At 44.7% G+C, this 72,089-nt stretch overlaps 1 protein-coding gene across 1 annotated transcript; it reads left to right on the forward strand.

Annotated features, from left to right (window-relative positions):
- The first annotated feature begins 300 nt into the window (after nt 1-300).
- Nucleotides 301-38,205, forward strand: LOC146829801 (nicotinamide N-methyltransferase-like). Its single transcript, XM_085608505.1, has 3 exons — nt 301-475; nt 13,591-13,798; nt 37,419-38,205. Exons 1-3 carry the CDS (start codon nt 328-330, stop codon nt 37,852-37,854), a joined length of 792 nt encoding a protein of 263 aa, XP_085464631.1. The 5' UTR covers nt 301-327; the 3' UTR covers nt 37,855-38,205.
- The last annotated feature ends 33,884 nt before the right edge of the window (nt 38,206-72,089 follow it).

Below are 72,089 nucleotides of genomic sequence, written 5' to 3' on the forward strand. Positions count from 1 at the left end.
AGAATGAATAGCAAGAGCATGTTTTTGAAGGACTTTTATAAAAATTCTATTTATTGTATTGGCAGAAATAACATTGCTGTATCTGTTTCAGTTAAGATGATGGGACATGTGGCACACCTGACCACATTATGCTTTGCAAACAGTATGCTAAATATGTATAATCTTGACTCAGCTGACAGCAAAGAGTAGCAGAATTTTGAATGACGTTTGGAGCAAACGCAAATCAAACCATTCTCTGTTCCTCAATAATTAGCAATTTAGATTACTTAATATAAAAGTAGGTGCACACACAGAAGGCGTAGATTTTGAAACTTCACATTATTGAAAATGGCATCATTTTCTCAGCTGAAAGAGCTCCATGATCGACACTTGGATGCAACTGCGGTGGTGACTGAATATTTGGCAAAGGATTCTGCCTTTCTCGATGATTTTATAACACGGATATTTCCTTCGCTCACCAAAATCTTCACCTCAGGTCTGTTTTTAATATCTCCTGTCATCCCAACTGAAGGTGGGGAGAAATTTTGCGGTTGACAAATATGTAATCTATGTTTATGCATTGAATTCTTGCTTTTGGCGCCTCAGTTGTTTAATCGGTTCTGGTTATTCAAAGACAAGATTGATCAATATATGTAAATGCAAATTGATGTAGCTACTGAAGTCAAAAGGATTAATAGACAAATGACAGAAAGATCAAATAACATTTTTGTGCTTGGGGCAAAAAATACATTGATAATGAAAAGTACATTGTAATTTATATACGTATTTACCATTCAGCCATAGATTTTTGTTCATTGTGCATTGAAAAGCAAGATGAATGTCAAGAATGTTATTTATTTTCACTCATGTTGCACAAATAATGTAAATTTTGAGACTGGAGAATCGAAATAAAATACAGGAGGCTGTTTCTACAACCCAATATGAAAAATTCACTAGATGGGACATTAAAATATTAATGATACTAAAATGTTGATGCCTCATGAATGAAATAAGCATATATATTTCCCTGGTTCTTTTAATGAATCTTGTATATCTCAGTATTTCATGATAAGACAATTATTAGCATATGTGCACAGTTTCATATATTCTAGCCTAGATTACATAAACTAGGCTTAAATTCACACCAGGCATAAAATGTAGCCCCTCTTTACCTTTAGTTTGCCCTGAGCATGAATAGTGCACATTCAAGGGCTGCATTCAAAGGTACTTCTGTCTCCCACATTTATGTAGTCAGCAGTGCTTTCCTATTGCCGCATATTTACATTTCGTATTATATTGGTTTACTCCGGCGTTATTCACAAAGGTAAATCTACTACTAGTAGAATGCACAATGGGTTTTTACTTCTGCGGGTATTAACAAAATAGGAGTGTAAAGTCACTCAGGCATTTAGGGCCTAATCATGATTCTGGCAGTCCTTGGACTGCCAGACTTGTGGTGGGACAGTTTTATGACTGCCATATTACAACCCTAGTAGTCCTGTGTCCCTAGGAGCACCGTCTCTGCTAGGAAACCACCGTTCCGGGTCTGTTGGCTCAATGGACTAATGCGTCCTCTGCAGGGGCCTGTGTTTGACCTTATGGTCACATGTTCAAATACCAGAAGGCCCACTCAGCCTTTCATCCATCTGAGGTTGATAAAATTAGTACCATTGAGTTGGGTAACAATGAACATCTGTTATTCAGCGCAAAGATACCCCCGCATGAACGTACACATTCCCTGGCTGTGGCGCAGAGGGCTGCCCTGGTCCAGGCAAGCATATTACAAGTTTCTTCTCTATTAGGGTCATCATGGTGGTTTCTATTCCTTGAAAACCCTGGTAGAAAGGAAACAAAGGGGGTCATACAGGGCAACCCTGTGCCTCATATCCTGTAGATGCAGACGGTGGCAAAACATGTGCCCCCCTCAGTGCTGGAACTTTTTTTGATGTTCTGATTGTGGTGCCTATTTTATAGGCACTGCAGTGGGATACCAAAGGAATCACCCACCAATGAAAAAATAAAGTCATTATGTGGTGGGCGGATCTCACAAAGGTTTGCCGGTGCAGCTGCGAGAAGGTCCCACCAAAGCACCATCAAACTAAATCAGTCACATAGAATTAATTTTCTACACCCCCGGAAAGAGGGGGTAGAGACAAATTTATAAGTGGAAAGTTACTACTGCCAAAAACGAACAGTAGTAAGTCCAGCACCATACATGGTCCACCACTGAGACGGAGCACTTTCATGGAAAATGAGGGAGACTGGAGCCTATTCACAGAACTAACTTAAGACAAAATCCTAAACTTACTAACATTTTGGTATTCACAGAAGGCACTTATTCATTTCGGTATTCACAGAAGTTAGGAGTCCTAACTTTAGGACTCCTAAATGCCTTCTGTGAATACCGAATGTCTTAAAGTTAGGATTTTTCTCAGTTTAGGTGTAGTAAAGTTAGGACTCCTAAATAGAATATAATTGAATTACTTTAAATTAATTCTATACGTAACTTGTCATAAGTAATAATACAATATACAAAAAACACAGGCAGATTTACAAGCCCTTTGCAACACTTTTGCACGGCCTTTCATTCACTTATGTGATTCAGCGGCGGTGTAAAAAAGCGGCCAATTTCCAACGTGACTCATCTAGGGAGATGTGTCATGTTGTAAAGCCCTGCGTCACATTATACCTGCGTCAGGAATAATGTATGTAGGGTGAGTGTTCCCACACAGGAAAGCCTTGTGAAAGTCATGCAGTGAAATCTACAAGATTTCATTGTTCCACTTCAAGGACACCACAGCGTCAAAACCTTATTTCTGCTTCAAGCAGAGTGACGCAGTACAATAAGTATAGACCTCAACATGCATTACTGGAGTTGCATCGTGCTTGCGACATGACTCAAGCAATGCGTGACTTTTGGGCCAGCAGATGTGTCAGAATTTCTGATGCATCTGTCAATCCTTGTGCCATGGTGCACCGTATTATAAATATGGTGGTGCAAGGGTGTCACAGGCTGGTGCGGAAACATTGACACATCACTACAGATGTGTCAGTTCCTTGTAAATCTGCCCCACAATATTTTAACTTTATGTAGGATTTATTTGTCTTCTATACTTCAGAAAAATAATGGTAATTTAAAATATTTGACTAGAAGGAGTACCTTTCCAACAAACTGTTTGTCTCTCTACCGATTTTAGTATTTAGTATAGGGAGTGCCACCAGCTTTCTGTCGAAGCCCTCTATTGATGGAAAGCTACCTGTCATGGCCCGATGGAATAGGGGCTGTCTTAGTAAGCACCTTACACAGCCCACCCTATTTAGAGCATGCTGTCTGAGGCCTTTTTTTCTGTTTCCCACTGCCAGGTAAAACCAGGTGGTGGGGCTAGAAAAACAAATATTGACTACGTACCCAGTGGAAACACTCCCTGGATACACGGTTAAGTATTTGTTTGATTGTTTTTGTTGTGCTCCTGTGACTCACTGTGTGTGATGCTCTGCAGATTCTGGCATGCATGGGACCTGTGGACATTGAGCAATGGTTCAAGGCACCATAAAGACAGCAGACGCACAAAGACACAAAGAATGATGAGGGGAATTCCTGCAGTTTGTCTAACCACCAGCAATCCCTCAGGGTAGTATTCTGACCCATTGTTCTTTTGCCCATCATCAGTCCAGTCCTAGCAATATGCAAATTAGTCTTGGTACTGCTTCAATATGAAAAGTCCATCCCAAATTGTAAAGACACGCCCTCTCTGAAATGGAACATGAGAAACGGAAGAAAGGTTTCAGCCTGATTGGGCCTCATCAGTTGGATGTAGGTCGGTTCCAGGTGCATAGTGAGCAAGGGTCACTTCGCCGCTTAGGGTTACATTTGTTAAAAAAAATGCATGCAGCTCTGCATAATAGGGAAAGGGCAGCAATGTGCCATATTTAAAGGAATTTCGGCTTCTGTCCTTGTGCTGCACAAAGCAATTCTGTGCAGCAAATTACTCGGAATGCAGCACACATTGAAACAATAAATAAAACTATTTCTCCTCATTATGCCTCCCCTGCGAAGCATTGCCCTCTTACTATAACATCACTATAACCTTTGTTTTTTAGTGAATTTCCAAGTTTTTTTAAAAGCTATTTACTCACCCCCAGGGCCCAGCAACACATTTAAGGGGAAGGGAGCATGTATCCCCCCTCCCTTGGCCGATGTAAAACCCGGGGACTCTATCTACATGGGTCCAGCTTCATATGTGAAAGGAAGGGGCACTTAGGGAATTCTAATGCAACTGCCATGGTTTTTGACACATTCAATGATTTACCAACATCTCTGTGTGACTCTGCAGATGAGGTCCTTGGTTTCTGATGTGAACGTGAGACCCTGACTTGTAATGATCGTCTGGAGAGGAAGTAAGCTATCCTTTTGAGTGCTGGGCCTAATATTCCAGCAGTGTGTAGCCTGGTGAAGAGTGTGTAGTGGAAGACAGTGTAGAAAGTAGCAGAGCAACAGAGAGGGCAAGGAGGAAGGGGTCAGAAGTCTGTCCATGATCCAGAATGGTGCGTATGTCATCTGTGGCAACGATGAGCACTGTTTCGGTGCTGTGGTTGTTTCAGAATCATAATTGTGAGTCATCCAGGAGGTTTTAGGTCCTAATTGTAACTTTGGCTAGACAAGGGAACAGAGAGAATGGTCGGTAGTTGCTGAGTACTGCAAGGTTGGCTATAGGTGTTTTTGAGGAGGGCAATGATTTCGTCAAGTTTACAGCTATCTGGGAAGGGGCTATTTTGTTCCAGGTGTTGATGATGGAAGTGAGTGCAGCATTTATCGTGGCTCTTCCCAGGTTGTAGATATTGTGGGAGCCCCTGAGTGGACTGTCTTCATATTGCTGCAGTGTAATTGATAGATAGAGGTTTATCATGCTATCAGTTGGCAATCGTTGGTTGATGAGCTTAGCAGGCTGGAACGATTCACAGAGGTGACTCGGGTTTAAAGTTGCTGCAGATCTTGGTGGTATTTTCATGGAAGAAGTTGGAGAGGTCGTTATACATGTTATGTTATGTTATGTTATTTCCACTTGTAACGCGCTCGGCTACTCGAGAGTGTCCCGGCGCGAACCAAAGTGGAAGTGAGGAGACAATCAAACAAAGAGATGTGTTTTTAGCTTTCTTTTAAAGACTGCGAACTCCTGTGTGAGACGAAGATTGAGATGGAGAGCATTCCAGGCCCGGCTGGCTTTGACCACCAGAGAACTGCCCCCCGCCCTCTGTAGTTTATAGCGTGGGACCGAGGCCAGACGCAAAAACGACGAGCGCAGGGCACGCGTGGGAACATAGAAAGCGAAGCGCCTCTGAAGATAGAGGGGGCCCAGACCGTGAAGAGCACGATGGGCCATGACCAAGGATTTAAACTTGATCCTGGCCACCACACGTAGCCAATGAAGAGAGTGCAGATTAGAAGTAACACTCTTCCTGGATGAAATACCCAGAAGCAGTCTGGCCGCAGTATTCTGGACCACCTGCAATTTCTTAATCAAATACCCAGGAGACCCCACCAAGAGAGAGTTGGCATAGTCTAGCCGAGAGAGAATCAACGCACAGGTGACTGTAACTCTGGCTGCCTGCGGAAGTAAAGGAAAAAAATTCCTAAGAGTTTTGATAAGACCAAAGCAGCAGCCAGCAGTCTTCCTGATATGAGTAGAAAAAGAGAGATTCTCCTCGAACCAGACGCCCAAGTTCTTGACGGGCTGACCCTCAGAGATGGGAAGAGGAAGCTCCTTTGGCCACAACTGTTCGCGGAAATCGGTAGGGAAGGTGCCAAACAGCAAGATCTCTGATTTCTGCTCATTACACTTGAGCTGGGCATCCGCCAGCCAAGGGAAGATGGAGCGAAGGCACTGTTGGGACGCCAGGACCGAACTGGACACCTTATCCCATGTGAAGAGCAACTGGGTGTCATCAGCATAGGCCAAAACCTTAGCCCCAAGCGCTTCAGCCAGATGGATCAGAGGCGTAACATAAATGTTAAAAAGCAGAGGGCTAAGGGAAGAGCCCTGCGGGACACCCGTGGTGACCGGGTGGAAAGAGGAATAAAAGGGAGGAAGCCAGATCTGCTTAACTCTTTCCTCAAGAAAGGATCTAAGCCAGCCCCAAACGGCCCCTGACACACCAATCTCCGCAAGGCGGGATAACAGAAAGACGTGCGGGACTGTATCGAAGGCTGCCGAGAGGTCGAGTAAAATCAGGACAGCCCTACCCCCGGCATCCAGGCACATCCGAATGGCCTCCACAACCTCAACCAAGACCGTCTCGGTGCAGTGATCCGCCCGAAACCCTGATTGAGCTGAGTGTAAGAGAGCCTCAGTCTCCACAAAATCTGACAATTGCTTGTGCACCACCTTCTCACAAACCTTGGCGATGGCTGGCAGGAGAGAGATGGGGCCATAATTGCCAGGATTGAGTGGGTCCAAGGATGGCTTTTTCAGCAAGGGGAGAATCTTAGCCTGCTTCCAGTCCTGGGGTACCACCATTGACTGTAAGGAGAGATTAATAATCAAGTTAACTTCAAGATGGATGCTCTCCGCTACATCGGTCAGAAGCCTGGCCGGGCAGGCATCTGCCGGAGACCCAGATTTAAGCCCTCTAAGAATTTTAAGTTTCCATCGGGTGAACTGGACTGAAAGTAGACAACAAAGCAAGGGGGGTCACTGCGAGACAAGTCTGCCTCCCTACCAGGGCACCCTTGTCTGAGGAGAAAGAGGCCTGAATGGCCGTGATTTTATCTCTGAAAAACCCAGACAAGGTAATGCACCAGTCAAACGAAGAAGGAGTCACACTCGCTTGGGCCAGCGGAGAAGTAAAGCTCGGGACAATAGAAAAAATTTCTTTATAATTATTCCTGGCCGCGTCAATACGGGCCGCGTAGAAAGGACCCTTAGCTGAAGCAATGGCGGCATAATAGGTTCTCTGCCTTGCTCTAAGTCTGGATTTAGCCACGAGACAGTAGTCGCTCCTACGCCACGCCCGCTCCAAAATTTTACATTCGTGCTTGATTACTTTGAGAGCGGGTGTGAACCAGGGTTTGGAGGGAGTAGCTCTGGCCGGTCTGATGGGGTGACGGGAGGTGATCGAGCTCACTGCTCTAGACACCCACCCCGTGAACCCCAGCAAACACTCCTCCAAACCCCCAGACAAGACAGGTCTGGCTAGGTCCAGAGCATGCGCAAGTTCCAGGGGATCCACTTTCCCCAGAGCAGGCTTCCGGAAGCTAATCGCCCGAGTCATCGCCCTAGAGACGGACCAAGAGAAGTAGGATATGTAGTGATCTGACCATGTCACTGGGAGAGGATCCTTAACAAAAATAGGAAAATTGGAACAAATCGGGTCCAATATATGTCCGGCCCAATGAGTGGGAAGGCCAACGTGCTGGGTAAGTTGAGCCATATGAAGAGAATCCAGCAAGTCATTCACGTCCCTGTCCTCAGGAACATCCATATGAAGGTTCAGATCGCCCAACACCAAATAGTGGGAGAACCTGACAGCCCTAGATGTGATGGCATCACCCCAAGCCTGAAGAAAAGAACCAGCCGGTCCAGGTGGCCGATAAATCAGGGAGACCCCCAGAGTAAAATGGGCTGACAATCTGGCGCTAAAATCGAGCACCTCACAGCCTGCCCAAATCCCGGAGTCACCCAAACGAAGATCCCATAGATCTTTATAAATGACCGCAATACCACCACCCCTTGACCCCTGGCGATCAACTCTCATGATCCTGTAGCCTACCGGGATAGTCAAAGCCACTATAGGGGCAGAGGAGGAGTCAAGCCAGGTCTCTGTAAGAAACAGCATATCTAATGAACCGTCCTCCAACAGCCCATGGATGTCCACATGATGTTTTTTTAGAGAGCGGACATTAATTAACGCTGCTAAGAGCTGCACGGGTATAGACTGATCATTAGAGCTAGGGGTCATGATCAGAGGAGCAACACTACCTTCCCCTAGCTGAAAATCGTAAAAACTGCAGGTCGCTAAGGGCCGCACTGCCACATCCAAAGAGTGCGGATGCCGGCAGGCTGTCACATCCAGACCCCTAAGGGCAGCACTGGAATAGCTGACAAATACAGTGGGATTTTGGGATTCTTGAGGCGGCAGACAAGCTTCTCTGGCGCTGGATGCTTTCGGGACGCGGACGGGCGCAGACGGGCTTGCCTTAGGCGCGACTTCGGCGCGCCAGCGGCGCACCCGCCGCACGCGTCCGCTGCGTGTCCGTTCTGCGCGCATTAAATGCGCCCTGGAGCCAACAAAGCTGGAGCGCTAACCTGCGCTGACCGGCAAGATGGCGTCGCGCTTGGCGGAACTACCCTCCAGCCCCCGCCGGACTCGCCACAACAGTGAGGTAGAGAAGGAAGAAGTGAGAATGTGCAAATCAGCAAAGATGCTCTAATTCTTAATATTTTTATAGTGCGGGTATGAGGGTGGGATCGGCGAAAGAAGCAGCAAGCAAACAGTACAATAAATCAGGTTAAAAGCTTTTAAAACGAAACGAAATAAAACACACTATTTCATTAGAAGTCTCTCTGGTAAACCAGATAAGCCCCTCAGGCGCTGCGCGTCCGTTCAGCGCAAATTAAATGCGCCCTGGAGCCGAAAATGCCGGAGCGCTAACCTGCGCTGACCGGCAAGATGGCGTCGCGCGAGGCGGAACTACCCTCCAGCCCCCGCCGGACTCGCCACAACAGTGAGGTAGAGAATGTGCAAATCAGCAAAGATGCTCTAATTCTTAAAATTTTTAGAGTGCGGGTATGAGGGTGGGATCGGCGAAAGAAGCAGCAAACAAACAGTACAATAAATCAGGTTAAAAGTCATGGATGTATGCATGTAAATGGGCATAGACCACCTATTGAATGTATGCCTCCCTGATAACTTATGTAACAGAGATCAATCATCTGCCATGCTTAACATGTTGTTATAAAGCCATCCAAGGCCACACAAATCAGGCCTTGTGTGTCTTACTAGTAGTAGTAGTAGTAACTGATTTCTTTCCATAAAACATACATTCCATACAATATTTTATTCTATGAAATAATCCAACACTTAATACAGCATTAAAATCAAGTTCAATTGAATAAGTGCATCATGCATGTGAAATAATTGCTCCCTTGTCCAATCAGCCCGCCTCTTTTAAGTAGTAATAGTTTTTGTAAAGTCAATAATACGAGGAAATAAAACACAAAAACAAGTCCTACCTTTTGATGCTTTGTTACGTTCACTGAGGCTACTATTCAGCTAACCTATTCCTACAGACTAGTTGTAGACACTTGCTAAGATTAAAATTCAATTTAGTTTCAGTTAAAAATGTAAAAAAGGATAATGACCTTGAAACTTGCCCGTACACTAGTCATACTAGGGGACACAAGTACTAGTGATGGTCAGTGTGCTGTTCAACTATGCTCCTCTGCCACCCCTAGAACTTCTGCTATTTCCCTCACCGTATCAGCCCTACGGCAAAGAGATATTTACCTACAGTGGCCAACATGAACACAGAGAAGAGCTATCACCTTTGAGGAACCTTAAAGCCTCTGTATGTCTCATAATGCTTAAGTAGTAATACAGCGGGTGAATCCATTTGCCTCTAGGCTTGTTATATTTGGGGCAAAAAGCAAGACATGGCTTGAGCTTTCATGGGCTGACATTGGGCACATTGTACAGAGATTACCATGACCATCACTTCTGGCAGCGTTCCACATAGATGTAAAAGTCCTTATTTCAAGTGTATGATAGCAAAACTTTGGGTACAAGGTTTTTGGCACTGGCTGCTGTCTAAAAAGTCTTTTTGCCAGTCTATCAGAAGGAGGAATTGATTTGTCAGTCTACCTAGAGGTGTGAAGAAGACTAGCCTGGATATACTGCCAATAACAAGTTTTTAACTGATTCTTTGAGGAAAATGTCAAGGTGGTACAGTCTGTCCAAAATATGTGAAGCTTGTGGGCTGGCATGAGCACAGCCTCAAGGGCAATGGGCAGTATCTAAGTTGCTTTTTAATATGTATCAATTAAGCCTTTGTGCACTATTTGTGTGGCCTTGGATGGTGCAAGCTAAATGCAAATGGGTACTAAACTGGTGGCCGTAGAGTTTGCATAATGCATGGGCATTAAAAGCAAGATCAGTTCATGTCAGAATCATATTCACATTCAATGCCTCTGAGTGGTTGAATACACTCAGTTATGCTACACTGCACACATCAAAGCATAGCCTCACACAGCAGACATTGTGCAAAAAATGTCTGAAGTATGGATTTTCCCATGCACACACCCATAATAGATTCCCATGTATTAAGGTGTTGTGACAAATTCATAGCTGTCATTCTTGGCCCTCACATACACAGTTGTCAAGAGCAGGAACATATATATGGCAGATACCTTACCCTATTTTCCAAGTGTCCACCTTTTTATTTAATTTTTTTGAGTTTTATATAGGTCTGGCTAGACCCGGAGATATCAGAGTGCTTTACATGAGGATCAGAGTTACAGGTTACAAGTTACATGTGTTCCAAGAGTAAAAATCAAACATGGGAAAAAAGAAAGCAAACTTACGGAAATTCGTCAGGGGAGGGGGAGGAATGGGAGAAAAACCGGGAGACGGGGAGAAACTGTGCCCAATGTCTGGCTGGGTAGGTGATGGCTTATGGGATGAACCAGGGCCGATCTCCTCTATAGCTGAATCGAGCAGCTCCACCAGGAATCGTACAAAGTGCTCAGACTCCGCTGTCAGGATAATGATCATGTGCAATCAGAGAATGCATTAATAAAGCTGGGGACTTGGAGAGATGAGATACCGCAGTCCGAACAAAATCCAGATGCCATCTTGAGGTTAGGAATATTTTGGCTGAGAATAAAGTGTGTAGAGGCACCCCAGGCACCTCCATAGTGATGCCGCTCCACCACTTCCCCGGAGGTGTTCCTACTTCTTCAAAAGAAACAATCCTGTGCCTCTCCCCAACACTGGGGACCAAGTTCAGCACCTGTAAAATCCAAAGCCAGCACCCATTTCCACCATTGGGGGTGGAAAACTCAAAGCTCCCACTTGCCGCTGGTCAACAACTCCGAGCAGACCTGTATGAAGATTCCCAGTGTGGCAGTCAGTCTTAATCCTGCATTCTGCCTCCCTATGTGGCGGGCACCATGTTAAGGTCAGGCAAGTCCTGTCTGAGTGCCATATTGAAGTCAGTCAAGTCCCTCCCGGGCTCGTCCGGTACAGTTCTCAGTCCCCCAGGCCACCACACTTCACCTAGGAATGTTCTGCCCTCAAGGCTGACCTCTTCACTGCAAGGAGGTCGCTCATGCTGGCAGATTAAGACTCCAGATGGCCATGGCCATGAGGCCCCAAGTGGACGCCCGCAGTTGTGCTGTCACCACACCTCCTGCTCTCAATGCATGACTGATTAATCCCGCTGCTCCCCTCTGCCACTCCTGCTCATCAGTGGAGAACCGCTCTCCCATTATCTCTTCTCAGTGCTTGGTTCTTCACCCTTGGGCAGGTCTTGCCAGCAGGTGCGGGATGTGCCGTGCCTCAGCATCTTCCGCCTTACCATCCTGCACCATTGCCGTCTTTGGAGCAATGTATATCGTGCATCTGCTCCTCGCTCCCACACCTCCAGATGGGAGCCCTCAACTCTGCGAGTGCTGGACCATGCTTCATTCAGGCAGTCGACACCAGTGTGCACAGCAGGATTCTTTAAAGGGGCTTACTCCGTCATCAGCTACGCGTCTCAGGGCGCAACACCAGGTATCAGCCGCAACGCGGCCAAATGCAGACTCCGTGGCGGCACCACAATCAGCTGGGCCTGTCTCAGCACTCAGATGCTGCAGCATATATCGGCCATTTTCCCTGGAGAGCAGGACTACTACCCGATCGTCTAGGGGGCTTCTCCAGTGGTCAGTCTAGGCCGTTAGGGCAGCTTGACTTCCAGTCCGGTCGTAGTCAATTTCATGGTATTCAGGTGCCATTTTGTGTGCCGTGCCCCGTGGATTCCGGGAGCCAATAATAGACTTCCAAAGGCTATTAGAGCCTCTGTTTTCAACCCTGATGTTGGTCCGAGTACTCCGATCACGGAATCATATCTTTTTGCAAGGGTTGGATGCGACCAAGTGACGCTCTGTGGTATTCGTCTGGATTTTTCCTGCTCATGCATTTTTTCTGCTGGTTACGTGTCACCACACCCATGATATGTCAATCAGTTGCCTCGGGCCTAGGCCTAGGTCACTGAGTCTGCCTGATCACGTATTTCTGACTCGGTGTTGATGAAGAGGTTGTATTGTGTGTTCTGATTTCATTTTTGATCACACATGTATCATTGTATTTATTTCCACGTCTTGACGCTCCATTCACTTGGGTGAAGCAGACGGACGCAGACGAACGCTGGCAGTACTGGTACCAATCTGAATGCCCGTATTGGCTCCTTTCCCTATTCTCCAACTGTGGTCGTCTCTCTACTTGGGAATCTAATATTTTAGCTTATACATGCTGCTCACATGGGACGACAGGGATAGATAACCTTTGGCACTCATGAATTTGAAACATTGAGAAAGTACACTGCTGTGGGTTTTTTCTAGGACCGATATTGCGATGCTCCCATTTGGCAAATCTCTCTCATTCGCAATCATATTTTCCATGAAGAAGTCCATTTGCATGGATGAAATGTGTTGCCTGTCTTCATTGCATACATAGTATGCTCTGTAAAAACAATAAAATAAAATAAAGACAAGAATCATATCCATGCTTTGTGTTATTGTTGTGGTGCATCTCTACATCTCATACTATTATTTGTAACCTATTCAGTTTATGCACCTTTGCAACAGGTGCCTGTAGTGTGTGTGCACAAATTGCATACATATGTATAAAACTGTAGTTTCAGACAATGGGTTAGGAGCAGACTTTATGGTCTGCTGCTCTTTGCTCGACTGAAATATGTGTCATTGCATACATTGACATCATTATTAAAAGCCATGTGTACCTTTAATTTTGACTTGAGAAATATAGTTGTTTTGTCTAAGAATGGGATTGCACTTATGGAGACCCACAACAGATTGATTATGAGTCAAGTATGTTTTTTGGCCTGACTTCAAGTGATACATATACACCATCCACATTGTGCTGTGCTGATACAGAAAGAGTGTGTCACCTTCATCCTGTGAATTGACGATGACAAGCTTTTGCTTCTCGCATCTCACCTCAGTCGATGACACAACTAAGGTAGTTTGCAGCTGGCCAAGCCTGGTCCCAGTATCTGGCCAAGGCTCCATCATGGTTGCCCTGAACTTTTGTATTTGTCCCGTTCAATCGTGGCCAAATAGCCCTGTTGTGCAGTTTATGTTTCTGACCAATACATTTCAGTTTATTCTTTAATAATTAATAACCCAAGGTCAACTTATTGGATTATTGACATTGTGGCAGTGTTTTGTTCATTTAATTAAGCTCTTGTTGTCACACCAGGTATGTTACACGTTGCCTCTAAAGTTACGCCTTACTGCTCTGTGCTGAGCTACCCAGGGGTGTGCAGAGGTTGATTTAGTTTAATTACTTCAAAAACATAATCAATAATCCATTTATGTATATTTTTCTTACCAGGTGCTGTCAAAGGGGAGCTCCTGATTGTGCTGTCCTATGCTCCTTTCTTCCAATGGACCTTTCCAGCCTGTGACTACTTTTCAGACATCATTCTTGGTGGCTCAAATGATCAATGTATTGCAGTGATTGAGAAGTGGCGGAGAAATGAGCCCGGAGCTTTGGACTGGAGTCATGTAGCAAAGGCACTTTGTGAGCTTCAGGGCAAAAGGTATGTATTCTGCACCTGATGATGTATTTCAAATGCCTACCTATGCTTACCTTGCCAGCAGTCCCAGCACCAAGGGCTACAGGATTACTTTCTTGAAATCAGTTTCTAGTTTCCAGAGCTAAGCAGCTGGTTCATGCCATTTTTCTATTGTTGATACTAGAAATTTGTAGGGCACTCATAAAACAGTTTTCCATCTTTGGACCTGTAAGTGAGCAAGCATGAACTGTCTCTCACTTTTTCTTGAAATGCATCACATCAAATGGTGTGCCAAGTGGTTTGCAATTCAGTAAATATGTATTAGATCGCACAGATGTTTACCAACTCATTCTGAATCACAAATAGGAGAAGTCGTGATTGGGCATCTCCTCTTTTTCTTATGATTCTCAACGAGATGTATCACTGGTTTGTGACTGCAATTGTGGTAATATAGGTTTAAAAAGTTACCCATTTAGGAATTGTTTAGGTGTGCCTGCTTCTGTAAATGATATTCCCAAATGGGATTTTGTTTACAACAGTAGCAGAGCTTTTAAAACAAAACCCATTTTGGATTTCAACTAAAGGGATGGTGGTATTTTGTACCCCATAAACGGTCATCCTTGTGTTTGGAGCCAGTCACTGGGAGTCACAAAATGTGCCCTACCTATTTACTAAACATTAGGCAGCTTTTTACCGACCCGATGTAACTAACAATTCTGCAATGTAACTACATTAGTACAAAGGTTTTATTGCAGCTAGCTCAAGAGAACTTGGTGTACAACCCCGACCACTATTTGTGACCTATCAGTTTGTAAAACATTCTCTCAGCTTATCAGCAAATATAAAAGAAGAAATGTCAACATTTTGACAAATATAAACTTTGAGATGAGAAGCATGTGAAGATCTGGAGAGTTGAAATATTTGTTTTTTACCGAAGAAGTGAGGCAGATAGACTTTTTCTGTCACATGATTGGGTATCTCACTTTTCTGGTATCTTTAATCCATTAGGTAAAAAGTTAGAACATTCTCCAATGGATTGGCCTCAAGATCTCTCTGTAGCCACTCAAGTTAGTCTATTTATCACAGTATCCAAGGTGGAGGAGGCGATGGCACAGGGGATTTGCTTTAAAGCGCCAGGCCCAGATGGGGTGCCCCATGAGCTTTTTGCAAGCAACCCTAAACTGTGGGCACCACTGATGATGAATGTTTCTAAGCCATAATGTATTGGTCCCATGCCTGCATCTTGGAAAGAGGCTCTAGTGGTCCCTGTTTTTAAAAAGGGTAATAGAAGTGACCCAGCATGCTACAGGTCAATTTCACTCATTGACACCACAGTTGAGGTGCTGGGCAGAGTTCTCCTTGCCCGTTTGAAGACTTGAGCATCCATTGTAGGGGTCATATCTAAAACACAATATGGTTTTAGGAGGGGATGAGGCACAACTGAACAATGCCTTAATCTCTCCAAATTATTTAACAAATACGTGAAGGCCAGGAAGGGTTCACTCCACTTGTCCTTCATGGATTTGTCCAGTGTCTTCGACACAGTTATCCGGGATACATTGCGGGCCATGATGAAAGGTATGGGTGTAGAGGCTGCACTAGTATCCCTTCTCCAGAGGTTTCACCTTAACACTACGGTCGCCATAAGATATGGCACCCGAGGAGAAAAAACGGTGTCAATCGCAAAGGTTGACTGGATCTCAGACCGACAAGCCTACACACCGGTGCCTGACTTCCGGTTGTTGGGGTTGCTGCGGCTGCAAGGAGAGGCAGGGAAGTGCAGGAAAGCAGCATTGAATGCCCCCATAGGGGAGCCCACAAGAGCCCGCAAGAGACTGTGCCACTGCCGTTTGTGAAGCCGTTGAGAGGCAATTGTGCGGCCGTTGCAGAGGCTGCGGCATCTCTGCGGCTTGTACAACAGATTGGCAGCGAGATTGGCCATGAGACAGGGGTGAGTCCATGCTGCCCTTACGTTCACACAACACTGCACGCTAGAGCTTGTACAGAGCTTGTGCCACCTAGGGAGTGCCCAGCCCAATTTGAGGCACTTCCCGCCGAGGCAAATAGCACCAAACAAGCACTAAATAAACCTGAGCATCAGTCTCAGCATCAGCACAACCCAGCAATGTGAGCTGAGCATAAGCTCAATTGACATAGAGCAGCACCAGCAGGGGGCGGCATCAGTTTTTGTCAGAGACTCTCGCTCTGCCAGCGCCGCCTCTGCCTGGACTGTCCTTACCCCTGCCCAGGCATTGGCTGCTACGTTTTAGCTTGGTCAGCTTGGTTAGCTGGTGTACCCCCTCTCTCACAGCAACACCTTTCCCCCACCAGGCTGCTACCCGGTACCTGGGCTCTTGATAATCCTGACACCTGTCGGCATCCCCAGACCCTGCTGAGGCCACAATAACAGACAAGGCAAGGCGGGGAAGAGAAGAGGGGATCATGGGGGGAGGGGTGCCCAAGCGGCAATGGTAGTAGCTACCAGTTGCCGAGGGCAAGCCCAGTTCTTAGCAGATGCGGTTCAGCTAGGCCTTGGTGCGTCTTGCAGGGCATCTGGTGTGTTCCCACTTGGGACCTGGACTCACCCACAATCCCCAGCCCAGCTCAGAACCAGGAACCAGGAAATGGGAGCTGCTACAAAAGCTGCTAGAGCTACAAAAGCAAGTCAAGCCTGCAATAAGATAAGCCATTGACTGTTATTTTCTGGGGGGGGGTCAAAGTTGGGGGTTCACTGCAGGGACTTTCTGGCTTCTGCAAAATACCCCTGGAGGATAGGGGAGCAAAGATGCAGAGTGACGCACAGAGGGCAGAGGGCGGGTGGCATCATTTTGACAGGCGGTGATGCATTTGCTATTGAAGCCTGCCTGCCTGCTGACTCCTGCTGCCTCCTGCTGTTGACTGCTATTCGTGGCCTGCAGTCTTGAGCATTGGCTGTTAGCTGATGGACACGGGGGTCTGGTGTCACCATTTGGAGGATTACTTAAAGAACTTAAAGGACTTACACTTTTTTATAAGTAAATATACAATTTATACAAATTTACAAATAAAAAAAGGGGTGCGAGCGAACTGCAAAGCCACGAAGCCAAAAAACCCACCAAAAATTAAAAGACAGTCACAGCTGTGAAAAACTTGAGGTCAGGACGTGTGCGTGGAGGGACTTCATCTACATATAACATCACTGAGCGCAAAAGGAAGCTGAAATCATCTGCTGGCACAGTGGGCAAACCGCAGGCAAAAATTAGACCTGCTATACAGAAACCTGACACTATAATTGAATTAATTTCAGATATTAAAAGGACAAGCAATATAAACAACATAACTCCAGAAAACAAAATCTTAAAACATTGCCTTTACCAGCCAAAAATAGATAAAAAATGTTGCTTCCTAAAAAAAATGCGGCGGACACACTTCTCCCAGGCCCTACACCAACAATGGGCCTTTTGAATCCCCTCCAGCGCCTACACCAAATGGAAAGTGGAGAGAGAGAAGGAAACACAGATCAAAGTAGTAGGGCAGTGATTTCTGGTCTAATCAGTCCAGCCAGTCTTGTCAGTTTAACAACAATCTTACAGTGTCAAAACTATCTACGCCTCCCGAACGCCTCAGACCTTGGGGAAAAAACCCAATGATGAAGATACGGAGATAAACCAGGAGTCGAACTCACAGAATGGGACTAGGGAAAAACGGAAAGTCACTGCAGAAGGAATAGGCGTTTACAATCTTGATGTAATAGACATCTCAAATGCCCCATCACCTAGGAGTATACTATGAAACAAAGTCAAAGGAGGAAATTGTGTTATAACAGAGGCATTAACAATTTCTGAGCTAAACAGCCCCAAAGTAAACCCGCAGCCAAGGAAAAGAACATACATGCCTGCAGATAAAATAGAAAAAACAAAAACAACAGTGGGTGAACCCAAAATCCTAAATATGGGCGCAGAGCACAAACAATTGCTTGCAACACCACCAACACAATATAACCCGGAATATCCCAACTCAGTGAAATGGAAGATAGTTAAGTCCTGGACAATTTCTCGTACCTCGATAAGGAGGAATGTGAGCCTCTCTTCTAAACCTACTCACAGGATAACGGCAGGAATAACATCCCAACAGATATAAAAACAGAGGTGCAAATGGGACACACAGCACATAATGCAGGGGAGGGGATTCAAGTAAAAGCAAACCTGCTGGAATGCATAAAGAGCAAATGTGGAGAACAACACGAAGACACGCACCAATCAGATAATGGGAAAGCCTGGGTAAGCCTGCTAAAAACAGTGCAACTTCTGGTTGAGGCCCTGCAATACCAATCTGATAAAATGGATACACAACTAACCTTAATGAGTACTTTGGCAGTCTTTGTGGTTGCATTTGACAGCAAGCTAGGCACGTTGAACATCTCTCTGCAAAGCATCCAGAACTATGTCCTAGATAATAGTCAAACCTGTGGATGCAGTATGATTGTTGATAAACTACCGACTCTCCCGACAATGTTGAGAAACTTATGTTAAAAAATCAAAAGTCTTCAAATAATGGCCGTACTGAGCTATCAGCGGAACAATCCTTGAATGGCAATTATAAAGTCATGACAACTCATCCAAATGAAATCACTAAGGAAGAGAACCTATTGACCACGTTTAAACTAACACAAAACAATGGAGAAAACATGAACAGCAAAAAAACATATGCACTGAGCAAAGCGCTGGATATCCCAGGAGAGGATAAAGGGGAAAACAAAATGAATGCAAAACAAAGATGCGCACAAAAATGGAAAGGTCGCAATCAAAAACAAATTCATGACAACCTCAACCCAAAAGGAAATAAATCATCAAAATTCATCCACACCAGAAATATCAAATATAAAAAGTACAAAAATAAAGGTGTGATTAAGTCAAAAGTCCCCAATCAGGATCCAAGAAGTTGGAAAGATAGAGTAATCTGGGGAAGCAGTGGATATAGAATCTACACAGCATCTTTCGGAAAGAGACCGCCCTATAAATCGACTCAAAAATATTGAAGTAGAAATTACAACGGGAATCCAATTGCAAGACTTGAAACAAGATGACATGCCATCTGGAATGCCTCAAAATCCAAGTACAAATGGTCAAGTCACTGAGGGAAGTAAGGCAGACATGGTGAGCTTGGACAACCAGGAAATCAAATGTATGGAACCAGAGGATGAGACATGTTTTCAACACAGTCATGGTTCATAGGGAAATTGAGAATTCAAGGACCAGTCATTTTCCCCATAAGGATATGATTGACACACAAACATCTTCCTTTACAAATATTGAATATCACTGGGGACAGCATCGTGAGGCACTCCCAGAGCCGAACCAAATTAGTTGGGAATAAAATCAGAGAGAATCTGCAGGACGAATAACGGAAGCTGAACAAAAGGCACAACTGAAAAGAGCAGAAGGGAACCTGCGGTAAATAGGAGGATGTCGGAATAATGCTGCCCTTCCATATACAAAGCAAAAAACTGTCTCTAAAGGGATAAGTGGAAGGGAACAATCACCATATGGTTTATACCAGAATATACCTCTAAAGGAAAGTATGATATCATGAATTGAGGCAATATACTACTTCTGCTATCCCACATTCCATCCTTAACTGAGATCAAGACAACTGACCTAGACTCGATAGAATTCATCAAATGCAAGGACTCCACAGCAGGAGAAAAAACGAGAGCAACATGGAGTTCATCTACAATTGCACAATTGCATAAAATTCTAGAAAGCGTCATTTTCAAGCCCTGGGGGATAACTATTATCCCATACATCAAGCCAGGATAGCCCTACCTGTTAATGCCAAAGCACACAAGGGAAAACGAGGTGACCGCAAACAGGCCTACTACATGGGCGCTGAAAGGACCCATGGGGCAGCGTAAAATGAACAGGGAGCTCCCTCCAGCAGAGCCTGAAACATATTATGATCCCATTACACTGCAGAATTGGGATTCTGATATGAGATCTCGAGAACAATAAATAACAATAACAAATATTGACAACTTCCATGTCCCCTGCAAAGGTCCGGCACGAAAGAGTCCATGCGGATATGCTCATGGAATGTGAATGGATTGGCAAATAAATTAATAGATCTGGACTTAGTCACCCATATCAGGGTGTTTGATAGTGTGGCGCTACAAGAGACCTGGCTGGTTGATCCTCATCATATGCAATTATTCCTGCGTTACTATACAAGTGCACTAACAGGGGCACAATACAGACACCTCGAGGGAGGTCTGGTAATATATGTTGTACGTACAATCAATCTTATCGTCCATGAATTTGGTCCTACATCACCAGTAAACTTATTCTCCCCAACATTAACACATGCAATGGACACCAACATTATATTAATACATGTTTACATTCAACCAAAACAGAAAAGCAAACTAGTAAAAGAAATGTGTAAGTTTGTAGAAACGTGTATTAGAGAAGGGCCTACAGCTGACCTTATTCTTACAGGCGACCTAAACTTAAATCTAATAGGTTGCTCCTTGGATAAAGAAGTGTCCTTACAAAATACAATTTGGAACATCCCAATGCAAGGGAAACTTCATCCATGCAAACAAACTAAGGCTGCACAGTTGGCCCTGGAGGAACTGGAACATCTAAACTTAAGGGCACTAAACGGCAGATCAAGAGGCGACAATCCTCCTGTAACAACACACAGCTCAACAAGAACAAACACAATACTGGACTATACTTTTGTCTCCCTAGAAGTGTTCCACCAAATTATCTCATTTCAGTTGGGCGACAAATGAGATAGCAATCACCGGCCACAAGAAATCGAGCTCAGAACAATTGTTCCTATGTTCATGCGGTGCCGGGCTCCTCAAGGATCAGATTTCACCATTGACCTTAAAAGAATCAAACTCAGGTCTGCCACAGATTGCAGAATAATGGAAGCGGCAAAATAACACTTTGATTTGAGGGCTTGACAAGATGAAGTCAGGAAATGGGAACATTTCACTCAAACTATGGCAGTTTATGCTACTAAGATCAAACCTCAAACCCAGCAGAGATTCAGCGGAGTGAAGACCATATCACAAACCGCTAAGAAAGAAATCAAGCTTACTAAGAACTCCATTTATTGCTCATTGAGACAGCTTTGACGTAAGCCACATGATACAATACAATTAAACTTACTGTGAAAGAACAAGGCATTATTGAAAAAACAAAACAGGGATACAAACAGAGAAGCAGAGAACGCCCTCTGGGCAAAACTACATGCCGACATAAAACAAAATAACAGTGTGAGTTTTTGGAGAACCATAAACCAATTTATTTATCCTAACCATAATGAGATCTCTGAGAGTTTTGTGTAAAGGGGAAATAATTCTTGGGATGTATCAGAAGGTCATACGATCAGAATGGTGTGTGCAACAAGTAACCAGACCACACTTGGGAAATCGGAAGAAGACTCCTTAACTGAGGATTTACCAACGAGCAAAATTAGGATCATTAAATCAAACGGCAAATAGGCAAGGAGAGGAGAAGGAGCACTCAGCCCAAATGGAATACCACCGGTACTCTACAAGCAAGAGTCAACTGTTTGGGCTGAAGCGCTAGAACCACTGTTCAGGGAAATAAGTATGACAAACATCTTGCCAGACTCTTGGAGAGGATCGATTATTTCACCAATTTACAAGTCAGGGGAAAGGTCAACTCCACAGAACTATCGGCCAATGGCTTTAATGGACAACGAGGCAAAAAAAAATTGCTGGAACGCTACTAGAGGAGCTTCAGGCATGGACGAAAGAGAAATCCGCAATTCCATGAAACCAGACTAGATTTGCGAAAGAGATGGGGACAACTACAAACATAATAACAATGGCAATGCTTTTTGATAAGGATGAGACTGCAAGGAGGCCCCTGCATCTATGTTTTATCGATTATAAAGCAGCCTTTGATCACACTAATCGTAACAGACTATGGTCCAAACTGCATCGCTGCGAGCTCCCCCAGTGCCTTTTAAACGTGCAGATAAACCTGCATACCGACACTTGGGTTCAGATTAAACTGGGCGATGGATCATTCCTATCGAGACGCATATTAACAGACAAAGGGCTTAAACAAGAATGCGTTTTAGCACCTACACTCTTTAACTGATCTTGTACCGATATTAAATGCCGCGAACTCACATGCTCCAAAATTGGGAGACATCTTATTGCCATGTTTCCTAGATGCAGACGATATAGTACTGATTAGCTAAAAGAAAGTAGGCCTTCAACATCTTATAAATGCTACACAGGACTATTACAAAGCAAATGGCCTAACAATAAATCTAGAAAAAACAAGAACCATGACGATCACTGCACAGAGGAACAGCATTAGGCATAAGGCTTGGCACTGGCAATGCCTTTAATAGCTTTAAACTCTAAGCTAAACGGCCCATCGATTCTACCTATAGTGCACGTGGTTCGTGCAAAGCTACTACCAACAATCCCTTATGGCAGTGAGGCGCAGAAAGGAAGAGATGTCAAAATACTTGACTCCACAGTATGAACTACATATAGGATCATATGTGGGCGGCCTAAAGATACTTTACCCCCGCAAATCAGACTCGAGTTTGGCATACAGAAGCAATCTATCGCAAGACAAGGGGCATACATCATTACCTGGGATAGAGTTACGAAAGCCCCTTAAATGAACAGCTATGGAAGGAGATAGAGCACCATACCACTTCCCTTGCAGCGAGTTATCTTAAAAATGGCTTACTAAAATTGGAATTGACCCAACTCTGAGAAACACCTACAAATACCAGCGTGCTCAAGAAACTGGTTTGGAAAACAGTCAAATATCTTTCATGGTTGCAGGATAAAGCCTCACTCTCAAAAAGGGCTCACGGATGGTTGACTCTGACTACCAGTCGCTCAAAAGTACTTAAATTCGATCTATGCCAAGTTTATAAAAATTAGCTTTCTGAAGTATAGACTTGGTCTGCTACCCCGCATACAGCATCTCCCACCCTGGTTAAAGGAGAAGGCGGGCCATATGTGCCGCTTATGCGGTTCTGCACCGGAAGATCTGCTGCATCTATGTTCCTGTATAGAACTTTTACAAGAATGGAAACAACTACTGAAAGGTAAACGTAATCAGCGAGTGGTCCGAACCAGGAGGCAGGCAGTTCTGGCACCTAGGGACCTACAACTGAACTGTTCTTTGAGGATATGCGGAAAGAAAATGCCGGAAACATAGTTATTGAAAAATTAAACCGCATACTCAACTCAGCCTTTTGATGACTCTGAATAGTGCTTCCAACCGCCAATGTCATCAGGAACCGGGTCTAGAGTTTGCAGAGGATTGCATATCTAGTGCTTCCTTGTTTCTATGAGCACAAATATGGCTCTCAGAAGCGTTCACGTTCTCTTTTGAAGTAAGTGCAGATTGCAAAAATGTGGCTCATGCCCAAAAAATACCATGGCTTCACTTTGTGAAGGATACTTATCATGAGATAGGACTGGGGCATTTAATGATAACCCAGGGAGCATTCTATTAAATGCTAAAGCCATTATTTTTCTAGGGCAAATTCGTGCCATCTTGTACATGGGCCGACTACAGTTGCCCCTTACCCGGCTGCCATACTATTTAACTTTTACTACCAATTTACAAACCAGACTTTATTTAATTAGATTTTGTTTATGCACTGTGCACTTTTTATTGGCATTTCCATGCCAAAGTGGGTGGGCTGATAAGTTTGTACCTTGTCCGGGTGACAACTTAACGGGCCAAAGCACTACGCACTTCATCTTATTTTGCACTTCGTCTGAAATGCAGAGGAGAACAGTTTTATTTCCATTATGAAGGAAAAATCGCCTGTGCGCTTTTGCACATATGTTGATGGTTTTAATTTTTTGCACTCACTGGCTGCACCTGACATTTGTATTATGGTAGCCAATTGAACAAAGTTTCTTTGGCTATCAGAAAATGCTGCATAATGATTGGTTCTTATAGTACGCTGCCTGAAATTGACTATTATAGAACAAGAACTTTTATGAACTTGTATGATCCATATACTACTATGTTGTTTTAATGTAATTATTGTATGTAAAGATTTTTTTTGTGGTATTTTATGAATTATTCTTTTAATTTATTGGTTGCACTAGTTGCACTAGTTAAGTCCATTGTCCAAATCCTATTTTAAACTTGTATGGTTCAGATGAACCGAATAAAGCTGTTCTTGACTGACTGACTTTCAAAGAGAACATTAAAAAATGGAACCGGTAAGTATATGTTTCACCTGTCATTGTACAGTAGCAGCCATATCGAATCAAGGGTAGAATTTTAAGCTACCAAACCAAATTAAATATTCAGGGGCCTATTCACAAAATGCATTAGTAAGATGTTTAGTTCTACTACAATAGTACTACTATCATAATACAAACTGCTGTTCACACACCTATGTGTAGTGGTTCCACCTTTGCCTCCCATATCTTTCTTTGTGCAGAGATCTTCACCCCTGCTATAGATAAGTATACATTTTACTTGCAAATATGAGAGGCACAGGGAGGCACAGGGAGGAATTGCTGCAATGGGGAATACTAACTGCGGAAGGGGAGGGGTTAAGGAAGAAGTATAGAGGAGTTAAGGAAGGGTTAGATAGGGGTTTAGATAGGGATATTTACCCATCCACAAAAGAGAAACACCATTACTTTACACAAACTGCTACCTCTTAGGCATTTAGATTGGGAAAGACAACAATAGTGAGCCTGAAATACGCGGACGATATTGTGCTGTTCTCCCAAACTCCACTGGGATTGCAGTGACTTATTGCACAACTAGCGCTATATATTTCAAAAGAACAACTGATAATTAATCTAAAAAAATCTAATGTCTTATGCTTCTCTAGCACCCATAAAAAATGCCAGATTTTCATCTGTGGGTTAAATTCCAGAATCCTCTTGCAGGTGGATACATATAAATATTTGGGGGTCCTTATAGACTGTCAACTAAGCTAGAAACAACATCAAGACCATGGTCAAACTACAATAAAACCATTATTATTTGCCTTTAAAACTCTGCAGAAAAACCTAAGCAGCAACACAACAAACCATCTACTAAAGGTTGTAGCAGCCAAATCTTTTCCATCTATTATGTACATCTGTGAATTGTTAAACACTAAGGACTCCTCAACCCTAAATTTAGCCCAGTCGAGACTATCCAAGAAACTGTTCATTATCCCACGTCATATCTCTCAGGCACAGATATGTCTGGAATACGGATTAAAAAATCAGATACCAGCCAGACAAGGAGCCATGGTCAAGTACTACTGGAGAATGAGGGCAGCCGAAGACAACATGCAGGCCCACCACTGCTGGGAGGAGGTTGAAAAACAATCAAGGCAGCACCTGTCCATAGTTCTAATTTTAAAACAAGCTCTTTTAACATTAAACCTTGAAGAAGCTGGCACATGCTAATGCCATACTCCGCATTCCAAAAAATGACCAATAAAGAGATCAAACAAACATCATTGCAAACAGATAAAGCTCTATTGGCCGGCAAAAAACATGCATGGATGGAGATGCCAAGCTAGAAACAGTTGAAACCGCAACCATATCTACAAGAAGGCTTCTGAGATCACTACAAGCGGAAACTAACTTTCCTAAGACTGGGGTCCTTCACGACAAAAGATCTCACTCCAAAATGGCCACGGATCTGGTCAACTTCAGATTGCCACCTCTGTGGTAAGGGAGCAGAGTCTCTTTCACACATACTATGCATCTGCCCGGCTTTACACAATGAAAGGAAGATCCTCTTATGACCAGCCTTAAGGGAAACCTAAATTGGAACTCATAAAATACTTGAGTGGCTCCTCTGTCCAACTGTCTTGTAAGACTATTACATTCTTGAATTGGGCAGTGCAAAAAATCAAAAACAAGGATTCAGGATCAAAAGAACTTGGAAAGAAGAATAAATGACTGGTATTTGATCATGAAGATGGGCAGAGTCCTTTCCAGAACTTCTATATTGCACTTTCCTTCACTCCCCTCCCACTCTTAAGCACAAGCACTTTACTTGAAGTTGGAAGCATAGATATGTCCATTCTTGAAATTAGCAGCTTGGAAACAAGGACTCTATGATCAAAGAACTCGGAAAGAGCGACAGATGACCAGCACTCCATCAAGTAGTCCGGCTGAGTCCCTTCTAGAATTTTATCTTGCACTTTCTCTCTTTCCTTTTTCCCGGTTAGCACAAGCACTTTACTCGAAATAAGAGGAACCATCATGTCTACAACTAATTATATAAATCTTGTGGTCGAAATAAATCTTAACATATTCTTGGCCTTGGGAATTAATTAAACTATGTGTGGGGCATAAATACAAAATTGTTTTATTGAAGTTTTTGATCCAGTACACTCATGTTACATTGTACATCTTATGGTGGTATGTTCCATCCTTTTATGAATTTAGGAAATCAAATAAAAGTATATTATCGCTTTATGACACCTTATCGGTGTTTTGGGTTAGGCCCTCAAATATCAGTAGGAGTACGTTATTTTGTTGTTCCCTACCTATATTCACTTTATTAATGTGGTAATAGGCAGGGAAATGTATTTTTTTTCTGCAATTTTTTTAAAACTGTGTTTTCGGAGAACAGCTCAAGTACGTATGTGGTTTTTTAAACTAACTTTTTTAATAGTTGTAAGTAGTGCAGAAATGTCTTGGTATTTCAGCCGAACTCTGTTCAATATATTTTTGAAAGGATTGAATATTTAGAAAATTGTAGTACACTTTATCAGTGTATTACATTGTTTTTTATTTGTTCTACATATTACATTTTTTGGTACTTCATACGTAGTTCTCTGTGAATTTTTCAGAAATAATCAGAAGATATATAGAAACTTTATATAATTTTCCTTATCTATTGCCACTTTAATAAAAGTATAGGTAGGGAGAAAATATAAAACCTAATACTTACCTATATCTAAGCCCCTAACTCAGAACACACCCCAAAAATGACCATTGCCACAGATATCTAAGTTAAAATGACTTATGAGCAATTTTCCCTCTAACTGTTTTCCTCTGTGTGAGGCAGTGTGCGGTCTGTGTGCACTATACCCACAGCACTGTGTGCCAATAACCTGAACGTGTGTGTGGGTGAAGTGACAGGGGTTCTGCCTCGGTTTCCTGCTTGATTGTGCAGATAACTGACCTATGTACTGGAACGGAAGAGGCCTGCTAAATTGAGCAGGCAGGGCCGGACTGGGAACCCAAAGAAGCACTTGCAATTTTGATACACCGGCTCCCACGTGAGGGAGGGGGAGTGTCGAGCAGTACTGCTTAAAACTGGTCCCCAGCACTGGCGCTTTTGTTACTGAGAGCCGATACTGCAGCATTGCTGCAAAACTGCCCCAGTAACAAAACTGGCCCCCACTGCTCCAAAACTGACCCCCATCCTTTCAGCCTCCCAGGCAAATGCCAGATGCCTGCTAAGGCCAGTCCAGCCAGGGGAGTAGCCTTCATATTGGTGACTGGCGTACAATGGTTGTGTCATGTTCGAAACAAGAAAGCGCAGTGCAGAGCATCTTCAACCTCGACAAATCTACACTAACATACATTAGGAAACCCGGGAAACGGCGTCATTCCACAGCACCAGTGAACCTCTGCTCTCGGAACTAACTACACAGCGGCAGCTCAGGGACATCTTAAGGAATTTAAGGACCCTCAGCCAAACACATTTTGGGAGCCTCTGTGCGGATCAGCTTTGAATTTATGATCCAGTTTCAGCTTTCTTGTGTCCTTTCGGCCAGATCACAAACAGTGCACACACACTGGTTCAAATACCAAATATGTTTTTAGTTAATATTCAGGAATAGTGATGTATTTTTCCAATATTGTAACATACTAGAAACTGACTAATACAACTTCAAATAATCACTGCGACATCCTCCCATTTCTCATATCTGAGATCCTGTTTGGATCTAAAAGAAACATTTTTTATGGATGTGGAATGAAACAAAACACATTTGTCATAAAATGTCGTTATACACTCTCACACATTACACAGATTAAAAATAAATGTAAGGAAAATGCTATTCTTAATAATCTGTTTAATAATTATTCAAGGTCATCAGGGCAAGACGGGGGCTACTCCACTCTTTAAAACTGATAATCATGAGTTCACTTATCAGCTCTGAAGATGGTTTCCTGTATACACAGGGGGAATGTACACCATGTGTGCTTTCAGAGTCACTATAATTTGTTAGTGATTCTGAAAGCACATGTAGTGTTTTAGGCTTACTCAGGGCTTTAAGTGGGATGAAAAAACTGGGGGTTCTCTCAAAGGGGCGTGCCTAATGTAATTAAGGGTGTGGCTTAAAAACACTTAAGCTAAAAATCTGTGCTTAGCATATTGTGCCGTTCTACTTGAATTTTGCTGTTTCTTTCATTGCATTCAGATATATGCCACAACAAGTAACATTATACCTACAACAAGACAGGACTATTGGCTTTGTCAAAGGTTGTTAGTTGCATAAGATAAATAAGCAAAACTATGGCTGTGTTGAATATAATATTGAAATGCATCAGTTCTGAAATGATCAGACTGTGAAAAAACTATAAAAAGTCCTCTGAAGTTACACCAAAGGCTTTGAGCAGTTCCACTGCTGCAGAATTGAGAATTCTTTTGACCCTGAGGGTGAGAGCAGAAATGAAGAGCCTGATAGGGACCTGTCTCAGCACCAGCTTTTAAAAACTCAGCATCGGCAGGACCCAGCTCACTTAAAGCCCTGGGCTTGCTGCATGCTTTTTGTTAATAGAGGGTGGCTGCGGCAGATTGTGTGCATTTTGAAAGTATACATGTTAATTGCAGAAGCAGGACGTGTGCTTTCAGAATGAGTAACATATACGAGTAATTGTAAAAGCACATGGAATATGTTTAGGCTAGCTGCATTCCTTTAGTTATTGGAGGGCATCAGATTGCGTGTCTTTTTGAAAGTTTTCATGTTAATTGCAGAGCCCGACATACTAATGCACGGGGTTGCATTTAACATTAAAACTTTCAAAAAGGCACGCAATCTGCAGCGCTCTATTAACAAAAGGTGTGCAGCAAGCCTGAAATATCACTTGGGCTTTATCAATCACTAATCCATATTTGTGATTGTGAAAGCTTTTAGGCTTGCTTCATGCCCTTTCCTAATAGCGTGCGGCTGGGCGGAGATGGCTGCTTGCAGCGCCCGTCATGGTTCTACAGGGATCTGTGATTAACATGAATACTTGTCTCTCAGGGATGTGCTGTGTGTGTGTGTGCTTTAAAGAAGACAAGGCACGCTCAAGGGTAACATGGGTACGCGCATGTGTGCATACCATACAGGGATCAGTGGGTCTGGCCTACAAGTGCTGTCCTCAAACTCCTGGACCTGTGGCTGGATTCAGAGTGTACTACTCCCTGCTTGTTGGAAATTGGGTTTGTGGTTGAGTGGGGTGAAACCCTACTCAAACAGCAACCATATTCTGTCAGGATGAAAAACAAGCAAATCCCAAATTAACCTCTGCTTAACTCTCTGGTATCATGGCAAAAAGCAGTAAACCGTAAAAATTATTTGACACCAACATGACAAATATCTAATCGGTGGTACCAGAGATATGCAAGTTTAAAGATTTAAGTAAAAACAGTGCCTATAAGCACTAAGCGCCAAATATAGATATCTAGGCACGTCAGACTGGGAAAAAGTCACAGGTTCAGGCCAACCGCGACGCAGCACTGGTCAGATACAGGGACCCAGTTAGACCCGCTGAACAAGAGTACCTTAAAGCGTGGTTGTAAAGCATTGCGAGATCCCACGCCAAGGATCAGTCGTGTAGTGGAGGAGATGTGAGGTTCTGATGTGGAGATGCGTCACTCAGCAGTGGTTCCTGTAAGCTGCAATGCTGCAAAGCAAGGTCCTGCATCGTCATCGAGGATGCAGCCAACGAGGGGCTTGTGATGGGAAGTCCCGCATCGGAGATGTGTAACATACCGGCTGGTTTCAAGGACATTGCAGGGATTGTGATGAGGAGTCCTGCATTGTTGTCGAGGACACCATCGACAAGGGGCTTGCAGTGAGAAGCCTGTGTTGATGGTACGTCGCACAGCGGTGGTTCCGATGAGGCCGCTGGCTGGGATGTGAAGTCTTTTGTAGATGTGTCATGTAGCAGTTCTGATGCAGACTTTGTGAGGTGATTGCATTATATTTCACAAAGTCACTGTTCGATTGGGTGTTAATTACCTCAACAACACTTGCATTTGAATTTCCTACCTCCTTTAACAACTGAGCAACACAAGAGTCCCATTCTGAAGTTTGCACTCAAGAGGGCAAAGTAATGGCCAGTCTCCGAAATACCTCTAGGTCACGGGTACTCATAGTACGGCCCGCGGGCCGCCAGCGGCCCGGAAAGCCTTCCTTGGCGGCCCGCGGACCTTGCAGGCAACATACCTCTGTGTTTTTTTATATCGCCGGTTGCAGCAGCGCGGAGCTATGGGGGCCGGGTGATTCTTTTAAACACCATTCACTTGTTAATAAGGCTTTGTTCTATTTAACCTCTTCTTAGCGCCCCTGTCTGCATCTCCACTCTGATTAAGAGGAGATGCAGGCGCGCTTTTGAGTGGAGATGCAGGGGTGCTAAGAAGAGGTGAAATTCAACAAAGCCTCATTAACAAGTGAATGGTCTTTAAAAGACCTGTGAAGTACTTGGGTGCGGCGGCTGTGTGTGTTCCAGGGAAGCTGTCTCAGCACGGGGTGAGGTGACAGGGACAGCAGGGTGAGGTGTGGGGGGGCAGCAGCTAGTGAGAGCAGCGGGTGAGTTTACAGCGGAAGGGGGACAGAGTGCTACAGAGGGAGGGAGAGAGCGAGGGAGAGGGGGAAGACAGAGAGCAGGAGACAGAGAGGGAGAGACAGAGAGAGAGGGAGACAGACAAGGAGACAGAGGGAGAGGAAGGAAGAGGGAGGGAGACAGAGGGAGTGGGAAGGAGGGAGACAGAGGGAGAGGGAGGGAGGGAGACACAGAGAGAGGGAGACAAACTGAGTGAGTGGGACAGAGGGAGACATAGAGAGAGAGAGAGACAGAGAGGGAGGGAGACAGAGAGGGACGGAGACAGAGAGAAAGGGAGACAAACTGATAGAGAGAGATAGAGAGAGGGAGGAAGACGGAGAGAGGGAGGGAGACAGAGAGGGGAGGGAGAGGGAGAGAGAGAGAGGGAGGGAGGGAGACACAGAGTGAGTGAGACAGAGGGAGACAGAGACAGAGGGAGGGAGACAGAGAGAGAGAGGGAGGGAGGGAGAGAGAAAGGGATACAGAGCGAGGGAGACAGAGAGAGACAGAAAGAGAGAGACAGAGAGAGGGAGATTGATGGAGAGAGTGAGAGAGAGTGATAGAGGGAGGGAGGGAAGGAGACAAAGCGAGATAGATAGATAGATAGATAGATAGATAGATAGATAGATAGATAGATAGATAGATAGATAGAGATGTGGGAATGCCGGGTCTGGTGGCTCAGTGGACGAAGGCGTCCGCTGCAGGGGCCTGTGTTCAACCTCATGGTCACAGTTTTTTTTTTGCTCTAGCCCCACCCCCGCCCCCACCGGTGCGGCCCTCTGCCACAAACCACACTGTAAATTTGGCCCACGAGAGAAAGTTTGTGAGTACGCATGCTCTAGGTTGTCTCTTATGCAGCACAGAAGAAAGTGCTTGGAATGTCTGATGATAGGCATGACCAGGGCACGGTAAAAGGAAACAAGACCAGCTTTGAGCAGCCACACATAAGCCCCATGAGCAGAAATAATAGGCTCTAGACTGACTAGCAGAGATATTGAGACTGAATGTGGTGCTTTTGGACTTACTACATTTCTTCTCTTGAAGGAGCGAGGCTGCGGGATGATTGTGGGCCATTGTGAAAATATTTATGTTAATTGCAGCGCATGACGGTGCTGCAATTAACAAATATTTTCACACAGGCCCACAAACAGCCTTCAGCCACGCTTCATTAAGAAGGAAATCAGCTAGAGCAGGATCCCCTGCAACCAGGAAATTACAATTTTTTGCGCCTCTGCATTGTAAAAGCTGCGGCGTGAATGTTCTCTCGGGATGTGCTGTGGGTGTCCGCTCCATACACAAGACTGAGTGCTCGGGGAAACAGACGCGCGCAGGCGCAACTTACGAGGAAACACAGTTTTAAAATACTTACCCTAGTTACCTCCTCTACCAAAAAGGTTAATCTGAACAACATAATATAAAAGCATGTTAAATTTCACCAAAATCCGTTCAGCCATTTTAACTAGTATCCACAATACACATTTCTATGTAAAATGCAAAAGAGTAAAAACTCGCTTTGGGTCACTCCTTTTTAATTGCACCCCGTTGACCAATCACCACAAAACCTTGTATCCTCTCTCGACGTAGTAAAAGCAACGGGCATGCAAAGTTTTGAAGAAATTCATCAAATTGGAACAAAGCTATTAACGGACAAATATCAGAGGTATTACCGGTTCTGGAAATCCTAAGTACAAATAATACATACAAATATGTGGCAAATGTTATGACTTCATTGCGATAATTCTCTATAAGGGAATTTTGTCACTCCAACTTCCAGACTGTAAGTAAGCAGGTAGAGTCCAGTTACTACAAGAGAGAAGAGTTTGGAAAATATATTGATCACTGAAAAATTGTATATTGATTACTGTGATCAAGAGGGGGAAGTGGCAGTTCTTAAGGTGGTGATTGGGAATCTCTTAAAGCTGTGCAACAAGTTGAAAGGGAGGTGAGAATTCTCTGAGCATAACACTCAGATATATTGTCCAGGTGTCTAAATACAATCTAAAAGAAATGGTGGAGGAGGGCAGTAAGGCAGTTATAAACTGATATATTGATCACAGGAAGCCTGGAAAATAATGTATTAGTAATCACAAACATCATTCAGAATGCTTGTGTATGTGCACAAATGTATGTGGTTCATCTGTATGTGTTTGTGTCTGTCTCCATGGAGCATTTTCTATCAAGACTGGACCAGTCACAATTTCGTTTAATGTCTGTGTCATACAAACCCCATATGGGTGAGAGCCACGTGCACTATAGGGACAGAACCTCCTACAGTATTATATGTTTGAAATTATTTTAAATGGTGTTTTTCAAATGCTTTAATCTTGAAACATCCACTTTATTCCTCAGCACAATCAATCAATCAATCAGTTAATTTGTAAAGCGCACTACTTACCCGTAAGGGTTTCAAGGCGCTGGGGGGGGTGCTGCTGCTACTGGTCGAAAAGCCAGGTCTTGAGTTGTCTCCTGAAGGTCAGCAGGTCTTCAGTTTATCGTAGGTAGAGGGGGAGGGTGTTCCAGGTCTTGGCGGCACGGTGGGAGAAGGACCTGCCTCCGGAAGTGGTTCTACAGATGCGCGGGATCGTGGCCAGGGCGTGGTCAGTGGAGCAGAGTATCCTGTTGGGTACGTAGAAGGAGAGTCGACTGTTGAGGTAGCCTGGGCCGGTTTTGTGGAGTGCCTTGTGTGCGTGGATCAGGAGCTTGAAGGAGATCCTTCTGTAGATGGGGAGCCAGTGCAGGTTCCTCAGGTGGGGGTGATGTGGTCGCGGCACGGGACATCGAGGATCAGGCGGGCAAAGGCATTCCGGATTCTTTGTAGTCTGTTGATGAGCTTGGACGAGGCTCCGGCGTAGAGGGCGTTTCCGTAGTCGAGTTTGCTGCTGACTAGGGCCTGGGTGACTGTTTTCCTCGTGTTTGTCGGGATCCATCTGTAGATCTTGCGGAGCATGTGGAGGGTGCTGAAGCAGGTGGAGGAGACTGTGTTGACTTGTTTGGTCATGGTGAGTTTCGAGTCGAGGATGACTCCCAGGTTGTGTGCGTGGTCGGTAGGGGCCAGGGGGGTCTCCGGTGATGAGGGCCACCAGCAGTCGTCCCATTCTGAGGGGTTGGACCCGAGGATGAGGATCTCCATCTTGTCTGAGTTCAGCTTAAGTCGGCTTTCCTTCATCCAGTCGGCGATGGTCTTCATTCCCTGGTGGAGGTTGGATTTGGCGGTGAGAGGGTCCTTGATGAGGGAGAGGATCAGCTGCATGTCGTCTGCATATGAGATTATGTTGAGGTTGTGCTGTCGGGCGATGCGTGCTAGTGGTGCCATGTAGACGTTGAACAGCGTCGGGCTGAGAGAGGATCCCTGTGGGATGCCGCAGATGATCTCAGAGACCTCGGACCAGAATGGGGGGAGGCGGACACTCTGAGTTCTGCCGGAGAGGAAGGAGGTGGTCCAGTCCAAGGCCTTCTCCCATATCCCTGCGTCTTGGAGGCACATGCGTAGTGTGTGGTGGCAGACGGTGTCGAAGGCAGCAGAGAGATCCAGGAGGATGAGGGCTGCCGTCTCGCCATTGTCTAGAAGGATCCTGATGTCATGAGTGGCGGCTATGAGGGCGGTCTCGGTGCTGTGGTTGCTGCGGAATCCTGATTGGGAGGGGTCCAGGATATTGTTGTCTTCGAGGTGATGGGTGATCTGGATGTTAACTATCTTCTCGATGACCTTTGCTGGGAATGGAAGCAGGGAGATGGGCTGGAAGTTCTTGAGGTCGCTCGGATCCACCTTGGGCTTCTTCAGTAGGGCGTTGATCTCTGCGTGCTTCCAGTTCTCAGGGAACGTAGCGGTCTCGAAGGAGAAGTTGATGATGTTGCACAGGTGGGGTGTGATGGAATTGACGGCTTTGATGTGGTGTGGGAGAGGGTCAGACGGGGATCCGGAGTGGATTGTGTCCTCGATGCTCACGCTGGCCCAGGTTGTCAGGGAGTCTTGGACGGTGGGGTGCGGTGGGTCCGGTGCGACGAGGCCCGCAGGGGTTGTCCAGGGATTGAAACTGTCATGGATGTCAGTGATTTTTCAGTGAAAGAAGGTGGTGGGGGAGTCGCACAGGGCTTGCGATGGCGGGATGTCGTTGGTGCTGGAGCTGGGGTTGGAGAGTTCCTTCACGATGTTGAAGAGCTCCTTGCTGTTGTGTGCGTTGTTGTCAAGGCGGTCTGTGAAGAAGGTCCTTTTGGCAGTCCTGTAGGGGTGGTGGTGGTTGCGGATGGCATCTTTGTGGGCAGCGTGGCTGTCCTGCGTCTTGTCGCTATGCTATATGTTCTCCAATTTCCGGCAGGTGTGCTTTGAGGTGAGGAGTTCCGGGGTGAACCAGCTGGCTCTTTTGCTGGTGTCTCTGTTGGGGTTTTTTTCAGCGGGGCTACGGTATTGGCACAGTCGTTCATCCAGCGTTCGAGGGTGAGTGCACCATAATCGGGGTTGGTGGGGTTGGTCGGAGGGTTGAGTGCGAGGCTTGTCTGTAGTTGTTCTTCAGTGACTTTGCCCCAGCAGCGGTGGGGGATCTGTCGGGTGCGGTGGTGTGTGGGGGGTTTTTGGAAGGAGAACAGGATGCAGCGGTGGTCTGTCCAGGGGAGTTCGGAGGCGTGGCTGAAGGTGACATGGGGGCCTGAGGAGAAGATGGCATCAAGTGTGTGACCGGCGATGTGGGTCGGCGTCGTGACAAGCTGTTTAATCCGAGGTTGGCGAGGTTGTCAATCATGGTGGAGGAGTTGTTGTCATTGTTGTTCTCCAGATGATAGTTCAGGTCTCCGAGGAGGATGTAGTCGGTGGAGGTCAGGGCGTGCATTCTGATGAGGTCGGCGGTGGAGTCGCAGAATTGAGGCCGGGGTCCTGGCGGTCTGTAGACGAGGGTGCCTCTTAGGGTGGTCCTGGGGTCTGTGTGGATCTGGAAGTGCATGTGTTCAGTGGTGCTGAGGGTGTCGTTGGTGTTTGTTGAAACCCTGATGGTGTTTTTGTGGAAGATGGTGATTCCTCCTCCGGCCCCGTTGCTGCGGTCTCTGCGGGTGATCTTGTACCCATTGGGGATGGCTATGGCGATGTCTGGCGAGGAGGCTTCATTCATCCAGGTCTCGGTCAGGAAGGCGACGTCCGGGGATGCGGTTTCGAGTAGGTCCCAGAGCTCGACGGCATATTTCCGTGCGGAGCGGGTGTTGATCAAGATGCATCTAAGCTGGTTGGGTTCCGTCGTGGCGGGTGTCTCAGCACCTTAGAGGCAGGAGAAGCTGCAGTTCAGGCAGGTGAAGGGACCGTGGGTGCGCTTCGGAGCAGCCTTGCAGCAGGTGTGGGTCCTTCCTGGGTTGAGAGCGACGAGGGTGTTGGCGTCGTAGCGGAGGCGGTCTTCGTGGCTGGTGCGGGAGGCAGGGGTTCTGGTGCTGGGCGCGGTCCAGGCGCGGACGGGCGCAGACGGGCTTGCCTTAGGCATGCCAGCGGCTGCCATATATGGGGAGGTGGGAAGGGAGGAGCAGCTGGGAGGCGGGAGGTGTGTTGCAGGGGCAGCGAATGGGTGCGGAGGGGGCGGGGCCACAGGGGAAGCAGCGGCGGGGACGCGGGCAGGGAAGCGGTGCGGAGTGGAGTGACCGCGGGAAGGAGACAGGCAAGGGGCAAGAATCAAGAGAGCACAGAAGTCAGCAAGAGGGGCCCAGAATCAAGAGGGGGCACAGCAGACAGAATAACGGGGCACAGAATTAAAAAAGGGGGCAAAAGCAGACAGAAAAACAGGGCACAGAATCAATAGAGGGGTCAACAGCAGTCAGAGAAACGGGGCACAGAATCAAAAAAGGGGGCAACAGCAGTCAGAGAAACGGGGCACAGAATCAAAAAAGGGGGCAACAGCAGTCAGAAAAACGGGGCACAGAATCAAAAAAGGGGGCACAGAACAAAACGGCAAGCGGGGGCAGGGTGGCACAGAAGAGGAGCGGACAGACAGAGATATGGCACAGCAGAGTGGATACGAACCTAAGGTCACCACTTGCCAACAGGGATGAGGCGCAGGTGGAAGCCTGCGGGTGGTGGAGGGCCTCGACTTCGGCGGCGATCAGTACACCTCAGCGGGGGTGCAGGCGGAGCTGCAGCGGTGAGGAGCGACCTACCAGGAAGGTCAAGGGTCGCTCTTCTCACCGCGCAGCGGCTGCCATATATGGGGAGGTGTGGAGGGAGGAGCAGCTGGGAGGCGGGAGGTGTGTTGCAGGGGTAGTGAATGGGCGCGGAGGGGGCAAGCCTTAGGGGAAGCAGCAGCTGGGACAGGGCAGGGAAGCGGAGCGGAGCTACTGTGGGAAGGAGACAGGCAAGGGGCAAGGATCAAGAGGGCACAGAAGTCAGCAAGAGGGGCACAGAATCAAGAGGGGACACAGCAGACCAAAAAACGGGGCACAGAATCAAAAGGGGGCAACAGCAGACAGAAAAACGGGGCACAGAATCAAAAGAGGGGGCAACAGCAGTCAGAAAAACGGGGCATAGAATCAAAAAAGGGGGCACCTGCGGGTGGTGGAGGGCCCGACTTCGGCGGCGATCAGTACACCTCAGCGGGGATGCAGGCAGAGCTGCAGCGGGGGGGGGAGATACCTACCAGGAAGGTCAAGGGTCGCACAACATACCACAGTGTCAAAGTGGATGTGGAGTTATTATTATAAATGTGCACTTTGTGCAAATTGATGGCTAGTGTATATATATATATATATATAGCCCCTTTGCAAACATATAGTTTATATTCATACAAACTGGTTTTGAAAAATTGACATAACTTGTGAGAAAAGATCACGTTTTAATCAATAATAAAATCAAACTAAAATGTTTTATTTTCTTTTCAGAGATGCGGGGGCTGAAAAGCAAAATATATTAAGAGGAAAAATGAGGCACGTTCTAAGATTTGACGCCAGCAAAAGTAACCCAATATCTCCCACCATCCTGCCTCAAGCTGACTGTCTGATTTTGCCTCATTGTTTGGAGGTCCTCATGACAGATGAAGAAGGGTTCTGCAGTGCTTTAAGAAATGTCTCATCACTGTTAAAAAATGGAGGGCATTTAATAATGATAGCATGCCTTGAGACCACTTATTACATGATTGGGAGCTTTAAGTTTCCCCATCTATGTGTGGATGAGAGTTTTATAAGGAAAGCGCTAGGGGATGCTGACTATGTCATTGAGGAGCTGCAGGTGTTTCCTAGGACGGTTAATCAATTGTGTGACGTGATAGATTACAGTGGTCTAATACTTGTTCATGCTCGAAAAGAAATACCTGTTTAATGTACTTATGGATCCCAATTAATAGACATAATATTGAAAGGATTAGCTTGTACCTGTCCTGCATCAAATGTCTTCTTTCACCGCCTTTGTTGACCCTATTGCTGCTGAAACCAGTGGTGCTCTGCTCTCTGCCTCTCCTCACTGCTTGACAACTGGACATTGCTTTTGCTGGGACCACCTTCCCTTGGCTCTGCCAGGTTCTGTCTCAGTCAATGTCCCCTTGTCCTTTACTGCTAGGTGAAATGGAGTCAATAACGTCCTGTAGTAGTAATGATTGATCTTGCATTTGAATTGCAGCTAAAAAGGTTGATTCAATCTTACAATAAAATGATGATCCATTCTCTCAAACAATTGAAATCTTGTGCATTTTGTTCTGCAATGTTCTAAGTGTGTGTGTGTGTGTCTATTACTGCCCATGCATAGATGGTTCAGCTATCCAGTGGATATTTTCCATTGGAGAACAGGATACAGCCCTCTTTCCACTATTTATGATTTCTAAATGTGCATTTTATATTTAAATATAGCTATAAAAAACACATGAAATGTGTATTAGTAGTAATTCCAAAGATGTACTCATTTTAGGGTTAAATAATTTTTTAAGAAATAAAACAAGGACAGTCCACCCCACTGTATTCTTTCCATCACCCTTCACTTCCTCTGATCGCCAAACCTTTTACCCACTGCCCCCTAGCCACCTATACCTTTTAAGTGCCTGACGTCATCCTATGAACCACATCTGTTCAGTAATGTATTGACATCTCACTATTGTCAAAGAATTTGCAATCTACGTGCCTGACTTCTATCTTGGCATTATCTCCATCCACCCTTCATGATGGAGGTTTCAATCTGCTCATCCTGTTTGTGGAGGTTTTCCTGCCTAATTTATATATGCAGAGGAAAGACTCCATCAGCCTTATCATCTGACCAGCAGGTCTCCTCCGTCCCCAGCACACATCTGTCTGTCCTTCAGATCTGCAGCCTTGCAAGAGTGTAGCAGGAGATTGATCATGTTGTGGTCCTGGATTCCCCTTGCCATATCCAACAGTCTTCAAAATCACCTGAGATGAATGTTCAAAGTATTCACACCTGCAGACCTCTTTGTAAAGCACACCTATTTTCAGGCCATGACATTTTACCTTTCTCTTTTAGAAGATGCAGAAATCAGAGTGTATTTCTTACCTTATCCTTCTTCTTTATTGTTTTTTTGTAGTTACCTCAACTAATCTTGATATTTGTAAAATTATATTTTTGCTTTCCTCATGTCTGGGAAAAAGAACCTCATGTTTTCGGATACAAAATGAACTGTTATGCTAGAGGAGATAATAAGCATTTAGCTACAGTTGTTGGTGTTCTTGTGCAACTATTACCCAGGCAAATGTGAGAGAGAATTGTCACAAGAGTGAATGCTGTATCTCACAACAGGCACTCACAGGAGGATGCATTGGAATGATCTGCAAGGGAGCGTGCACTTCCTGGCCTCGAAATCCCACCTAGAGCCCCAGCAGAAGGGGGTTCTTCTCTCAGCCCCAAGAACCTCTTGCCTGGGAGAAGAAGGTGTAGGGAATCTTCCACATTGAAGGTTTTGCAGGACTCCTTGGTGAATTTGAGACTGTATGTCTTTGAAGCGCTATGAGCTCATGTGTTTATAGTTCCATATTTAGAAATATGTTCTATGTTTTTATTTTTTAAGATGCATTTTTACTCAAAGAAGGGCATCATTTAATTTTAAGTGAATTTTAATATAGTTATCAATCTTATTTGTTACTGTGTATATCATCTCTTCATTCTCAATAAATAATCTCCACAGCTATTCGTACTCATGTATATTTGCTCTAGACTGCTGACAAGCACCATTTTTTTGTCTTCCCAGCATCTTAATTATTTGTAACTTAACACATGTTGTATGTTTGTGTTTATGAGTCTGTTTAAAACCTAGAGCCTTGTTTATTACTAATTTGTAATGTATTACCAAACACAGGTCTTTTATTTCATCAGTAGCTGTTACTTATGTTTCACAACTACTTCAACAGCGTTAGTGGTCATGGACTACATCTCCGGTATGTACCATGATGGTTACAGTTCATGTGTGCTGTTTTAAAATAAAATCATGCTATATGTTCCACTAGTAGCAGCTCCAGACATGTACTACTCTAATCTATATCACTTTAGGCTGTTGTCTTACATTCTCATTTGTATTTATATGTAATCTGCGCTCCATGGTGCTTATAGGTTAATACATTTACTGATGAATTCTCAGGTTGTCTCTAGCCTTTCAAGTTAATGTTTAATGTCATACAAATATTAAGACAATATGGAGTAATACAATAAGGTAATATTGTAATGGGCAAGGTCCATGTTAAATCTTAACAGGCTGAAGAGCAGCAAATCGAAGTCACTACTTCTGTGACCTTCTTAGGAGGTCATACAAAACTACCCTGCAATTGAATAATAGCATTAATCCGGCTGACCCGGTTAATAACCAATAACTTTTTTTCCTCCTGAACTTATTGAATTTATGTTTTGGAACAAAATAAATACCACAGAATGGCTACAATTTGTAGTGGATTTGCATGTTGTTCTACTTACATGGAGATTACACACATACCCCATTCCTGCTACCCCTACAAACTGTGTCAGATCAATGTAAAGACCCTGCACCTACGTTTCTAATAGCTTGCAATTCACCAAAATAGACATACTATCAAATAATCCGCATGTGAAGCCCTGGGACATGGACGGTAAGCAGTGATTATTATTTGCAATGATAGCACCACATGAGAAAGAAATAACAGGTATTTTATGCACATTGGATACTGATCAGGAGCGCCTTGATGACACCAGGAGCAAGAAACTGATAATCTTATGGGCGGGGGGGGGGGGGGGGTGATTTTAATACTATGCAAGATGTCCCCCGAAAAAATATGCAGACTGGCAAATCTAGAACATGTCGGCCAATCCCATTTCAATCATAACCAATATAGGGATATGATGGACAATTGAATATTAAGATTTGACCTGGCCTTTTCTGATACATCTCCCCATATGCTCCATTGAAGTGTACTTTTAACAGGAGGACGGTGCATAGCACTATTGATTATGTTTTACTATCTAATAATCATGCTGCTAAGTGATTGAATTTTGGCGCACTCCATTTCACTGAGTGATGATTTTCCCCAGAGTATCCACCTCTCTCATGTGTTATTTTATAATCGACAGTGTAATCAAACTATCCTACAGGCCAATGATAACGAGCTGGCAACTCTAAATCGATATACACTTGTTGGTCACAGGCTATGCCTGAGAGGTTTTTAAAACAACTAATCAACAGCTAAAGAGAAGCCCACATTCCCCATGCATTCCTATGGGAGGGCAGGTCAGTCTCACTAAAGACATACACAGCGCACACGCACTCTCCACTGGGACACAGTGTAAAAACGCCTACAGGCCTAAAACCACACACACAACATAGGGGAAAAGCTAGGATAATTGCAAAATGTTTTGGGGGGGAACCTGCCAGAAGGGCCAAGTCCAACACAACCCCGTTCCAGCCAAAACGCAGGGCAGACCAATCACCACCGTGATGGTCTTCCCTGCTTGGGGCGATCAAACACGGACGCAGGCCCGCAACGGCAGGGACACTCTCCCTCTGTCAAAGCTATGCGGACCAACTGGGCTACCCCACTGGTACTCCTCGGCTGTCTGCGGCCAGGACCAGGCCCTAGGCCATCCAGGTGCCACTGGTACTTTTAGATCACATTTGTTTCGAAGCATGTACCTTATTTAACATTTATGTTACACCACTCGCGTCACTACTGACAAGAATAACACAAACATTCAGGCTACCTTTTCGGAAGGCATGAAAACCATCACTGAATTGATGAGTAACAACTTCCTTCAGCTGAATGCGGAGAAAACAGAGATCATGTTATTTAAAGAAGCAGTAACAAGGTGGTCACCTAACTGGTGGCCAGAAGATCTGGGCCCAGCCCGTCCCCAAAACAAGTGGTTAAGAACTTAGGGGTCTAAATTGACCAGAAGTTAAGCTTGGAGGAGCATGCCACCTCTACTGCTAGAACCTGCTTTTATGCACTAAGCCTCCTTCGCAGAGTCTTTCCCCTACTTCCTTTATGCACATGAAAAATCCTGATACAAGCTTTGGTCCTAAGCCGTCTGGACTACTGAAATGCTCTGTTGATATCAGCCAAGGAATCTTCCATAAACAAACTGCAGGTAGTCCAGAATATGGCAGCCCGTTTAGTGACCAACGCCCCTCCCAGAACAGCTTCACTTCCCCTTCTCTATAAACTGCACTGGCTGCCCATACGCAAAAGAATCCACTTCGAGATTTGCTGTATGGTGTTTAAAGCCCTAAACTACATGCGAACTAGAAATATGATGGACAAGCTGGTTAGATACACTCCCCCTAGGGCCCTCGACTCAGGGCCCAAAGATCTCCTGCTGATACCCCGCATAAAACAGGCCAGATTAGGGGCTAAATCCTTCTCTTATTTGGCTCCATTATTTTGGAACCAATTGCCCATCCACTTACGTCCCTGCACCAACTACCTCTCCTTTAGAAATTTGTTAAAAACCTCACTGTTCTGATCTTCCCTTTTTGGTTGTCTAAGGCTGTCCAGCGCAGAGATACCCCGGACTGGGTGATTCATGCGCTTTTATAACTGATATAAATAAAAAATAAAAATAAATAAATCCCAGCCATAGATTTGTTCTCACCCGCTGATGACTGGACATTTTTCATTGCCTGATTAGTTTTCCTGAAATTAACCTTTGGTCTACGATATTCCATCCATGTGATTTCCTGATAGCACAGAATACCAAGCATGTAGTCTTTTTATTTTTTATTTTTATAGTAATTTGTTTTAGGACTGCTTCATTGTATGCAATGTTGCCCTGCTTATTTTTATTTACAATCGCTGCCTTCCATGGAGATTCTCTGGGCTGTTTTTTATGCCAGAAATAAAATGTCATATTTTCCTTGATTAGCATTTTTATACTGTGTAAAAAGAACTAACTGATTCATGATGTTTAATATTGTGTTTTAAGGATTTCATGAATAGTCTTTTATTGTACTTTTATGAAATTACAACATCAATTAAGTATTGATTGATGTCATCACTCTTATGCTACTTGCATGCACATTCTAATTGAACATGTATTAACATCAACATTAGTTTGTACTAGTAAGTAAAACTGATGATGATACATGTTGCAATGGAAATGGGTCTGTGTATTATGCTCCACATATTTCTGCCATTTTACAAGTATGTTAAATATATAGAATTGTATGTGAAAACAAGAGCAAAACCTAGGTGTCCAAAATATTGGTTTAAATAATGGCGTAATGTGTCACTCAAACTATACATCTGATGTTGTTTTGGACATTACTGAAGACACATATGTAAAAAAAATATGAATTCAATGTACTCACCTTGACCTATTCTACTCATTTTGCATAATGAATTACTAGTTTTACATCATATGTATCCTTTGCATCTAACTTCATGGTATTTGTATAATGTTTGTGTTGTAGGACCTCATCTCAGTCACACTAAAGAAGTGTTTCTGTAAGGGGGATAGTATGCTTTTTATCTCTCCCTTAGGAACATGTAAATCAGTTTTGTAATATCACTAGGCATAGGAAAGCAAGATGTGATAGTAAATATTATTATCCTTTACGTTTTAGGACCATCACCTACTACTCCTACAGGTCTGGATCATTATGAGGAGCAGTCTGGGCAGGTTGATAGGTTGAGCCTCACGCACCCTTTAACTCCTACAACTAGTAAGATGGCCTGCTCCTCTTTCACAGCTTATAACTGTCTCTGTTCCCTGTGGTGAAGCATCTATCACTATCTCTTTAAGGTTCATCCCAGTCTTGGCTACTGTATTGCCAACACCATCAATATCTGCAGTTGAGCCGGGACTCACTGTTAGGACACACACTGTTCAAAGACCACAGGGTATTGTGAGACTGGGCAAGTCAATATTGAGACAGCTGAGCGTGGCCACTGATGCCCATAGTTTGTATGAAACTATGAGACACAATATCAGGGAGCATTCTCCAGACATGAAGTCCAGATGGGTCAGGTAATAGGGCTCCTCAATGCAAAAAAAAGCTTCTTAGGGAGCAAAACTATTTGCATAGGGAGTACATTGACCTTACAGAGAAGAATGTTCTATCTTGTGCTTTCATTATGGGCTGGTGCATGATGGGTATAAGATTAGATAGATTCATCTACCCCTTTATGTAGACCTTCAACACTCCTCCTGCCTCCTTCACAGAAACCATGGAGACACCTGAAGTTGGGGATATATCAGTCCGCCTCAGCAGGGGTCATTGAGCTGTATCAGTGGAAGATGATTCCTCTAAAACCACCACTGAAAAGAGCAAGACCTAGTTTCCTTCACTGGACCCCAAACTACTGTGTTGTTAACCTGATGGTTTACGTCCATTATACTTGTTAATTCAGTGTCTGAAAATATATTTGTTCTTTCTCTATAGTTCATAATTACATTTCAGCTGCACTTTTTAACATATAAATCTATTGTTTAATACAATTCAAAGTTCATGTAGTGATTTATCTGGAGTTGGTAATAACAGTCTGAAATAAAGAATTATTTTTGAAAAATATTATACGGTCATGTAAGCATTATGGACACTATAAGACAAGATGTATAAGTGGTTATATGTGTCTACAAATTTGGCAACATAAAATGATGCAACACTTTCCTATATTTTTTAAACATTACATGTTGCATCCATATCATGTAAAATTTCTATTTGTTTACATAATCATGACACATTGTCGTAAATTGGCTGCGATTAAATTAGCGTTAGCGGAATCCATCTGTTATTTAGAGGCTATCCTGTACATTTTATGGAATCCATTTTGTATTTCTGGCAGCCATTTTGTTTACCCTTGTGCTCTGTTTAAAGGACTGGCTATACTTAGACTCTGCTACTCTGCACATGCGCAGAAGAGTCTACCTGTCCATGCATCTGTTTTTAGTCTGTAGCTGTCAGGTTGTTTCTACCAGAGTCAGCAACTGTTAGCTCCTCCTTTACTGTTGACTGTGCATTTCTGTATGACCATCTATGTATGTAATTCTCCTATGTGTGCTTGTACCGCCCTCTTTTTTGAGCCCCTGTGTGGGTATAAAAGACCCATGGTTCTTCTACTCTGTGCTACATTCATTCAGCACCACAGGGTGCTGGGCGAATGTGGTTCCACCTCATGAAGGTTTATTAAAATTTGTATTTTCTATTCCAGTTTCTGTGCCAACTTATTCCCAATAGTCTGAGGACTCTGTGCAGAGAAGGGCGAACCCCTTGCACTGGTAGGCCTAGCTGAGGTCTCTTTCAACAACATCACATATATATTTTTGCAAAACGAAATCCTAATGCTTTCTATATTGAAGGTTAGGCTCACAATAAATACGATATAGGCATTTATGTTAATGAGATGAAATCTACTTTAATTTAAAATGAAAAACAATTGATCTTGTGTTCTTTCATGCGTACGAGCATACAAGTTAAGAGCACCATACTCATAATATTACACTTACAGACATTCATTTTAGCCATTAATGAGAACACATATTGCAATGTTTCTAACACTGTGTAAATGTTGTAACAAAATACAAAGTATCATAATAATACAAAAGTATTGTACTTTTTACATCTGTACATCACTAAGAATGTATCTTGCCCGATCCAATATTCGCGGAGACCACCAGTTCACTGTGGCACCAGCCTGGGTGCTCGATGGATCCAGTCTGTTGACGGCTCTGCCTTGAAGTTGTCCTCACAATCTTTTCTTCGCTTTACTTTCATGGCGACAAACGCAGTTGAAGTTCTTGTGGTTCACCGCTAGACGTTGCCGTTCATCTTCCCGTCCTGTCCTCTTCTTCATCTGTGGCGTGTATTCTGTTTGGCAAAAGACGGGTTGGTTGCAAGACACCCCTCTCACCAAGATGCCTCTTTCGCAGGTGTTCCCCTGCCACGGGATATCCCTGAGGCCCTCTTCATCAGATCTGTCCTGGGTTGAGTGTCCTGTATCGTGTTACTCCCATGCCGATAAGTGCGGTGCGGAGGAGACGACAAGTCTCACCTCAGATTCCACAGTCAGACCTGGAGGGTAGCTGTTGGATCCTGTCTTTGCGCGCGATGTCTTCATCCTCCTGGGACCTTTACTGAAGGGCGGCTGATGACCATCTCTCGTCGCGGGGATGCTCTCTCTCACTGGCATCCCTGAGGCCTTTGCCCCTGAGTCACCACGGCTGGCATTGACCAGTGTCCGCGTGACCCCAAAGGTGGGTGTTCCGAACGGTCCGGCCTGCTCACCTCTGCAGATCCCAGGTATGGTGAATGCATCGTCAAGCAGATGGGCTTCTCTCCGTGCCACGGGTGTTCACAGGACTTGCTCTCCATGTTCTGGCACTTGTCGCCTTCCTTATCTTCAGGGTGTGAGTAGTCTTGCCACACTCCTCTCTCTTTCCTCGATTCTTTTCTCCGTGAGGGTGTCGAGTCACTCTGACTTCTTCTCCTTCTTCTTGCAGTGGCAACCGTGCCACTCAGATCTCTTTCTTTCCCCTTTTCCTTTTAGTGGCAGACGTACCACTCTGATGTCATCTTCCTTCTTTTCTTGTAGTGGCAAACGTGCCACTCCGATATCTTCTTTCTTCGTAGTGGCAGACGTGCCACTCTGGTATCTTCATCTCTTCGCTTCACGACCTACTCTGGACCGTTTCTGTTCTCCTCTTATCTGGCCAGGCTTCTCCATGCAGCGCGCGCACTCTGCACGTGTTCCCCCTGGTCTTGTCCTCGTCCGAGGGCACTCTCTCCATCTTCCTCAGCATTCCGAGTTAGGGTCGTGAGCTCCTCTTCATCTTCTCCTTTTCACTAGTTACTTTGGTTGTTGAAGTTCGTGGGGCCATACTCTTGGTCCTCTTCGTTCTTCTTGAGCTTCTTGGACCACTTGACGGTCCGGGCTGCCGATCACTGTCAGGATACCTTCGGTCTTGTCGTCAGACCTCTTGTTCTGTAGCTTCAATGACCCGTGCGTCGGTTACCTCCTTTTGCAACCCCTGGCGGGTTGGCTTCTGTGGTGTGACCATTTGGCAGGTCGGCTTGGCCTTTGTGGTGCGACCATTTGGCTGGTCGGCTTGACCTTTGTGGTGCGACCATTTGGCTGGTCGGCTTGACGAGGTGTGTCACGTCGTGTGACTACCTGTGTTCACGAGGTGTGCCACGTCGTGTGACTACCTGTGTTCGCTGCCTTGTCAGGCGCTGGTGCACGCTCATCTTCGTACCGTTGTGGTACATCTTCAGTGTAGCGTTGCTCCTTGTACCATGATCTCTGGTTGTCGTGTACCCACTCCTTTCTTTCCTTAACTATGGCAGTGCTTCGGACTTCTCCCTTTGGTTGCTTCTGTGGACGCACTTGCTGCGCACTTCCTTCCGATCCTCTTTTGAGACTTGCTGCCTGGACGAGTCTCTTCAGTCCTTGCCACCCAAGGCTGGTGCTCTCTGGTGTCTTCACTCCTGCAGCGACTACCCCTGGCCAGTAGGCGTCACCGCACTCCACGCAACCTTGGCCGCAGGTTCTTTCCTGGAGGATTCCTTGTGTGTGCACTTGTCCGTGTTTGCCACCCCAGTGTGGGCAGTTGTACCTAACCCCACTCTGCTTTACTGTGTTGCAGCTTCCCCTCGCTGCTGTGCATTTCACTCAGTCTCTTTTGTTCACCTCCGTTTTCTTTTCCTTACTCAAGCTGGGGCTGCATGTCCCTGAGTAGCCTGTGTGCTCTGCTCACTGCAAAGTTGCCGCTGACCCTTGGTATGCACGGCTGCTTTGAGCTGCTGCTGTAGTGTTCCCTTGGTTTGTTGCAGGCTTGTTTTTCATTCTTCACTGCAGTACTGGGAAAACGCCTCTAGGTGGCAGTGTTTCTTTCTCCTTTTGTCAGCCTGGATCACTCTTCGCAGCCGTCGACACGTTATAGGCCTGGCTCCGTCGACAAGTCTCTGAGTGCCTGCCTTCTTCCTGCAGGCGAAGCACCCCTGCATGCACACCCCTGGCTGCTTTCCCCCTCTAAATCCTGTATACTCGGCAGCTTCTGCAGGCTTTGTGTGCTTTCGCTTTTGTGCAGACTGTGCACCGGGCACATGGAGGATTGCCCCGGGACAGTCTCATGTTCGTAACCCCCTGGGCGGGCACATCCCCGGACGGCCGCCCTGCAGCAGGACCCCTACCTTTGGAGAGTCCTTTGCTCCTTTTGTTTTTTTTTCCTGTCCCGGCCACGCGCGCACTGTCCCCGGGGGCGAGGCACTAGCGACAACGACTGCTCCTCACCCGCGCCGCACCGATGCCTTCCGCGCTTCACGGGGCACCCAGAGACAGCTAGACGCTACACGAGGACTCCCGCCTCATCACGGTAAGCGTCACATTTCTTCATGTTCTTTTCGCCTTCTCGAGGCACTCTGCCCTTCACGGGCTGCTAGGGGGGGTGACGGACCTCACCTCTGGGCATGGTCTCGCTGCTCCCCTCCCACCCGCGGCAGCCTCGCTCACTTCTCTTGCTGCGCGGGCGGGGGAGGGAAACAGAGTAGAACCAGTTGTGTTGTGCTGCGGGTGGGCTCCGCTTTTGCTGTTACTTTAGGTCCGCCCCTTCCCGCAGCCAGTCTCCTCACCTCACAGGCCGCGCGGGAAGGGGGTGCAGGTGCCGCTCGGCCGCATCCAGCTGCGGGTGGGCTCCGCCTCCGTAGGGACTTATCTTCTTTCCTCTGCTGCGGGGTGGGCTCCCGCTCGGCTGCTTAAGCCCCCGGGGTTCTTCTCACACCCCATGGGATACCGCACGCAACGGGCACTCTGTGGCGGCCGATGCGGGTAGGCTCCAATCGTCTTGCTCATAATCTCCGGGTACAACGGCAGGCTCGACGGGGTCGGGGTGGGCACCCGACTTCGACGTTTCCACTCTGGGGCACAGCGACCGCCCGCAGGTCTTCGCGGCGGTGCGGTGTGGGCTCCCGGTCACCGCTCGCGCCCAGGGCTCTTCGCACGCCCGGCGGGTGATCAGGCGCTGTCCTCGCCTGCAGGGGGGTTACACGCAGCACTTCTCTTCCCCTTTCAATCAGCTGGGCTGCTGCACGCTGGGCTCAGACCCTCGTCGCCATTGTTATGTTGGGCCCTAGGCCCTCATGCTCGGCAGCAGTAACGGACACATAGTTGGGGTAGTAGGGAACAGGCCTCGAGCACGTGCGCTCGGCCCTTTTATTGCCCTTGTCACCTGACCCAGTGACGTAGGTGGTGGGTGGGTGTAAAGAGTATTACGCACATGCATGAACACTAGAACTTGTCCATGCTAGGTCACTACAGTCATCTCCCTACCGCATAAATTCCAGTGGCCCGGTCTAGTGTTTATTTTGCACACAGACCTCACACTATGACCTTTAAAAAGTGCCTCTCCATGGTGGGTGATATAAACAAAGGGTATATTCTACTTAATTTGCTTCGAAATTTGCCCGAACAAGCAAACCACTCCATACCACCGTGTCTCAAGTTATTAAACAAATGCACGTCACCCCCACGTGCACACATCTTTTAAGTGCGCAAGGAAAATTCACAGACCCGACTGAAATAGAGCGAACTGTGCCTCTGGTAGGAGACTGTGATTATCGTGTTTAAATTAAGACAACATCTGAATGGGAGGTCTGCAGGAGAGAAGGAACAGCAGAAAACTATTTTTATTGCAGGAAGGTACACTCTACAGGAGACGGCAATCCAATCGCAAGCTGTGATTATACCCTCCCAGAGTTGCCTACAAATCCAGGCAGGGCGTGTTGGTCTCGCTTCCGCCTTCTTCCCCGTCAGTTTCTGAGGAGAAGAAAGGTCTGGACATAGTTGCTGTCGGGGCTGGGAGCTCTAAGGGAGCACGCCTGGGCTCAGGGATGGAGCTTGGTCTGTGAGAATCAGAGGGTGTGAATCTTACAAAAATCAACACGGGCGCAGCAGACCCGATCCAAGCATTAATGTGGAGGTGGGTGCAAACAGCGCTCACGAAACTCGGTTACTGCAAACGTTCTGCCTAGAACAGGGAGCCTGTTATGCAACTCAGACACTTTAACAATTTTGATTAAGAAAGAAAAAGAAGTAACTCAAGTTTCAAATAGTCTCTGCAGCTCGGGATGCCGGTGACAGGAGAAGGGAACGATACACGTGTGTTGTGATCCAGAAGGCAGTGCAGGGTCTCGCTGGAACACACAGACTAAGCAGCACTCCTCCTCCAGTGCACACACGTAATTATAGTGTAGCTCCGCAAGTATGGCCTGCTTACAAACGCAACCCATGCCCAGCGTCGAGTCAAATAAGCTTTTTTCTGTATCAAAAATAAAAATAAACAATGTGCGTGAATATCTTTCTCTTTACCTGCGGGTTGACCTGCTGAGTTCTCCTTCTAGAGTCAACGTAAAACAAGCGGCGCGGCTAACTTTGCCCTCCACCTTGGAAAGCCGATTGTGAAAATATAAATAAGTAAAGTGAGCGCGGTGTCCCTAGCGGGCGCCGCGGTCGTGTACGTAACGGGCCTCGCTCAGCAGCAGGGGGAGGGGAGAGAGGAGTGGGCCTGCGCGATTCTATTGTGGGAGCGAGCAGCAAGGCGCGATAATTGATAACATATGGCGCCAGCTGCTCGCTCCCGCAAGGGAATCGCCAAACGTGCACGTGTTGCCATTGAAGGCAATAGAATGCATGCATATTTTTGGGCGAAAAAGGGAACCGATGGCTAAAGGTCTCTTTGCTAGGCAGCGCATGCGCGCTGCATAGGCGAGACCTAAAAAGGAGACCACCTAAAGCTATCAAATTCTAGGCTTATTGCCCTACTCGACCTTGAGGCCAAGGCCTACGCACGCCTGCTACTAAAGGACCTGGAGGAGTGGGTGGAGGAGACTAGTATTATGCCTCCTTACCAAACTGGCTTCAGGTCACAGGCATCAACAATGGATAATGTACTGGCACTGACCCATCTATCTGCCCAGGCTACCCGGAAGAACCGCCCCCCACTCTTCTGTTGCTTTGTGGATTACAGCACAGCATTCAACAAAGTTGTTCGCAGAAGATTATGGAGGAAGTTAGAAAACTGGGGAATTCCGCCAAACCCACTGAAGGCAATATGATCGCTCTATGAGCACACCTGGGTAAGAGTCAAAACCAGCACCAGCATAGTGTCCTCGAAAATAATTACAGAGAACGGGCTGAAGCAAGGGTGTGTGCTAGCACATATTTTGTTTAACCTATACACGGCAGATCTGGAGGACGCCCTAAAAGGAGCCTGCCTAGTAGCACCAAGACTAGGTAACTTGAGGTTGCAGGTGCTTCAAATACACCGACGATACAGCCATAATGGACCATACAAAGGTTGGTCTACAAAGAGCCCTAACCGCACTAAATCATTTCAACAGAATCAACAGCTTGATAGTAAACCAAGGAAAGACCAAGGTCGTCATCTTCGGGACCTACCACCAGAAAAAGGAAGTGCAATGGCAAATGGGCAACTGGCATATCAATACAGCAGAGTCATAAAACTACCTGGGGTCTGGCTGACAGAACGGGCAAATACGAAAGCCCACTTGAAACACCAGAGTACTAAGGCATGGTGATACATTTACTCAAGCAATTAAACCACCACCTGATCAGTCCGACTGCTGGCCCAATACTGAAAGTTCTAAAAGCAAATCTTCTACCAGCAATCAGTTATGGCCACCTTGCTTTCTCCGGGTCACAGCACGCTAGCTTAAATTCAATACAATCTAAGTTATAAAACGGTGCTCCAAATTCCGAGGTCAGCAAGGAATGCAAGGCTAATACTGGAACTAGGCTTGGCAAGGCCCGATTTGATGTGCCAGGGGGACTTTATAAAACTTTATCTCAGTATTTTAAGGACCCCAGCGAATTCATTAAAACACCAACTGAGATCCATCTTTGAAGAGCCACGCACGCTCTGGCACATCGCCCTGCACAAAGCAATCAAGGCATTGAACATAGTGGAAGAGAGCATATCGAGGCCGGAAATTCCAATGATCGCCTGGAAAAGAGCTATAAATAAACAAGTGGGCGAAATCTCATTCGATCTCGATTGTAAATCCTTTCTTCTCAAGTCCACACCTAGACCCGGTGAATAGCTCCTATATGGTAGGCAAAGCCCAGGATTACCTAAGTGACGCTCTCACTTCATCAACCCGAAGTAAAATACTGTCCATGAGATTAATCACTCTAGGAATTGCAGGCTTCAATCTGGCATGGGCCCAAAGGGGAGATGCCACAAACTGCAGACTCTGCCCATAGATGAAGGAATTGTGGCTGCACCTCTTATGCTGCTGCCCGAATCTCAATGATGAGCGCCCAATATGTAACATCTATGGAATAAAATCCTGTAGCAAAGTGTCAGCTATGTGCTTTTCCAAGTCTAGCACAATGACCCTAGCAAGACTGGGGAAATTGATCTACAGCATCAGGCTCACCTTAAAAAAGGCAAATGAACGAAACAAAACTCTGGAGCAATGTATTACAAACCCAAGGAATGACGGTAGGTGGCCTCGTAACTGCATTGACGCTTCTCCATACTTCTAGCATCCCCCTAGGACAGAGTCATACAGGAATTCGGACCCATAGTCAATGGACATCTGCCACAGTTACACAATGTCATCCATCCCCATAGAACAATGTGGGCTTTTGGATTGCCATAAGGCCCTACCTCCGCATCAACAAACCCTGGGGAAGGCTGATTGTGGTGGAACTGGGGAGGTGAAGCAAATTTCTTTTATAAAAAAATGTAAATGCTTTTTTTTACTCACTGATTTAGCTGTAACATGATGACTGCTTTTACTGTAATTATTTTAATTAATTGTACAGTTAACAATAAATAAAAATAAATAAAGAATTGTCGTCAGACCAAGTTTTGATCTTATTATATAAGACCCCCCCTAAGATTTTTGAGGGTGTTGTCTATCAGGGAAATTGGTCTGTAACAACAGGGCTGAGAGTGGTCACCCTTTTTAATAAATTGGGACAATGGTGCTGGTTGACCAAGTGCCAGGCAGTGGGGTGCAGGATAAGTTGTTAAAGACATTCAAAAGCAGGGGGGCCCAGAATTCGAGTTTTATATTTAATGAGGTCATTGCTAGCCCATCGGGGACAGCGGCCTTGTTCCTCAAAGTCTGGTGCATGGCTTCCTCAATTTCAGATAAGGATATTGGGTTCCCTATAGGGATTTGGGGCCAGGGGAGGACTTCCTCGTGTGAGGGAGAGGCATAAATCTCTGTGAAATTAGCTTCCCAGGCCTCACTCGTTATATTGCAGCTAATTGGTATTAATGATAGCCCCATTGATTTCATGTCCTTAACAGGTGCCCAGAAGGTTTTCCCGTTCCTCCATGTGGCGGCATTAGCGAGAGCGGCCCATCGATCTAATAATCCCTCCTCCTTCCTGTGTGATAAGGCCATCTTATACTTTTGTCTAAGTGTCTTGATTAGGAGGGAGCACCTCGGATTTGTTGATAAGGCATTTTGCAATTGTCCATTGGCTGCTGAACACTCGCCATTGAACCATCTGAAGCCGAGGGGTTTTAATAGTGCAGACTTAAACGACACATAGAGTTTGACAAATGTGCTAATCACCTAGGGATTGGGTTCTTGTTCAGACAAGCAGGAGTTTATGAGTTCCGGGTTATTTCTGACTACGGTATGGAGCAGGTCTGCTTTGTTAACCCTCGCCACACCAATCTTTGATTATCGTTTTAAGGTACCAAATCATTTTCACTGCACTCGCACTCTACTTTGGGTTTCGGTCTTGGGGACAATTGAAACACACTTGGATCGGGTTATGGTCGCCATGATGAGTAGGAACAGCAGTTGCTTTCACTAAAAAATCTTCAAGGGTGGGAGAGATGAAAATGTAATGTATAGTACTTGCTCAACCCCTCCCTCGAAATGTTGGTTCGGGTGGCTTGTTGTCATTGGTTACAGGGCTATATCCATGACATTACTTAAAGCATGGTTCTGTAGACTTTTTTACTTCCATGCCTCTGTGGCAAGTTTGTCCTCTATTCCCTGGCCCTAAAGCTGATATATCTTCAATACAGAGTTTAGCTGACTCTAATATCCAGACTGTTACTGTTCTCTAATTCGGAATAATTTAAGTTAGGTGAGTTGTGAAAATCATTGTTATAGAATTTGAGTATGTATATAGAGCCCTCCTTTTAAATAACAATGCTTTGAATTTGTTGCGGTGAGTATGTAAAACCTTAATGCTTCCCCCGGCAGTGATGTTCACCCAGATGGACAGGCCACCAGATGGGAGATGGGAGGCCTAGTTTGGGGCCCAAACATGAAAACATACAAACCCTTCAAGATAAATATCTTTGGTGGCCCACGTTTCTTGAAACATCAGGATATTCTGCTGTCTAACCAGTTCCAGACAATTTGTTAAGTCTATTTTTGATTCTACGCCGGCAAAGTTCTATCTGAGTATGTTTAAGTTGGTGTGTGCGCTGGCTTTAGGGGTTGATGTGGCAATACAATCCTGTTGCTCTAATGATGCAGGTGGCTTTAAAATGTATGTAGGTATGTAATCATCACCAGTGGTTGATTAGGGTGGTGATGGTCAATCCTGAGAGTCCATGTCCGACAAGGCCAAAAATTTATTTTGTACGGCTAGAAAAGAGGGTTTGTGTGAAAAACTGCTGGGGGGAGGTTTATAGAAAAAAAAACAATGGTAGTGAGCTGTGGTCTCCTGACAGTTCAACAGTGACTTGACCATGGACGGTCTCTGTAAATTAATGACAATACAATCCCACTCAATATTCTTGGGTGAGTCGCCACCAATCCCACTCTTCATGCCATAATGATCTCTTGCATATTTGATGCCCTAAACCCCTTGTATATGGCCAACCAGTCCATGCATTTATTGTGCAGTTGATCCCAAATTTCCCTCTGTTCCCTGGTGGCACTCCTGCCAATACCAAGACATATAGGCAAGCGGCTGGCGGCAATCCCAACACATCTTTGTTTGGCCTGTAGAAAGTTCTGCTCAGAGGTTCCGGCATGGTGTTAAGGGGTGTTTCCAGACTTGCTTGCTTGCTTGCCAATTGAGCTTTTAGTGGGTGCGAGCGCTTTGATGAGTAGCGCATTGGTAAGAGACCCGAGCAGGGCAGGCATGATCAGGGAGGAAAGATTTTCGCACTGTGTTTGTCTTCGGTAGAAGATATTCCCTTACTTGGTTGCAAATATTGCAACTATTGCGGAGGGTTTTGCCTACGGGTCCAACTGGAAGGCACACAGTTGCAGTAGATGGATAAGCTTTATTTGAGACGCTTGTTGAGCAAGGGATGAGTGCCCCGCCGGATGCAATTTTAATTGGGCCTCTCCCTTACCACAAGAACAGCTTGTTTATTGCAATGTTCCGCCTATCTAATCACTCCCATAGGGATTTAGATTTCAGGTTGATTATGTTGACATTCTGGATGCAGGCAGAGTTAATGAAAGCTTCTCCAGTTTTTAATGCAGCTGGGTCTGCTTCTGTTTGTGTGTAGATGGAGTGGGTGGAGTTACCACTCAGCCCCCAGCCCAGAGTGCTAGCACCAGTTGTTAAGGGGAGTCGCATCCATGATGACAAGCAGCTGCGATAAGAGCTAGCATGAGGAAGCTGTTTTTACCCTTAGAGCTGGCCTCTTTCCCCCAGTTCTTTTGCATTTGGAGGTTACAGCAACGGTAACTGTGGCTGCAACATCCAAAGTACCTGTGGATTTTGTTGTCCTTGATGAAGTGGGCACATGGTCTTCAGAAGTGCCCTCTCAAAGGGGATCAATGTCATTAGCACAGGCTGCCTGAAGTGTAGAGACGCGAGGAGTTATACTTGGTGCTAGATTGTCTGATACTCTCCCGAAGCCTACCAGATATGAGGGTGATACATACAGTATCATTCTCCAAGGACAGTCGGCATTCTGTCAGTTTGATTTCAAAAGACATGATGCTAACAACCCTCTCTAGCAAGCCAAGAAGTTAGGATCACTTCCATTTCCACTCAAGTGGAGATTTACCTGTGGCTCCTGCTAGTGTTTCTCATTAAGGAGTAATTTATCTGAAATTAACATCAGGATCACAGTGGAATCTTACTTTTTCTAAGAGGAGTCCACAGTTTTGTAAAAAATGTCTACTCAACTATATTACTTTGTGCTGGGAAATTAGCTATTATATTGTCATTGTATAAATGTTAACTGCATATTGTACACAACACCTGCATAATGGACCACCCATTAATGTATTTCTCTGAGTCACTCCTTGCCATCAATTTAACTGGGTATAAATTTTGTGTGTACATTTTTTATTTGTCTGTAATTCGTCGTAAAATATTACTGCACATATGTTCCAGTTTCACACAAAAGTCATAAAAATAGGGTGTTTTCGAGAAAAGTGGAAAACACCACAGCTGTTTCCTAATATAGTGTTTAAACTTGTATTTCCGTTATTAAAATTCATGTACAGCATTCTTTTATTGTACATTATGTCTTCGCGAGGATGCCGGTCTTCATGATGATGTTAGTGTTCTCTAAGATTATGCTACCTCATAACAAAGAGATGTAATTGGAGAAGGTACTTTTCAGTAACCTCCAATGTAAGTTCTCATTTATTTTTTCCTTCTTGAAGGTTTCAATTGGTATATGTTTTTGTTTTTTTAAGGTGTGCTTGTTGGAGGGAGTCCCACCGGGTAGTCGGGGAGACTATTCCGGCACCTTCCTACCGCAAAGTTATAGCCGAGCGCCGCTGAGAAGCCTCCTCGGGGAGGTCTTTCTCCTATGATCGTACTAGGCCCAGTAACACCACCACACAGGACTCAATAGCAGTTGCGAGATTAGATTCTTTATCGGCCGTAATACGTGCAATATTTACAGAGGGATCGAGGGATCCTGTCAGAGTCTCAGAGTTCGTTCAAGAGGATAGGGTAGCGGGACAGTCTTAATGCCAGCCAGGCACGGGAGGGCTCTGCGCCAGACCTTGGATGCTGGTCTCAGAGCGGCTCGGACGTGGAGAGCCGCGACGTCGTCTGCAGGGCTCGGATGGTAGTTCCACTTAGGTCGAGCCGCGACGAGGTCAGCTGGGCTCTGGTGGTAAGGTTCAACAAGGTCGGGCCGCGACAGCGTCAGCAGTGCCCCAAAGGTTCGTGAAGGTCTTTAAGCACGGTGGAGCCGCAACGTCGTCAGCAGGGCTCAAGGGGTGGTTCAGGGTGAGTCTTCTTCCGTAGGGTCAGCCGCGTTCCGATCAGCAGGGCTCTTGACTCCAGGATACAACTACCGCCCTGTTGTCGGGTCGCCCCAGATATAGGACGAGAGCCCTTTGATGTCCGGACCCGTGCGCCCGGAGGGGGCGGAGAGGCCGGGTAGGGGGCGGCCAGACGCCCAGCAGGAGAGGCGCCAGGCCCCAGAGAGCTGTGGGGTGATCACACCCAGGTGTGGAGAGACGGTAGGGGGTCCCATCGATACTGCCCTCCGCCGAGAGTGGGAAGGCTCACGTGGTATCCCCGGAGCCAGGGGTTGGCGTCTAGATGTCGGGCCTCGCTGGGACCGAGGCCGGGTAGAGCAGGGTCATACAGGTGGTCACGTGGAGTGACGTGCAATCGAAGATGGAGGAGCCCCGATGTGCAGGGGACCTCGTGCGGCTTAGCACGGGGAAACAGGACCACGCCACGAGGCCGGCTCCCACAGTGCTGTACTACTTGTGCTCTGTTTGGGTATGTTTTTGTCATCAAAAATGGCAACAGGAGGTAGTGAGCAGCAGGAGGTGACACACCAATCAGAAGAGCAGGAGGCCCAAGAATTTCAGGAAGACTCTGGGGGACGAGGAACCAGTCTTTAAAAACCAAAGCATTGCCTAGGATTTCTTCACAATTAAATCTGGGGAATCCAAAAATGTTGCTAAATTAGCCCAAATCAACTTGTGCAATAAGACCCTATCAAAGGGCTCTACCAAAAAATATTCTTGTGGTACAACAAGTATGTTGTACCACCTTAAAACCTACCACAAGACAAATCTGCAGAGGACACAGAAGGAGAGAGCTGGAGAGGGGCTTTCTACCTTGAGGACTATGCCACCTGCTCCAGGAGAGAGAGTGCCAGCTAAAGTGGAGATTCAACTTCTAGAAATTTCTTCTGAGTTAGGACGCATTCTGACATATTGCCTTAACTGCAACATTATACTCACTGCTGGTGAGCAGCTTGTCGGTGGGATTTCGGAGTGGCTATCCTGTATGGCATTATTTTTCCATTTCTTGTGCTATTTCATCTGGGAACCTGTCATTTTAATTAACAAACGTTATCCGCAGAAGTTGTGGATACAGCCCAATCTATATACAGATTCTTGTACAGCGGAGTTTCCCCTATAGTTCAGAACACTTTGAAACCATCAATATTTTTCTGAGGATGTATCCACTGTTGCCCTGTTATCTATAATGTTTGCTGATGAAGAAGGTGTGACCAAGACTGTGGGTCTTCACTGAACCGCGCGTCGGCACACTACCAGGAAACAAGACATGATAATTAGGAAATTTACTTGACAATACATTTAGGGGCATATTGGCAAGGAAGTGGCGGAGAGAGGCATTCGCCTTCTTCGCTTAATGCCTCTCTCCGCCACTTTGTAAACGCGAGGCTGTACCATATTATCAAGGAAATAGTGCAGCCTCGCGTTTCCCCCTACGATGGCGCTAAGTTTTACACCTTAGCGCCAACGTAGGCACCCTTGCACCAGAGTGCAAGAGTGTCTGCGAGCAGGGATGTTTGTTTAAGTACAGGAAGGTGTCCCTTCCTGCCCATAAACAAACCTAAAGTGCCAGTTTGTAACTCAGGTGTATGCTGCTTCATTACACATGTAAGGTACAAAATTGCATTTTAAAAAAAGGTGTGTTAATGTACAGGAAGGGACACCTTCCTGTACATAAGCAAACCATGGTATTTTGTTTTTTCCATGTATGCTACACAAGGCAGCACACATTGAAAAAGCAAAAAAGAGGAGAAATAAAGCATTTCTCAATTTTTGCCATCTTAAGACCAGGATTTTTCAGGTCGTTAGTTCGGTGCTACCACCTATTTTCGCCACCCTTGATAATAGGTGGCAGCATCAAATTCAATGGGTGTTGTGGTGGGACGCCCAATGCAACACCCACTGCATGCCCCTTTCATGCTAAATTTAGCGTGAAAGGGGCACTATTATCAAGGCAGCATTAAGCCACTTAACATGGCTTTAAGCCATGTTAAGTGGCTTAATTCTGCCTTGATAATAGGGAGCTGACCCTATCGCCACCACAACGTCACAAAAAGTGACGTTGTGGTGGTGATAGGGGCTTGATAATATGCCCCTTAGTGATGATTTTTAAGAAACAATTTCATTACATTTTTGTATGCAAAATAAGTGAATAGCAAAGCATCTCCCACTCTCTTTACAGGGTATACTGTATATATCATTGTGATGTGTTACCATTTCTCTATTTGCTTTCTTGTTTGTCTGTGGGTTGTTGGAATTTTTAAGGGTGGTCCGTAGAACTAATGTGGTGTGAGTGATATGGATGATGAGCTGAGCATCAAAGGGGCTATTTCTATGGGAACTCCTGAGTCTGTGGTAATCTCTTTTTATATTTATGAACTCTTTGAATGTCTTGTTTTGTGATGTGTATGGATATTTTATATTTATTTGGCTATGATTACAATAAACAATATATAGATATTTTTTATAAAATTTGGATGAAGACATGGGTGACTGACTGGGTGCGTAACTGTCATAAGCCACCTACCTGGATTACAAATGATTCCAATGGGGTGGCCGTGCTAGTTCCTGAATCCTCTCAAGACTTGCCCTCGGTTTACAGGAGGAGACACTGTTTTGGTGGCAAATCACAGGGGGATGGGGGTTGGCATGGAGACACCATGTAGAATCAAAGATGCTGTGGCTTGTCTACTCAACAGCAACGCTGCAGCAGGCATTCACACCAGTCTGATGAATGGTGCTGGCAGATATAGTACCTATATCATTCAAATAATAAGGCTTTAGACTAGCATTAACTCTGTATCTTCAGGTATCACTTCAAGAAAGCTTCTCAACCAGCTTTTAGTTTTGCTTTTGTTCTTTGTTCATTTAGATTGTCAGTAGAAGCTCATTTATCAACATTTTCAAAACTGTAGTGATTATGATTTCAGCATCAAACCCACAAGCAAATTTGTATGGGGTTACTTTCCACAAGCCCTCTCTGGCAGAGCCCTGCCAACAATATGTACAAGTTGAACAAAAACACTGGTTACCTTTGTTTTTAGCATCTCTCCTTTTCTTCTTTTTCTGTTTTCCATCCAGGTGTGTGACTAATGTGGGATGTTCTTTGTGGTGAGATTGAAACAGGAGGATCAAGGGGGCTGGCAAGACAGAGTCCTGGAAGCCGAGAATCAGGTAAGTGGCAGGCAGAGAGGTTAATATGGTAAATAATCAGGGTACAAGACATTTGTCCATTCATAAGTGTTGGGAGGAATGATATGAGGTCATACTGGTATATTGCTATAGTCATGAGAGGTGAGCTGTGGAAGGAATCCTGACAGTAAGTGTCTATATAGGTGAGTGACTGACTGTATGAGTAAGTGACTGGGTAGGTGAGTGCCTTTATTAGTGTGTGAGTGACTGTATGAGTGTGTGAGGGTAGGAGCTGTTTTGTGAGTGAATGTGTGAGTATATGAGTTGCTATATGAGTGAGATAGTGAGTGTGTAAGTGGCAGTATGAGTGCTATAATGTGAGTGCTCCAATGAGTATGAATAAATGAGAGGGTGTGTGTGACTGAATGAATATATGGCTGACTCTATGGGTGAGCGAGTGACTATTTGAGTGCGTGCATGACTGAGTACTTTGCTGGGTGGGTATTTATATAAGTTAGTGACTGGGTATGTATGTGCCTCTAGGGATCAGTAACTGAGTGTAAGTGTCTCTTTGAGTGAGTGTCTGCATGTGCAAGTGGCTGCATGAGTTAGACAAAATCTCTGTAATTTCCTGTTTCAGTCAATGAGTGTGGCTGTGACAGCTCACTGATAAAAATAGTAGGTATGTGAGTGGCTGTATTGCTTAGTGAATGGTTGTGTGATAGGTTATATGGATAAGTGACTGATTGTGTGAGTGCCTGCATAAATGAGTGATTGTGTGAGTGCGTGACTGGTTAGGTAAGTGCCTTTAGTAACATTAGATTAACTGTATGAGTGACTGATTTGGTTTATGAGTGAACCAGTGGTGGACAAGCTGCTCTATGAGTGAAGTAGAGGGTATATACGTAGCAGTATGAGTGAGTGTGTTAGTGAGTGAGTGGGTAACTGTGTGTATGAGTAAGTGAGAGGATACATGAGAGTATTTATGACTGCATGAATGCATGATTTTCTCTATGGATTAATGAGTGACTGTGAAAGTGGCTACATGGGTGAGAGTGTAAGGGTATAAGTGTCTATATATGGGAGTGCGCATATATCTGAGTGCTTACATAAGCACCTGGTTGGGTGTGTGAGCATCTGTATAAGTGAGTAACTGGGTATGTTGTAGCTGTAGGGGTGAGTGACATGCTGTGAGTGGCACTTGAGTGAGTGTCTGCATGAGTTATTAGCTGCATGAGTTAATGATTGCCTTTATCAATTGCTGTTTTAGTCAACAAGGGGGGTGTAACCCACATTAAGAGTGAAATAGAGGGGATATTATTGCCTGTGTGAGTCGATGTATGGATGAGTAATTGTGTATGTGAATGCCCAAATGATTTAGCGAGCTGATGTGTGACTGACTACGTAGATAAGACATTGCAAGTGTTGTGCCTATATGAGGTAGTGACTGGGTGGGAGATTATTTATATAAGTAAGTGACTGGGTGTGTTAGTGGCTGTAGGGCTGAGTAAGTGGGTAGGTAGGTGTATGTATAAGCCATTCACTGGTTATGTAATGAGTGCTATATCTGACTGAATGGATGTACAAGAGACTGTAAAAGTCGGTGACTGACAGCGTGAGAAGTTTTGTGGGTGAATAACTAACTGTACAAGTGAGTGAGTGAATGTGTGTGTAGGTACTTCAATGACTAAGTCAGTGGGTTTCCATCATTATGTGACTGGATGTATCAGTGGCTGTATTATTTTGTGTATGGGTATAGTAGGGTATATGAAAGTCATATCATTGTATACTGAAGAATGTCTCTTGGCGTGTCCATAATTGGCTGGGTATATCGATCAGTGTGTGGGTTGATGTATTAGTTTTTCAATGTGTGTGTCCCTGAGTGCACAAGTCTATACATGGGTGCATGTCTGGGTGTGTTAGGGTCTGTATCAATGTGTGCCTAGGAGAGGTAGTGCATACAACACTGTGCCTGGATGTGTTACAGTCTGCAACTGTGTGTTAAAGGTTGTGTGGCTTTCTATATAGATGAGTAAGTAGGTGCATTAGTGTGTGTAGAAATGACTAAGTAGCTGGTTGAATGTCTGCATAGGTGATTGTTAGAAATGGGGTGTTCTAGTTGGTAGAGGTGAGTACCTTTTTCCAAGAAGGGACCCTTGCTTGTAGTCAGGGTAAGGAGGATACACACTCTAGATAATCTCTGCTCGCTCCCTTGGTAGCGTGACTCAAGCAGACAGTCTTATCCTAAAGGCAATCTGTAAAGTATTTGTACTCAAAACTCACAACAATACAGTGATAACACCACAAACTGACACCACACTAGTTTTTGAAAAATAAAGTATAATTTGTCATTTTGGTCAACAAGAACAAAATGACAAAAATTCAACATACAGGTAATAAGATATGACTTTAGAACAGTTATTTCAAAAATATACCTTGTAGAACACAAATAGCGTCACCTGAGGCTATTGCGACTTTTTAAATCAATAAATCCAAAGTACAGCACTGACAGCGAGGAGCACGGCATTAGCATGAAGTCACACAGACCCCCATATAAAAAGTACCTTGAAAACAAAGTCTATGCACGGTATCCTGGAGGTGAGGCGTCAGTGCCAAGGCTGGCTCCCTGGCTTCCATGGTGAAGGCAAGGAATTGTGTCCATGAGGAGGTGACATGTCGAGTCCAGGACAGGGGAAGACGGTTGCATCAGCAGTGAGGCATAGGTTTTGGTGATGATGCGAAGTCGTTTAGTTCATGGAATCACCCTCAGTGGTTATCGGTGCCATAATAACAAGATGCAGGCATTGGTGATAACGCAGATGGTGCGAGCACTGGCATCAGGCACGGCAAATAACTGCAGGCGTCGGCCAGTGTTGAGATGCATCAAAGTTGTGGTGTGGGCTAGGCGGTGTGTCGCTCACTTCACGAGCGGTGCCCCTGGCCTCGGTGCAGGTCAAAACATCACAGCGAAGTCGCTGATGGAATTGGACACAGGTTTTCTTGCTCCCAACAGCAGGAACAACCTCCAGAGGCAAAAAACTGGAAAAGGTAACTCCTGGTAGGTCAGAACTACCAGTAATAGAGTTCAGGGGAGCTGTGGGTAAAGAACTTTGTGTTCCTCAGACTTCAGAACAGGAGGCCATCCCACACAGGCCCTCAAAGATTCTTCTTCAGGTTGATTCACAGCAAAGTTACAGTCTTTGTCCTTTCCTTGGCAGAAACAGCAACTGCAGACCAACCCCACACAGCACACTGCAAAGGGGCTGTATTCCTACTTACAGCTCTCCAGCGCTCCTCCTTCGCTAAGGTTCCTCATGAGTCTGGAAATTATCTAAAGTTCTGGGGTTTACGGTCTACTACTTATACCCCATGTTGTCTTTGTTCTTTTTGTGCAAGGGTCTCTGAGCCTAGTCCAAACCAGGTCTGTCTTCACTGGAGCAGTATGACCATGGGGGAAGGAGACAACATTTTGCAAGAGAGACAGGTCTTATTCAGGTACAAGGAAATCTCCTCCCGCTACTATAAATGCAACCATGCCCTAGTCAGCTCAGCTCTCAGTCATCCAGGAAGGGCCAGGCACACCTCAACCCCCAGTGCCTGTGTACAGTGAATGCACATCCCCAGCTCCTGTCACTCCAAAACCAGACAGTCAATCCATAAACAGGCAGAGGCACACAGAATGGTTAAACAAGAATAAGACAACTTTGAAGGGCAGGGATTTTCCGACACACAATTTAAAAAACATCTTTACTAAAAGATGTATTATTAAATTCTGAGTTCAGAACAACAAAACTTTATTTCTCTATTTTGTCCCAATGGGAAGTTATACTTGTAAGATGTTACAAAGTATCTCCCATTCTATCCTATGGGACAGACAGCCTTTCAATGGTGAAAACAGAAATTGCCAATTATTTTACCATCAGGACATGTCACGCATACCAGTACATGTTCTACCCTTCACATGCACTGCACCCTGCCAAGGGGGGGTACCTTGGGCATACCAGCGAGGTTTCTTACATGTAAGAATAGGGAAGGTTCGGGTCTGGCAAGTAAGCGCACATGCCAAGTCAACATGACAGTGTAAAACCGCACACAGGCACTACAGTGGCAGGTCTGAGATACCTTTTCAGGGCTACTCATGTGGGTGGCACAATCAGTGTTGCAGGTCAACTAGTAGCATTTGATTTAAAGGCCCTGGCACACTCTGTGCACTTTACTAGGGACTTTTCAGTAAATAAAATATGCCAATCAGGGAGAAACAATTGTAATAACAATTTACACAGAGAGCACTTGCACTTTGAGACTGATCAGCAGTGGGAGAGTGCCCAAAGCATCTAAGCCAGCATAAAGAAAATCAAGCACAGCAGCGAAAATACAGGAAGTAGAGGCAAAATGTCCGGGGAAACTATGCCAAAGATGTCAAGTCTAACAGTTATTAACTGACTAAGTCAGTGGATGTATGTAATATTGAATATGCATGGCACTATCTTTAGAATAAACTGACTGGCTGCGTTAGTATTAGATAAATAAGTCAGTGGCTTCATCACTGTTTACAGAAGTGAGTGGATAACTTTGTAGGTGTATGGCTGAGTAATTGGCTATATCAGTGGTTGCATGGAAATGTGACTGACATTAGTGATTCTATGCATGGCTGACCGGTTGTATAAGGTACTGTGTTGGTGACTGAGTGCACATTTTAGTACCTGCAGTTGCATGTTAACTAAGTGTTTAAATAGCTCTATGAGCAAGTAAAATCACAAAGTAGTAGATGCACGCATAAGTGAGAAAGTATGCCTGTTTTGCCTATGACACTGAGTTAGTGGGTGAGTAAGTGGTTGATTGAATGAGTGACTGGGTGTATAAATTGTGTAAACAGTATATGTGTGAAAGTGTGAGTGACTGTACAAGACTACCTTGGTGTATAGTTTTATAATGTAAATGTGCTGAACTACACTGACATTTATAATTATAAAATGGGCAAAATAAAGTGATGGCAAGCTATTGTAAGAGCACTTTATGTTTGCCATGGAAATCTCTAAGCAATATGTCTGTGATGATAGAAGTGCATTGAGAAATTTAAAGATGCTCAACTGTAGCCACTATTGAAAAAAAGAGCAAAGATATGTTAGTATTTCAACTGCAAAATTACAGAAACATAATATTCAGGCACTATTTTTGCACTCATCCATTCACCCATATACTAAGCATGCACATATTCAATTACCCAGGTACTACCCATGCACTCATCCATTCATACAAGCAGTTCCCATGCACTTATCCAATCACCCAGGCACTAACTTTGTACTCATCGATTCAATGAGGTGCTACTTATGCACTCATCCAATCACCCAGGAGCTACTTACATATTCATACAAATAACCAGGCACTACCCATTCACTAATCCAATCACCTAAGCATTACTCATACACTTAGCCATTAACTCAGGCACTACCCATGCAGTCATGCAATCGACCAGACACTACCCATGTACTCATCCATTCAATTAGCTGCTATCCCTGCACTCATTCAATCACCCAGGTGCTACTATTCTACTCATCCAGTCACCCAGGCACTACCTGTGTACTCATTATTTCACTCAGGCACTACACATACATTCATCCAATTACCCAGCCACCATCTATGCACTCCTGCAAACAATCACCCAGGCACTACCCTTGCACTCATACAATCACTCTGGCGCTACCCATTCACTCATCCATTCACTCAGGTACTATACATGCACTCATCCAATCACCCAGGCACTACTCATGCACATATCCAATCTGACCCAGGCACTACCCTTGCATTCATCTATTTACTCAGGCACTATGCACATGTTCATTCATTCACTCAGGCACTACCCCTGTACTCATTCAATGACCCAGGACCTACCCTTGCAGCCATCCAACCAACCAGGTGCTACTCTTGCACTCATCCAGTCACCTATGAGGTATCCGTACACTCATACAATCAATCAGGAACTACCCATGCACTAATCCAATCACCCAAGCAGTACCCTTGCACTCATCCATTCACTCAGGTGTGAACTATGCACTCTTCCAATCACCTAGGCACTATCCATGTTCCATCCAATCACCCAGACACAGCCCTTGCAATCATCCCTCCACTGAGGCACTACCCATGCACTCAACCCAGACCCAGGCACTACTCATGCACTCATCCAATCATCCAGGCAGCACCGATGTACTCTTCCAATCACCCAGGTACTCACCCAATCACCCAGATGCGTTCCATGCACTTATCCGATCACCCATGCAGTATCCTTGCACTTATACATTAAAGGAGGTGGCACCCATGCATTCATCCAATCATTCAGGTATTACTCCTGCGCTTATCAAGTCACACAGGCAGCACCCTTGCACTCATTCAATCATTTAGGCACTACTCATATATACTTCTAATCACCCAGACACCGTCAATGCGCTTGCACAATCACCAAAGCACTACCCTTGTACTCATTCAGTCACTCAGGCACTACCCATGCACTCATCCATAAACTTAGGCATTATCCATGCAATTAGCCATTCACATATCCAATCACAGAGGCACTTCCCTTGTACTCATCCATTCACCTAGGCACTACGCATGTGCTCATCCATTAGATCATGCACTACTCATACACATATCTAATTATCTAGGCACTATGCTTGCACCCATCCATTCACTTACACACTACTTATGCACCATGCAATCACCCAGATACTAACAATGCACATATCCATTCACTTAGGCACTACCCATGCACTCATCCATTCACCTGGACACTATCCATCCACAAATCTAATCACACAGGTATTATCCTTATACTCTTCCATTTACTCACACAATACCCTTGCACTCATCCATTTATGTATGCACTACCCATGCAATCATCCATTCACCCAAGCACTACACATGCACATATCCAATCACCTAGGAACTACCCTTGTACAAATCCATTCACCATTCTAGATAGCACAATGATAGCATTACAACACAGATAAATATATTACTTTATCCTCATTGTCACTGGTGCTCCTCCAGTGGCATTCTACTCTTTTACAGAAAGATGTTTCTGCTTTAAAAGCATCCGAGAGCCAAGGTGCAGGAAGAGAGAGTCTGCTGGAGGAGTTCTTTCTGGTGGGGGCAATGGTGTTTAATGCAGAGATTAGCCAGTTGTTGAAGCTGTCGACATCAGATTCCAGAATACCATTGCTGATAAAGGCGCTAGACTATAGTGCCTGCACCAAAGATGCTTCTGTTATCTTGCCCACAGTCTAGAAGTTTTCAATGTAGATCCTTGAGCCTGTCTGAGAAGTAGAGAGCGAATGTCAAAAGGGGTAAAAAAAAAAGAATGGTCAGTCCAAGAAAGCTTTAGAGCTGGTCTGACCCTAATCAAAAAAAAAGAGATCACCTGTACGGCCTGCCCAATAGGTGGGCTCCTAGACCTGATGTTCTAAATTACAATCACATCATAACATTTGATCCAAGGCATGCCTTCTTTGAATACTGTATTCTAATATTAGCAAAAGAAGCATCTACACTTAAACCTTGTGCTTTATGGAAAGTTACAGCATACACTAGAGAGGGTGAGAAACTGTTTGCGCCGCACATACAAGTCTTTATAAACACAAAACGTGCAGTACATCGGACAATCTGCTTCACACCATCAATCTAACCTCATTTTATTCAAGCTCATCTGTATTTTGAAAAATAATTAAATCAATAACTTTAACCATTGCACCATTTACTAACCATTCTTAAAGATTGTAAATGATGCCTTAAAATTACTCGAATGTTCTTGTACACGCCTAAACGCTTTTCTGATCATGCATATAGACCTCTCTAGTTTTTTGTTGGGAAGTATTGTCACTCCCTGTTGCTCGATTTTATCAACAGCCGTAATTGTTCATTAAAGTTGGAGCACTCTTGCAGTGTAGTCATATAATAGAGTATGGATTTCTGTTCTTCATAAAATTGTGATATTAGATGTAAATAGTTTCTTGATCAGTTAACATTATAAAGGACATTTTCCATTGTTTGTAAGCACTCTTATTCTTTCGTCCTTATGAATATTTCCATCATCCACATCAGATGTTTCACACATATTTTTCAATAGTCCCTTGTTTTCAAAATGTAACCAAATATTTACATTATTTGTTTTATTATGGACAAGTGTTTTGAAAACAGGTTGTCCTTTTATGGGGTAAGTTGTACTAGGGCATCAAATATAATTAACTGCTTTCCTTCGAGAGCACTTCATAATTTGTCCTTAAAAGCAAGTACTAAGTTGAATACCATTCTGAACTCATAAACGTTTAAAAGCTTCAGTTTCTTCAATGTTAATATTCTTGATATCTCATGGCAAGCTTCACCAGATAGCTTCTGGCATTCCAGTTTATTGTCATGTTCAACAGGCAGCAGTAGTAGGCACTCTTAAGTAATCCCTTTAAAGTTTTGTACAGCTAATCTTTGTGATGCTGTCACTACACATGACAAATTTACCAGTGCCCGATTGACCACTGTTGTATACTAATATTGCTTTATATGTAGAACATTCACATTGTTTCTTCTTGTTGAAAAATCCATGCTCTTTTTTGTCTTTAACTTTGCTAAAAATGACTTTTCTGTTCATTGGTCAGTTGTTCAACTAACTGTTCCTAATTAACAGTTTCCTCTTCTGGTTGTTGCTTGAACTCCCCACCTCATTAACAGCTATAAGGGCTTCATTTGTAACATTTGATTCTCCAAGAGCTCCAGAAAATTGGCTGCTTTTTTAACTCTCCTTCGATTTTTCAGCAGCAATAGTTTCTTCCTGTTCAATCTCATTTTTCAACATTTGCAAGTAGGTTGGAAAAACTAAGCACTTAATACTGTCTTTTGCAGCATTGAAAAGAATCTTTAATACAGTGATAGTGTCCAAGTAAATCGGATTCAACTTTCCATGGCTTTAACAATTGCAAAAGTGACAAGTAGAACAACTATTTTGTCTCCAGAGTTTGTCAACTTAGCTTTCAGTGCTTAAAAAGATGTCCTTTCTTGTGTCTTGCCAAACAACCATCAGATGCAAGTAGCTCATATTTCCCTTTTTAGATGTTTTCAGTTACATTAATTCTATATGTGTAATATGGAAGTACTTCATAAAGACACATTTTTTTAAAGATGTGGACGCGTTGTTGGGCATTATGTGTCCAACATATTTGTTTTCAGGATATATCTATATTCTGGATAAAAGTCCGCAGGGTACTGTATTTCTGGGAAATACTTTAGTACTCTATTCCAACTGCTTGCAAGGCCTAGACTCGCCCATACATTTGACCTTGACCTTGAGCACAAACTAGCCGAGCTCAAGTGGTCCAAACACACATAGGACTCTCATGTGAGAAATTATCTTCCTGAAACTGACCAGTTTCTTAGTAAGACTCTTTCCTGCACAAATCTCTTCCCACATCCCTTTTATTTCTGTTTTTTCTGATTTCATCATATATTAAGTCACATAGTGAGCAACAGCAATGGACTTATCTGCAATAAATTATAAATGTATGTTCAAAGGTGGCTGTCCCCAGAGTTGCTAAATAAAGTATGTGTTGTGGGAGGTGATATTCTACAGGGCAGGGGGTTAAGACCCCTGCTTTAATATTGAATCTATGCCCCGGGAGGTGGTGGGCCCCTCTCATCATTATTGAAACATGTCCTACCCATATTTTTTTTTATATTAAGCAGAAGTCAAGTATCCAGTGCAACTTCTGCCAACATTTAACCCCACCCCCCAAGAGGCCTTGTGGGTCAGGATGCATCTACCCTGCCCCCTTTTCTTTTTTTGTAAATGTTTTTTCTTCTAACTCGGTTCAACTGAGTCAGAAGATAGCTGCCAATAGTTTTTGGTTTGAAGTGTTGGTAGCCAATCAGATCTTCGGCACAAGATCGGGTGGGGTCACTGGTCCATTGTGACCATATATATACAAGTGGGAATTTCAGCAAATTACTAATGAACACATTTACTCTAAATAACAAAAAATGGAACTTCCTTGAACCAACATCTACCTTCCTGGCAAATTTGGCGTAATTCCGTTCAGCAGTTCAGGCTGTAGCCTTGTCTGAAGGTCCTATGGGAATTAACATGGGGGAAAACATGTTTTCAAACACACCCAGGTTCTAGTCCCCCGCTTGACGGATCACCCCAAATCGTTCAAGAGATCAGCTGAAGTAAGCATCATAACAAGTTGGAAAATGTTGTGAAGATTCGTCAAGCTGCCCTAATGTTATTGGCAAAACAAAAAACACTTTTCTTATTGAAACTGCCAGTAGGTATTTATATGCATATATTCACTGAAAAAAACAAAGATTACAGGGGCATTTCACTTGTACAAAAGCAGATAAATGTGGCCGTTATAGTTAGTTAGTAACTATAACCCACACCCTCACAATGCACTGCTTATGACCTCACATATTACATCACTTGTGACATGGTCAGTGATATCACTGATGACATCAATGATGACATCATCCGGTGACTGTATCTCAAAAGTTTGTGTGTTAAATATATATACCAAGGGGTCTTGGTGAATCAGTGGATGCATGTCAGAAATTTCCCAGGAGCTGAAGTTAGCTCCCAATGCCTGCTCACCACTGCCCACACTCACAACAATAGCTTGGCAACAGCAAGGGGGATGTTGAGGTGGAGAAAAAACAAGTACTGCCTTGTAGACTATGGTTCACTACTTCTCACTAGCACTCTTCTTAAATTGATCTTCTCAGTTTGAATACCTTCTATGATGTTCCTGTAGTTAACAGATGAACAAAAATATACTAAACATTCTTTATTAACAGTCCCTACTTTAGTAATATCTAATTAATAAATCTTTTACCCAAATATCACAAGGCAAGAGCCCCTCTCTTTAGAATTTGTCTGTACAGTGGAATGACATTTAAATGTTGAACTTCAATAGTATTTTACTTTTGAAAATAATAGAACTGATGACTCAGTTAAAAGTCTTGTTTTGTTCCTATGCAGTCTCTAAGACAGACTCTGGAAAAGTTCTTAAGTTGTAGATCCATTATAAGAGGATTGCAAATGTACAGCTTGCTACAACTTGTTGTTGAGAAAGATATATATACTATTTATATGTCTTTACCTTTGACCTTCTTCTCAATCAGCTTTTTTTCTTAAAATAAGCACGTCTTCTCTCTAAGGTGCACATGCATTAAAGAAGTCAATAGCGATACTTCAATTGCGATTTTTAAGCAATCTCAATTAAAGAACCGCTATTGCCTATGCATAAAGGAATCGCAAATAAAATAGAGAATCCTACAAATTCCTTACTTGCGAGTCGCATATCTCGAGTTACAGTTAAGGAATTGCTTCCCATTCATTCATATGGGCCTATGAATGGGAATTGCATGTGCAATTTCAAGGGTGCACACGGGCCACCCTGTTGCACCCCTGAAATTGTAATGTGAACTCATGTTGCACACACACATGCCCCAAGGGCATGAGTGTGTGTAACCAGAAACTTTGAAAAATACACTTTATTGCATTTTTCCAAGTTTCTGCAAAGCACTGTCAAATATCATTTGACGGTAATTTGTGTCCCCTCATAGCAAAATCGCTATTTTCAATGCCATCATGCATCGCATTTGAGGCATCGCCAGGTACTCAGACAAGCAATTACTTACCCATAGATAAACTTACATACCCATTCACACACCCATATGGCCACTTAGATACCAACTAACAGACAGTTACAGAAATTCTTATAACCAGTCTCTCACCAACACA

The sequence above is a fragment of the Triturus cristatus genome, chromosome 5_2, assembly GCF_964204655.1.
Source record: "Triturus cristatus chromosome 5_2, aTriCri1.1, whole genome shotgun sequence".
Lineage (NCBI taxonomy): Eukaryota > Metazoa > Chordata > Amphibia > Caudata > Salamandridae > Triturus > Triturus cristatus.

What these genes read in the sequence shown, in the direction of transcription:
- LOC146829801 (XM_085608505.1), top strand. Translation starts at nt 328, where the DNA reads ATGGCATCATTTTCTCAGCTGAAAGAGCTCCATGATCGACACTTGGAT. An exon ending in CACCAAAATCTTCACCTCAG is followed by an intron (nt 476 to 13,590) that starts GTCTGTTTTTAA and finishes TTTTCTTACCAG; the next exon opens with GTGCTGTCAAAGGGGAGCTC. An exon ending in TGTGAGCTTCAGGGCAAAAG is followed by an intron (nt 13,799 to 37,418) that starts GTATGTATTCTG and finishes TTTTCTTTTCAG; the next exon opens with AGATGCGGGGGCTGAAAAGC.